Below are 60948 nucleotides of genomic sequence, written 5' to 3' on the forward strand. Positions count from 1 at the left end.
AAACGGGTGAATAAACATTCGTCAGGTGACTCTGTGAGAGCTGGGACAGGAAGCAGCTCCCTCTGAGGGCCTGGTCCCGGGGAGCGGCCGCGCGGCACTAACCAGGTTTCCGCCTGACTGCGTGGGATCTGCGAGCAGAGACAAAGCCGCTCTGTCCCTGCAGGACCTGCGTCTCTGCTTCAGTGCAGAGCTTTTTGTTTCACGTCAGCGTCGCTGTTGGACGTTTGTCAGCCGTCGTGGGTGTTGCAGCAGTGGGGGTGTTACTGTTACAGCTGAACTTAGTGGGGAGGTGGAACAGCAGCTCGTGTTCTCTGGTTTTAAATCTACTCTCTTATTAAATATCTGACAATGTTCACTTCTTGTGTCTTTTTCGCACACTTCCTGTCTCTGTGAGTTTACAGATGATCTTCTGTCACGTTGGCGCTCTGTTGATTCTCTGTTTTTCATGTTTCTGTCTCTGCACTTCCTGTGTCGGTCTTGTCTGTTTTGTGTCAGCGTGTCTTCGCCCTGCTGTTTGACGCTCTAACAGGAAGTGCTGGCTGTGCGTCCCGAGGCTCGGTGACCTCCGTGGTCGCTGCAGACCGGACACGCCTCTCACTGCAGGTCTGTCTCTTGCTGTCTTCCAGTCTTTCCCGACCTCCTGAGCGCCATCCCCACGGGCCTCCACGTCACCGTCATCTTCTTCTGTGGTGTTGTGACGCTCTTCTCCTCTGTGGCCACCGGCTTCTTCTTCTTCAACGCCTTCGGCAGACCCTACGAGACGCTGCAAGGCCCCGTGGGACTTTACCTGTGGACCTTCATCACCTGTGAGAACCACACCCTCACAGCAGAGCGCAGCTTCACCTGCCAGTCAGTGGGAAGCTTTTGTTTGTACTGTAACGTGTTTCAAAGATAACAGCCTCCGTCCTCACGCTCGCCCTCAGCACAGCCAAATACGTCATCATTTGAAGAAGGGCTGATAAGATAAGAACAGCTGTTCGCTAAAATACAACCAAAAGCGAGATTGTTAGAGACGGGGGAGAGCAGAGGAAGGACAGTGTCACTGAAATGCATGCTGGGACAGGTGGCGGGCTCCCTGTGAGCCTGTAACGAGATATAAAATATGGATGGCCGGGTCTGAAATGAGTTCAGAGAGGAACACAGACAAACAGCCTGATAACAGAGCCCAGGGCAGGAGAGGGATAAAGCAGGCGGGGGGCGGCCTGGCCGATCATTAAGACCCAACGATCCTCCGCTCATTTCCTCCTTCTCCGGGTTCATTTCACTTAATCGGCCCGTCCACTGTGTGCCTGCAACCGCAGACCCCAATTAGTGCCGGGCAGCGTCCCCACAAATACTCCAGTTTCACTCACAAAGAAAGCCCGCAGAAGCCTAGCAGGCAGCCACGGCGCCTGTCAGAGGCCACGCCTCTAACGATGCAAACTTGAACCTTAACACAGTTTATACAGGTGTGTTGTAGAAACAGGTGTTACGAGGGCTCAATATCCACAGACACCAAACAGCTTATGCATCAGGCTGAAGCATCTTAACACAGCGGACTAACTCACTGCTGCCCCCGCTGGACGGGGGAGGAACTGCAGTGTTGGAGCCTGTGCTCCTCACAGTTGGATGGTTGGTCCAAACCCTGGAGTAGCGAACCAGTGATGCACAGACTGTCAGTCATGTGACCTGAGCTCAGCTGAGCCACGTGACCATGAGCTCCATCACGCGTTTTATTTTCACCGTCTGAGCTCCTCTGATGACATCATCACTCCTTCTGTTGTGGCGTCTGGTTCATCTCCTCCGGCCTTCTCAGAGGTGGAGGAGGTGTCTAAGGGTGATGGGGTCAGAGGTCAGAGGTAAGCCTGATATTCCTGTCTGTGTTTCCTGCAGGTGTCAGCAGCTGCCTCGTCATGGTCCTGTTTGTGTCGGAGGTAAAGCTCAGTCGTCTGTCCGAGCGGATCGCCAACTTCAATGAGGGGAATTTCATCTTCCAGACGTACACCGAGCGCTACGACCGATGTTTCTGGCTCTTCTTCCTCATCTTCCTCCTTCAGGGACTGAACGCCCTGCTGGTCCGACTGGCGGAAATCCAGTTTCCCTTCCAGCAAAACAAAGAGGTGGAGCTGAGCGGCGGGGCGGCCGACCTCATGTACTGAGAGGAGCACGGCTCAGCGGGAAAACGGCCTGAACGCCAGACTTCATCAGCCGCCGCTTCCTGTCGCTGCAGCTCTGTCGGAAGGCTTTCCTTCACAGTCCCACGCTGAAGAAGCCGAACCCTCGCTCTTCACCAGCGTGAGGGCGTTTCCCTCGGTAACAGCGGTGATCGTGACTCTGACGCTGAAACCACGAACAGTTCGTAGATTTGAAATGTTGCTCTGTGGTAGATGACGCTGTCGAGCTCCTCTGTGTCTTCATTTCTTTGCAGACCTGTGATGTTTAGGTCCTCGCTGGCTCACTCGTCCTTTAGCTTCTTGTGTTTCACCGATCACGATGACGATGCATCCGGCGCCGAGCCCGTCCTGATCCGAGCTCTTTGGTTCTGAGGACAGGCGACGCCTCGGCTCTGCTGTGTTGTTGTGTGGGAAACGTGATCGTTGAACGCAGAGGAAGGTTTTGGACAGTGAATCATTGACAAAGTGTGTTTCTGTGCAAACCATCACGAGCTAATAAAACTGTATCTGAGCGTCTGTTTCTGGGTTTGATTGGTTTGGTGGTTTCACATCTGGATTTCTTCTGTTCAGAGCTCCTGCAGCTCTCTGTGACTGATCTCTGACCAGCTGCAGGTCCGTCGCTCCTCCAGACTCGTTTCACATTGCTCTAAGATCTTTCTGAGGGCTTTACATGACGAGGACAGAGGTCACCAGCAGAGAGCAGAGCCTGGAGGTCAGAGGTCACACTCCCTGCGGAGCTCCTCACCTTTGACGGGTTTGATGAGGAGACAAACGTAGGACTTCATTTCTTTACATTATAAAAGACCAGAGTTTTGTTTTTTTTCTGTGACGTGACCTCTAACTGTGGCCGATCAGATGTTTACTGGTCCAAATACAGAAAGCGGGGCCATGAAGCTGGTGGTGCTGCAGGGCGCTGTGATGAGGCCCGCCCCCTGCAGTGACACCGAGCCCGCCCTCCGTGTTTGGACGTGCTGACAGAGCAGACTGGACTGTCTGTTGTACTCTTGTTTCCACTGTGTGTTTAATGGTGGCATCCTCTTCAGCAGCCGGCCAATTAAAGGCCAGGATTTCATCCAGCTGATGGCAGACGGGAGCTCAGCTGGAGAAAACTGGATCTCCTTATTTTAGAAGGACTTTAAACTTTAACCATGTTCAGCCTGAAGTCCAGCAGGACATGGAGGTGTGATTACTGCTGGCCGAAGAGCTGCAGCTTAATGAGCACGTGCGACTGCGAAACCCGTGAGCGCGCCTCTGGTGGCCTGACGTGAACGCTGCAGACGCGTCAGGGAGTCAAACACGGAGACGTCATCAGCTGAAAAGCCTGAAACAGCCCGGGGAGCGAGAGCAACACTGATGAGCTCTGTGAGTGATGTAATTAATGCCGAGTGCTGTGCACGCCCTGCCCGAGGGGATACTGTCACGCTTAATTGGCCTATGCTGGGGATGGCAGTTAGACGGTGGGAGGTAAAAAGAGCCCGCTCAGACGGTCCGGCCTCAGACACACAGCTCACTCAGACCGCTGCAGGTAACACGCTTCCTCACAGCGGGATCGCCGAGCTCCGATTCACAGGTAATACTCCCGATTTTCCTCTTCTCAGTGGACAGCAGAGCTCCGAAGATTCAGGATCACGCTGATATATGTACATAGCAATGACATGTAGGTGCACTTTGGTGTGTGCCAGAGCAGGTCACGGTGACGATGATGATGATGGTCTTGTTGCTGAAGTTAGAGGGTGCTGCTGATTGCAGATGTTACTCTTATGAGAAGAAGCGAGAGGCTTCCTGTGACCGACGGTGCAGCTGCCGTTACTGTTGGAGGGTCACTGAGGGTCTGCAGATCAGGACGTGGTGACGTGTAAATAAAACAAATAGAAATCTGTGAAAATCCTTGGGCCGTAATTCAAACACACAAAGGTGGACTGATGATGATGCAGAAACACCTCCTCTGAGCTCTTTTAAGGTGGACTGAGGCTGATGTTTGGCGGTCATGGATGCTGTGTCCTGAAGAGGAGAGGGACCATGACGGCCTCGTTGATGAAACAAGAAAAAAGAATGAGGTGTCCACACGAAGCCTGTGTGGTTCTTCAGAATGTCATGTGACCAAAGATAAACGGTCGTCTGAAATCATGTGACTGCCTCACTGGGTGATTGGAAAGAATGGTTGGTTGGTTACCAGTTGCTTGGTTGTCACTAGTTGTTGCTGGATGTTACCAGTTGTTAGTAGTGCAGTCCAGTGTGAGTAATGAAACAGCTGCTCGTGCTTGTACGGCCGGCCTGTCAGCCTACCAGTATGCCAGATGATTCCCAGTCCAGCCCTGGTGCCATCCACACAGATCTTTATAAAGAAACCTGACTGAGCTCACGCTGCAGCAGCAGACCTGACCCGAGTACAGCTCAGACCATCACCCGCCAAAACATCAGACCGCAGGACCTACTGGCTAAATTCACCTAACCTGATTTGGTGTAAACTTCAATCAGTTTCTCCATATTTCTCACCCGCCTCCCTTATCTACTCATCACTGCCTCTTAAAACATCTTCTGTTGCTTCAAATCCCGTGGTGCTCTCTACACTTAAGATATGGTTTCAGTTCAGGTCGCATTTTAAATTCATATCCCCCTCTACCAGGTTACCATTGTTAAGGAATCATCTATTTTCCCCTGCTGCTGCCAGCGCCGCCTATTTGACGTGGCACGAAAGAGGCATAAAAACCATGAGAGCCCTTTACAAAGATGATGTCCTTCTTAGTTTCTCAGAGTTATCCTCAAAATGTAACCTACCTCCTTCTCACTTGTCTCATCACTGTTTCCAGATTTCCCAGTTCTCCCTGCTGACCCACCGTGGGTTGACCTTCTGCTTGTTAGGCCTAATCAAAAATCACCTCTATCAAATAAATATTGTCTGCTTATGGCGACTGAATCTGATTCATCAGGTAAAATCAGAACCGCCTGGGAGCGTGAATTAGGTGTTGAACTGTTTGAATCATGGTGGGATGAGGTGAATCTCATCATGCGTTCAAGTACACCATGTGCTACAGCTTATACAGTTTAAAGTGATAAACAGACTCCATTTCTCAAAATCCCGTTTATCTAAAAGTTTTCCTTCAATTATAGACCAATGTGACAGATGTCACACCTCCCCTTGCAATCTAAGCCACATGTTTTTCTTCTGTCCGAGTTTGAACAAATGTTGGAGTGATTTCTTTTCCGTACTTTCAGGGTTTTGGAATTCAGATCTGAGAAGATCCTCTAATTGCCATATTTGGAGTTCCAAAGACCCTCTTAATATATCTCCCCAGCAAACGGGGATCTTGGCCTTTTGTTACCTTCTTGCTAGACGCTGTATTTTACTTCTTTGGAAATCTCCCACGCCTCCATCTGCATCACAAGGGCTTAATACTGTCCAGACATTCTTGAGGGTGGAGAAGATCTCACTCACATTGAAAGGTAGTTCTGCCACATTTATCCACGAGTGAACACCATTTGTGGAATATCTCAGATCTTTTCCTTGGTATTTAGAACAATGCAATTTACCCACCTGCAACTAGATTGAAAAGAATTTGAAATTTACTCTTTTTTGAGGTAGGCGTAGGATTTAAGCACCCCCCCCCCCCCTCCCCTTCTATTCTTTTATTTTTATTTTTTTATTTATTGTTTAATTGAAATTTTTTATTTTATTTTTTATTTATTTATTTATTTAATATTTTTTCTAATTTACTCACTTTTTTTTCTTCATTTTTTTTCTCTCAGTTTTCTGTTCTTGATGTTTTTTGTATTTTAATTTGTCTTTTGTTTAACAAGAATAAGTTAAAATGATTGGGAAAGAAATATTTGAGAAAATATGTCATGTAAGATGCATACAACACAATGTATATAAGTTTGTATAATCTCTTGATAAAGAAATTTAAAAAACCCCAAAACATCAGCCCACAAGCAGCACAGAGGAACATCTGGAACATCTGGTGTCCTCGGTCCAAACACTGACTTTATTTAAACATGTTCAGAATGAGCAGATATTTCAATGTCGAGCAGATGTGTCTGCTTTAGACTTTAAATACTTCCTGCTTAGTTTCTGTGAAAACAGTGAAGTGTGTAGATGGTTTTCTCAGGAGTTCAGGACAGGAACTGAAGCTGTGGTGTTTCCTCTAAACTAATGAACTGATGTGTGTTCAGATGGAGGCAGAGATTCAGCAGATCCTGGTCCAGGTGTCGGAGCTGCAGCGCCGAAGGAAAGTTCACTTCCTGCTTCAAAAAATCAGATCTCCTCCCCAAATCTGAAGGCCTTCACACACCTCCAAAGAAACACCACAAAATCCTGAATTTTCTGCTTCCGAACTGGCCGTGCAACTCGTACACACTGAAAGTATCTAAGCGTGAGCAGCAGGCAGCATCAGTGAGGATGTCCTGGTCTGGTCCAGGAGCTGAAGCTTTGCTCCACATATCAGCATGTGACACAGCCTGGAGCTGAATCTGGTCAAACACGATTATTTTACTGTGTCAGTGTCTGTGTGTGCAGAGCTGTGAGAGGCAGATCTTTATCCACATGTGACAATGAGAAACATGGAGCGTGTTTGTTGCTGTGAACGGCTGCATTAACAGATGAGTCCCCAAAACACTTAGAACACATAAAATATTTGCAGGGATTTCATGTGTCAGGTGTGTGAAGGCTTTCAGAGAGAAATGCACAGATGTTTCCAGACTGAAGGATTTATTCTGTTGTGTTCTTCCTGCAGGCCGCAGTCACAGTCTGTGGTTGTAAGTATCAACATTCATTTACACTCAACTCAGTTTTATTCATATGGCACCAAATCACAACAGCAGCCTACACCTATTGCAGCATAACTAAGGGAGGATTCAGGGTCACCTGGTCCAGCCCTAACTATATGCTTTAGCAAAAAGGAAAGTTTGAAGCCTAATCTTAAAAGTAGAGATAGTGTCTGTCTCCTGAATCCAAACTGGAAGCTGGTTCCACAGAAGAGGGGCCTGAAAACTGAAGGCTTTGCCTCCCATTCTACTTTTAAATACTCTAGGAACAACAAGTAAGCCTGCAGTGTGAGAGCGAAGTGCTCTAATAGGGTGATATGGTACTACAAGGTCATTAAGATAAGATGGGGCCTGATTATTTAAGACCTTGTATGTGAGGAGCAGGATTTTGAATTCTGGATTTAACAGGAAGCAGGTTTCACCTGCCTGAAACTCTTCAAATAAGCCATTCCTCTGCAGATGATCTGTTAGCTGTTTGACAACTACTCTTTCAAGGATGTTTGATATGAAAGGAAGGTTGGAGATTGGCCTATAATTAGCTAAGACTGCTGGGTCTAGAGATGCTTTTTGAGTAAAGGTTTAACTACAGCCAGCTTGAAGGCCTGTGGTACATAGCTGATTATTAGAGATAGGTTGATCATATTTAAGAGTGAAGCATTAATTAATGGCAGGACTTTGACACCTTCCATACACGAGTCTGCACATATCCAAAAACATGACAGGAAAATAAGACGGCTGTCACGGTGAGCATACATATCCATGCACAGCATGCTGAGGTGTGCAGAGTTTTCAGCTAACAGCTCTTCAGCTGATGGTTCGACTCAGAATGTCACTGTTTCCAAAAGAAAGCATATTTCTGTTTCTGTAACTAGAAATTAATTTGAATTGTTGTTGATAGTAAATGAATCATGAACACAGAGACCCTCTCTCAGCATCCGTCGCGCCTGATAGTTCGATAGATAGATCAGCTCTGCACTCTGGTGGTGGTGCAGCTGCACTGCACTCAGGTCAGCTTTCAGCTGACTGTGTAACACTCAGAGTCAGGCTGCAGCTTCAGACAGGATGAAGGAGCAGCTCGTCATCCTCGCCGTGGCTCCCCTGCAGTGTTAGTAAGGGCCGTCCCTCAGCTGTAGTCAGTGATGTCAGACCGCAGGCTGGACTACATCGAGCTGCTTCGACAGGAAGTGAGCAGGAATCCTCACGTGAGTCACCTCTAAGAAAATACTACCACCACGTACTGTGTTGATCAGTGTCACCCTCACGGTCCAGGAGCTCATATTGCTTTATTTTGGTGTGTGCACTGAGGGAAGACAAAGGTAAAAGCTTCCCTGAGTCATGTGACTGCAGGTTTGCTGTAAATCTGATGTTTCCAGGAGAGGTTGTTCAGTGTTGAAGCTGTGGGAAGTGTTTTTTTCGTTGTGACTGAACGGTCGAAAGCAGCTGTTTGTCTCTCCTTCTCCTCAGAGGCTGCTGGATGTGGAGAAAGAGGAGGAGCAGGAGGAAGCCCCTCCACCCCGGAGGACCCTCCAAGCCCTCTGCTCTATCCCCCGGAGGCTGGCCATCTCTGCGGGGCTCGGGGGAACGCCGGTCACCCCCCAACTGATTGAGGTAAACACAACGATTCAGAAACAGCGGTGTCAGGTGACCTGTCCCTGTTTTCCTGTAAACACGATGAGCTCACCTGACCACAGATCAGCCGTGTTACCTGACACCTGCACTTGGCTGAAGGGAGGCGGGGTTTATGAGGATACCAGGGTGGAGGTGTGCAGGTGCTGAAACACCCCACAGGAAGTTTTATTTCCAGCTCTATGATTTTATCTTCATGCAGTCAGGCTTCTGCCTGAAACAAACAGTTTTAGTTCCTCCTCCTTTACACTCGTTTTATTATCATTGGTTGTGACAAACAGAAGGTCTGAACAGATCCAAGAGCAGGGAGTGTTCAGAGCTGCTTTGAGCTCCATGTTTGAGCGTCCAGTGAGGCGAAGCAGCTTTGACCTGTTGTTCCCTGTCAGGGTGCATTCAGGGCACACGATCGACCGATGACCTCTCTGTTTTGATGTCAGAGCCTGAGGAGGATTCTTCTGGGTGGAAACTTTCGTGTCTTCGACTACGAATGGAGGAGAGCCTTCTTCCACTTCAGGGAACCAAACTCCGAGTTAGCGTACGCTCTGAAGGCTGATGGGGTGAGAAACCAACTCTGCTTTTAAGATCAGGCTTCAAAGTTTCCTTTTTGCTAAAGCATGTAGTTAGAGCTGAGACTGAGAGACAGCTTCATCCATCAGGCTGTCAGGATGCTGAACTCTCTCACACACCAACTCCACACCTGCATCCACCTCCTCCCTCTGAACCCCCCAAACATACAAACTCTGACCCACCACCATCGCCCTTTCACTGACTGCACACGAACTTGCCCATAATCACTATAATTGTGTTGGACACTGCTGTTTAAATAATCGTATTGTGTTGTACATAAGACTTTTATTTTATTTTCCTTTTTTTTATCTTTATATTTTGACTGTACACTGAGGGCCATGGGAGCGCTGTGTATGACTGTGCATGCGGTCTTTGACAGTAAGGGATAGCTCAGTAGGTAGAGTGATCCCATGATCGGAAAGTCGTGGGTCCGAATCCACTGAAGGGCTACCTTGAGGTACCCCTGAGCAAGGTACCGTCCCTACCAACACCGCTCCCCGGGCACCCAAACGCTGCCCACTGCTTCACAGAGTCAGTGGGTTAACTCCAGAGAGGGATTTCTCCACGGGGATCAATAAAGTATACATTCTTAGTATTATTAAAGCTGACTTTGACTTGTTTGCTTGTTAGGGCAAAAAATGAGATGCTAAAGTCTGAAGAAGTAAGTCAGGAAAGAGAGAGAAAGGATGGAGGAATTAAAGTTTCCTTACAAATGTTATATGAATATCAGGAAAAAGAAGACAAGCAGAAACTCAAACTACACCTTTAGTTTTTTAACCTTTTTTTGATAAATATTACATTATAATATTCTATATAATATAGGAGTGTTATTAATCCTCCAGTTCAGTGATGTACCTGATAAATAATGTTTCATTGTCACACAGCTGATTCAATTGTTAAGGCCCTCTCACATGCGCTGCGCTGACCGCTAGAGCAAAAAACTGTATCAGTCATTCATAAAGAAGAAGGTAACTATGTGTGTCGTTTCCACAACACTGCTTTCCTCCCAAGGTGCCCACAGCCGTTGAAAGGAATGCACGGAAACTCCACACAGAACGTTTTCCTTCATCGTGTGGTTGAACTTAGCGCAGCCGTAGGCTTCGTTTTTATTGGCTGCGTGAAGGTACGTCACAGCGCGCAGCGGTCAAAATTCAACCGCTGATCGTGTGAGTACTCCTGGCTCAGCGCAGCGTTAAAACGTTGTTGTGCAGCACAAGCAATAGAAATGAACGGGCTTCAGAGCGCAGTGCGTGCTGCGTCCCGTGTGAAAGGACAGGTAGACTACTTCAGAACACGCGGAGCTTTGAACAAACGTCCTCTAACCAAACCTCTGCGCTGCAGCAGCTTCAGCACCGCGTAATAACAGACTGAGTGGGTGTCTGTTTACATTTGACCCTGTAGATCAGAGAAAATACAGAATAAATGTTAACTTGGTTTTAAAAGTCTAAACAAAAAGAGTTCAAAGCAAACGTTAAAAGCCCAGAATTCCCCGGACACGACTAAAAGCTTCGTCTCACTCCTGATAGGCTGGCAGTTTTAACCCATCAGCATCAAGCCCCGCCCAGAATATTACATCTTTTAAGGTCAGGTGTGTGTTTCAGGGCGGGGCTCGGGCCATTCAGATGGTCGTCCAGGCTCGCATCATTAAGCACCTGCTGTTCGCCCGACAGAGCGACTCAGACGGACAAACGTTGCACAGGTGAGGCCTCTCTGATGTGGTAAAGGTGAGACTTCCACCTGCAAACCAGATGTCACATGATGAAATATTAACATGACAGAAAATGGGAACAGTGGGACGGTAACTGGTCTTTCTCTGTGCCCAGCGGTTTTCTGAAGTTGCGTCAGTTTAGCACCCAGCGTCCTGCGTCACCTTTGACCTGTGGTGTCCTCCCACAGCTCTAATGTGTTTCTATCATTTTGTCCACCCTCCAGTCTAACAGAGATAGGACGGCGGGAGCAGGACAGGGCGTTGGCGGCCGCCCTGAGCGACAGCCTCTGGTTGGCCGGACAGGAGGCGAGCGCCACTGTCACCTTGGTAACCGAAGACTATTGCATCACATCTCACCTGGACTACAAACTGGACACCTTCACAGAGAGGGTACCGCCCTTCCTCGCGGCGCTCCGACTGCTGCTCTGTCCCCAGCATCTCGTCACGTCTGTTCTTTCATGTCTTTCAGCTGCAGCTCTTCACGTTCAGCGAGAAGGACGCCATCACCAGCTTCATCCTCGACCACATCCAGTGTGTGAGTACAGCATCCAATCAGGACGCCAGAATCAGGTCGCTTTACCTTAGCGTTAACTCTTCAGTTTGTTGCATTAATGCGAATTCAGGTGAGAAAAACGAGCACTGATCTTTACACACGTGACATGACTGCACAAAAATACGGCCCGCGGTCAGACGTGGAGCTCCGTTGGCCCGCGGTCGGAAAGGTTTGGAGCCCGCCGTGCGACGTGACCTGTTGTCTTGTAGTTTCAGGAGGAGGGCAGTCATGGCGTCATCCTGTTCCTCTACAGCCTCATCTGCTCCCGTACCATCGAGAGGTAACCACACAGCGAAGTCCTGCGATGTTGGCGCACCCGACAGGACACAGTCTGTTACAGCCCGCTGGTTAACTGAGCCATTGACCATGTGCGTCCTCTTCCTCACAGGCTGAGGCAGGACCTAGACTCTCCTACGTCATACCTGCTGCACCTCAGCCCGGGCAGCTCTGTCTGTCGGCAGGTAAGAGCTCACCTGGCTCATGTTGCCAGACTTCATTTAGAAATCTTTGTGTAAGGCGTTTGTACCTGTGCAGTATCAGATACCAGGCCCACACCTGTGTGTAGTTTTACACCGAGGTCTGCAGAGACGTGCTCCGCCCACTCATGTCATTCACTCGGCCTCAGCAGCTTCCTACTTCTCTGCGACCATCGTCGCTCTGTGTTCAGCTAAAATCAGAGAGCACCATGGGAAGTAAAAATCTGCTGAGGGTGCTAAACAGCTGACAGTGACATCATCAGAGAGACATGGATGCTCGTTTGTGTCTCCTGCTGATGTCTCCTCCGTCAGCCTCGGCTCTCGCGCTGACCGCTCAACGATCAGAGCGTCTCTGTTAGCCTGAGAGCGTCTGCGAGCGCGTGACCTGAGCGAGCGTGCACACCTGTAGAGTGCAAAGTGGGAGGAGCCTCCAGGTCTCTGCTTGTGTATGCAGTCTCTGCTGAACCTGCTGCTGACCGGCAGAGCCAGTCCGCACCTCTTCAACGGGACGCGGCACTTCGGGCAGGACGGCCTACCTCTGCAGCGCCCCCTGCAGGGCGTCCTGTCTCGCAGCGATGTAGGATATCTGCGCTGGAGTCGAGAGGAGATGGAGCGCGGTGCGCTGCCGCAGGTAGAGTCCTGTAACCGAGCACCGCTGACACACACACACTCACAGCTATGTGTGGATTACAGGTGTTTCGGTGCCGTGAGGAAGCAGCAGAGCACAGCTGATGTAATCAGGATACTCACAGTAACCTTTCAGGTGTGCCTCAGGTGTGTGTTACATCCGTCTATGCTGCTCTCATCAGTTTCTCATTTTAAACAGCTGACGGCCGGCAGCTGTGAGCTAAGGCTGTGAAGCAGCTGGTGGCGCTGTGAGGTCGTTTCAGCAGAAACCAGTAAAAAGGTGTCCTTTACTGGTTTATCCATTATATTACAGCCTGATACACACCGTTCGGTCTCTGTGGATCTAAGGAGCATGGAAAGAAAAGCGTCTGGATTTCTTTAAGCTTCTTGAAGACGTTTTATCCGAGAAGCTTCTTCAGTTCTAAGAGCAGATGGTGGCCCTATGGGGAGGGTCCCTAAGAGGGTCGTGGACCCCCTATTGATCCTCTGCCTCAGAGCTGAAGAAGCTTGTCGGATGAAACATCTCCAAGAAGTCCAGACGCTTTTCTTTCCACGATAACCACGACTGAGGACCTTCACAGACATGTCTCTGTGGATAATGTGTTATCACTCATCCACCTGGATCATTCAGTTAGGGGCGTGGCCTCGTTGATGTCCGGGTGTACCGTTAGTTTGGGTGAGAGCGATTCTAGGATTTCATCATTTTATGGATGCAGCTTGCTAAACACTCCCTGTTAGCTGATATCCAAGCACTCCACCCTCTCCACCTTCAAACAAAACCAAAAAATAATATTAGCCAACAGGTGCCATTAGGCACTGACTAACCACCTCCACCTGCATCAAAGACTTTCTCCACGAGGCTCTTTAAGTTAAACAGCTGAGTTCTTACAGTCAGAAGAGCGCCCCCTGCCTGTCTCCCTCTGTCTGCAGGTGGGCAGCATGCTGAAGACTCCCAGGTTCCCGGTGTGGGTTTGCAGCATCAACAGCAGCTGCTCGGTCCTGTTCAGCGCCACCCGCTCGCTGCTGTCTGACTGGAGGGCGGAGCATCTGTTCCAGCTGTACTACTACAGTGGGCAGAGCTCGCAGACAGCGACGGCCAGGCTGACAGTCGGTGAGCGTCACACGTCTGCAGGTCTAACCGGGATCCGCTCGTGCTTCATCCGCCATCTATTTCCTGTTTCCTGTACAGATACTCACTCCCACCACTGGGAGGCGTCGTCCAGAGACAGAGAAGGAGATCCAGAGAAACGGTTTCCCTCACTGGAGATGACCATCAGGACCAAGTGGGACGGAGCTGCGATCGACTGGAACGGCGCCTCCCCCTTCTACTGAACATCACCACAAACGCTGGTCTGCGGTCGTCACGGCGCTCCCGACTGTTTTTACCATCACAGGAAACCAGATGTTAAAAGTCCCGTTACAAACAGAAACCTCACGTCTTCAGTGACCACTGATGATTCAGACCTGAGGTGTTGGCGAGGTCACCTGTGGTCACTGACGAATCAGCAAACACAGGCGAGCGTCTGGAGGTAAAATGAATCCAGACTCCGATGTGTTTGCATTCCCACGTTATTCCCTGCTGTCCTCTGGACTCGTCTCTGACATCAGCCAGGCCAGGTCATCAGACCCTGACCACTTCCTGTTCTCGTCTCGGTGTTTCTGGGTGAAGTGAAGGCAGCTCTGTACTAGCGTCACGTCTGCCCAACGTTTAACCTTTGAACCAAACTGATGTTTGTCCTTGATGATGTTTCAGTCTCATGTCCTCATCTTAAATTATTTGATCTTCGTTTAGCTGAAAGTCTTCTGTTCCTTTGAAATGTAACACAGAAATAAATCCGACTCCTGTTTAAACATCCGTGGAAATGTGTGTTTGTTTGGTGTGAGCAGCTCTCTGTGAGGATCTTGGATGTTTCTGTTCCCTGTCATGATGATCTCACACTGCTTCAGTGAGGCCAAGGTCCGGCTCTGAGGAGGCCGTCCGAGGCTTCAGTGAACACGATCAGCTCCAGTTTCCTCTGATTTTACGTGGAGATGTGCAGAGCTTTCAGCTAACAGCTCGTTGGAGCAACAGTATGATTTTATGTCAAACTGTGTCACCTTTGGCATTTTTCAGATTCACCAAAGAAACAGGAACAGATGATGTTTGTGTGACAGGCTGCTGCTGACAAAGAGCCTAAAGACAGTTTAAAACTGCTTCTTTGCTCAGGTGTCTGTTATGAGCTGGAGAGCTGCTGCTCAAGGGCACTTTAGAAACTACAAGAATATCTGACTCAAGACTTTTGCACATTACTGTTGTATTTATACAGCACGCATCAACCCACTGGGGCCAACACAAAGGATAGAAGGGCCTTCAGTACCGTGACCACACGTCTGTGGTCACATGTCTGATGATGAAACAGCGTTACAGTAAACCGAGCAGCTGGATATGGAAGCATGGAGCAATGTCTGAGTTATCCCAGGTTACAAAATTCTCAGGTGAAAGTTCTGGTGACCAAAGTGAGATCGAGGCTCCTGAGTCTGTGTTTCAGAGACGATTTTCCGACTAAAAGCTTCAGCCAGCAGTGATCAGAGCTGCCTGTGTGTAGGACGGACAGACACCCGAGGAGCTGAACATTGAAACATGAGAACTTCAACCCTGTAGCTCTCCAGCATATCAAGACTATCTCTCCACACCGTCACATATTCCATATGTACGGGGTACGATCCCCCTTGGTCGTGGCGCGGGGATACTTCTTTAAGACAGTCCGGCTTGCCCGGCCACGCCCCACAGCTCACATGCGCGGTTCACATGACCGGCGAGGCTCCTGTCATTGCTCGAGTGGGGCGGCTTCTCGGCTCTGACTGCAGCTTGAGCCGCTGCTATTACTGCTGCTCATGCAGCTGCATGCTGTTTTCCCCTGGCGTTTTGTCCGAGCTTTGCCGGTTTATGCGCCAGCGAGTGTGTGTGTTCCAGCCTGCGGCGCCGGCTGTGCACGAGTGTCTCGTCCTCGAGTTCACTCTTGCGGCTCCCCTGTCTGCGGACAGCGTTTAGCGGCCGCTCGGCCCCGGGGCGACCCTCGGGTCGCGTCCCTAGCTTGGCCCTGCACTCCAGCGGCTGCACTGCAGCTGCGGGCTGTTTAAGCCCGCATTCACCGGCTTACGCGCCAGTCGGACCTCGCTGCGGCGAGTGTGCGTTCTCCAGCCTCTTAGCCAGGTTCTGTCTGGCATATGAGCTGCTGCGGCTCCATGCTGTTTTCCCCTGGCGTTTTGTCCGAGCTTTGCCGGTTTATGCGCCAGCGAGTGTGTGTGTTCCAGCCTGCGGCGCCGGCTGTGCACGAGTGTCTCGTCCTCGAGTTCACTCTTGCGGCTCCCCTGTCTGCGGACAGCGTTTAGCGGCCGCTCGGCCCCGGGGCGACCCTCGGGTCGCGTCCCTAGCTTGGCCCTGCACTCCAGCGGCTGCACTGCAGCTGCAGGCTGTGTAAGCCCGCATTCACCGGCTTACGCGCCAGTCGGACCTCGCTGCGGCGAGTGTGCGTTCTCCAGCCTCTTAGCCAGGTTCTGTCTGGCATATGAGCTGCTGCGGCTGCAGGCTGTGTTCCCCTGGCGTATTGCCCGCTGCGCTGGTTCCCACGGCAGTTGGAACTCGCTGTGTCTGGTACCTCAGCGAGCGAGCGTTCTCCAGTCTGCGACGCTGGCTCCCTGTCTGGTGCATTGCCTTTGTGTCACGGGCTTACACGGCCAGCACGGACCCGTTCAGTGAGCTGGGACTTTCTGACTGACCTCGAGTGTCTCATTCGAGTTCACTCTTGAGGCTCATCTGTCTGCAGACAGCACGTGGTGATGGTGCTGGGGGTGGACCTTCGGGTCGTCGCCTCGCTCAGCCCTCCACTTCAGCAGGCTAGGCTGCCAGCCCCCCTCCCTGTCTGTCGACAGCACGGGGCGGCTTCGGCTCTGTGGATGGACAGGTCTCATCCCTAGCTTGGCCTGCTACTGTGGGCTGTTCCCCTGGCGTATTGCCCGCTTCGCCGGCTTACGCGCCAGTCGACGCTCGCTGTGGTGAGTTCTCCAGCCTGTAGCGCCGTCTCTCTATCTGCCCGCATGTCATAGGTTTATGCGAGCAGCTAGAGAACGTGCGGTTACTGTGTACCCGGGTTCTTTTAGTGAGAGACTGTCTCTCCACCGTCAGGCTGCATAGAGACGCGTTCTGATCAAACTATCACCGGCGTCATGTCTGTACAACTGTTTTATACGTGAGCTGGGGGCGTGGCCGGGCGTGCTGGAGCATCTTAAAGAAGTATCCACGCGCCACGACCAAGGTACCCCGTACATATGGAATATGTAACGGTGTGGAGAGATCAAAGAGAACCAAGGTTACACAGTAACCGTGCAGCACGAGGAGAGCCAATCAGGAGCCTGACCTGGTAACCAGCTGAGTCAGAACATCATCGACAGTGAGATCAATAAAAATTATTGATCCTCAGGTCATTGATGACTTCAGGGAGAGCTGCTGTGATTGGTTCTTATCATAAAGACTGTGACATCAAAGGCAGTTGTAAATTATTTCTAATACTCTGAAGAAGAAGAGAAACAGATCTATAATTATTGATCATCACTGGATCCAGGTGATTGTTTGACATTCAGCTGCTGATAACAGAATGATGTGTGAAACAGTGACATACAGATGTGATCACTTTGGTGTGGGTGGGGTCGAGCCCACAGAGACTGATCAATACCTTCTCCCAGAGCTTTGTCACATCTGATATTATAAACTTTGCAGTAAATTCAGGTGTATTTGATTTTCTCTCCTGCAGATCCTCGTTGGCGTCGTTACCTTTTAACCACGTCCTCGTGTCGGTGTTGTTCCCACATCATCATAATAAATGTTGTTCCAGGTTCAACATCGCAAGTGACCAATCACATTGTTGTGATGTCATACTTTTGCGACTTCGGAAAAAAACGCTGTAAAAAAACAAACAAAAACTACTTAACTTGCGAGAAACCGCCGCTGTCCTCCGATCCAGCAGTTTGAATTCTTTGCATTTCAGGATACTGTTCTTTAATAAACGGTAAGATTTATACATGTTGTCCTCGCAACACTGGAATGTCATAAATGAATGAATCGCTTGGCAAAAGTATGACGTCACAACAATGTGATTGGTCACTTGCGATGTTGCACCTGGAACAACATTTATTCTGATGATGTGGGAACAACACCGACACATCAGATCATCCTCTGTGCCTCCGTGTCGCTGCCTCGTGTGGCTCATGTTCACAGCAGGTCTGCCAATCGAGGCTGACAGGGGATTTCTTTAAATCACCCTGCCGTTCATTCTTTAGCCAAGACTCCTGAGGTAGAAAGCACAAACACACTGCAGTTTCTTTTACTCGCGAGGACGGTCACAGAAGCGCTCACACAGGAGACACTCATGGACTCGCGCTTTGTCACCGTCTGCGTTCTTTATTTATACAAGATTGTTCTGTGTGTATGTGTGTGTGTGTATACAAAGATGACAACATTATTCTCAGAACTCAGAGCTGAGGTTCCCCTTTTCTAAATCTGTATGTTCTAGAATAATAAGAGGAAGCTGTAAGTTGTTTATCACAGAAGAGTTCATGTCAAAAGTTATTAGGTGAAAAGTCACGTAGACATGTGCTTCACTGATAAACATAAAAAATACATTTCATGTAACTGATCAAAACATAATTTTCTTCTGACATCCGGCCCTGTTTATCAGCGAAATGAAATGTACAATAAGTAACTACTTGTCTTTCACATTCTCAGTTAGTACATCATTTGTTACTCTTCATCTTCATGATCTTCATTGATTTCAGTACATCTGCGTATGCTGTGAATGATAAACTCATCATCTGTGAAATTACAGCTTCTAAACAAGGAATAACTCAAATAGAGAAAACAAAATAAAATCAGGAAAAGTCCAACGACGATCAACAGTCTCTATAGCATCTGAAGCCATGTTTAAAGAATGTACATTACATCTGGTACGTAGGTGCAGCATGTGGTGTTGAATAAGACACACAATCCTCCTCTCTCCAGGATCATGTGCAGTGCTACACAATGTTGCATTACAGCAATTCTGAGAGCGTCTATTTCTTGATGTTGTCCCTCGTTGACCTTGCAGGATGCTTTGAGAAACAAGCCGAATCTATAGTCCAGTATCTCACTTCTGAGAGCATGTTTTCCAACTCCTGCCCACAGGAAGAGTGAGTTGAGTACCTTTTGTCCAATTGTCCAGAGTTTGAATTCTTCAGGTACATCGGTTTCCCAGGTTGAGTCATGTGGTCTGACTGTTGAAGTTGAGCGTTTCTTCCTGGATCAGGATGACGATGTTGTTGTTGTGCACTTTACAAAAGTCACTCTGAAGGTGGTCGGAGATCAGAATTAGTGCACCTGTCCCAGGGTGTTTCCCATATATGGTTGTGTTAATGTGCTCGGCATGTGCGAGCAGACGTAACTCTGTGGTTTTGTTAAACACATATCTGTATCAGGCATTTTTCATCCATAGATGGATGTGATCTTGTGTCATGTCCATTAGGTATAAGTTGTCATACGTCCATCTTCTCTTTCTCGTGGCTCGGCTGCTGTTGGCATCAGCTGGGGTCCTGTAAGGGTGAGCCTTGTAGTCAAGGTAACCACCAGGGTTCCCCTTCACACCTACACCTGGCTGCCTAAAGTTGATCGGATAGAGAGCGGAGTGTGGGCTTACCCCACGGGGGCCCAAGAATCGCACTTACCACCCTCACCCCCGAAACAACCAGGCATAGGCGCTTCCTCCTTGGTGTCGGGGCTTCCCGGGACCTCAACCTTTTTGCAGTGGCTCTGATGTATCCAAGATGGTCTCTCTGCAATTTTACAGGCTGTGGGTGTTGTCAATAACACTCGGTTTCAACCTGCAAGAGACTGGAGAAGAGTCTTACGGCAGTTTATTGTTCAAAACAATATCCTTATTTTCTAGTAGTTTTGCCAGAGCTGTCTCTCCGACAGATTTTTCTAAGGGTCACTTTTTGCAACTGAGATTGCATCTGCTTTTTACACTAGATAAATCTCTGGCCATTTTGTGAAGAAATCTATAATCACTAGAGTATAAAAGTGTGTATTAAGGACCTGGACTATCCGCCCTGAGGACACATGGGTCACCCCGTGTGTCACTAATGCTGCTGTTCTGCACAGGGACTTGGGGAGTATCGGTTTACCTTCACAACATCAAATCATATTATAGTCGTGCTCCACACTTTAACCATGTCTTCTGTTCTGTAGTTGGCGCTGCTCTTTGTTCATATTTGCATAATGGATGCAGACATTAATGCGTCTACAGTTTGTTGTTCGGCTAACTTAGCTACCTGATCTGCAAAGTTGTTACCTTTAGTTATTTCTGATTCATCTTTCTGATGCGCAGCACATTTACACAATGCTAACTGTTTTGGCAATGTAATCACTCCTAATAGTGTTTTCAGAAGATTTGCATGCTGTACTGGATGTCCAATAGATGTAATCACTCCTCTGTTCTGCCAAATTTTTCAAAGTGATGCTGCTGAAAAAACATACTGACTGTCAGTATATATATTTATATCTTGGCCTGCGTGTGTGAGGATGTCAAAGGTGTGCTCAGGTTCAACTGACATCATTTATCAATTCTAATCTGTGATTACGACAATAAGATTCCATCATTTTAGAGTTGTCTCGCATGTGTGAGGTAAGACAAATGGGCTTAGATTAAAATTGAAGTCACTAAGTAAACTATATTCATCTGTAATGCTAGTTTCAAGTTACTGAATGCTTCTTCTGTTTTATTTCTTTTCAGGTGCAAGACTACATTTTGACTTAAGGCATTTAGGTCATTTCTATTTTCTCAAAGAACTCACACATCTCACATATTTCAAACTGCTAAGTTAGGATTTGTTTTTGTTTTGTTTCTTTTTTTTCTTTGCCTTTTTTTAAAAACTTCTTTATGTAAACGCTTCCCACAAGGTTCCATTCTCCCTATAGCAGCTTCATATACATCATGCACCAGGCTTCTAATCTCTATGTGGATGCATTGCTCACAGCTTTAAAACTAGACATTAGTAAATCATATGCCTAATCATTATGTGTCACTGTGATCCACAAGTATGATCACAAAGTTATTTTTCAAACCAACAAAACAAACAAACAAAAACAAAAACAAATTGCCGATGTCATTAAGGCTCTACACACGAGTCAGGACGCAAAAAGAAAAAAGTTGCTGCCAGTAACAAAGCAGAAATGTGAGGAAAAAATCTGAGCTCACAGCTGCATGTGTGAGCTTTTAATATCATTCAGCTTCTGCTCTGAAAAACAAATGAAAAAAAACTTGCTGTGTAGCTTGCTCATTAGCTTAGTAGTGTCCACATATGTAATTCAGCTTCTCAAACCTGTAGCTTTAGCTGTTGTATACAGGGTTTGGCTTATTAGTGGTTAGTACAGGTTTGCTCTCCATCTCAATAAAGTCTCATCTAGGATGACAGGTTTACAAGCAGGTCAAGTGTCTCTATGCACTTGATTAGATTAGGTATTTTCCTTATTTTCTTCAACTCATATATCATTATACTGAATTTGAGCAAACCTTAAGCGTAAATCAGACTACTTTTTACAATTATCCACCTCACATCATAACTGACTGAGGTGCCTCTTATTATTTAATATTAATATTATTAATGGTATTATTTTGTTGTTTTTTATAACAGCAATAGTACATTACAATATTTATTAGTATATTAGAATATACAACTATACTACTAATATACAATAGTTTATTATTTTATATTTTATTATGTATCCATCGAGGGCTGGGGGTGATCTGCAGTTTCACCCCTCCCAAGCTGGAGACATCTACCTTTTCACACACTTTCCTTGGCTGAACAATGACGCAGCCTTAATATACCTTATGCATCTCTCTATTTTATTTTAAAATGTTTTTGTGTGAATTATCTACTTTCATTCATTCTATTCATTCTGGGCATGGTTATTTAACCAATTGTGTTTCATTTGGTAATGCCAATTTAAAGGTTGCTATGCTCCCTATTATTAGTTTGAATATAGTAGAGATAAGCTCTAATTTGATTTAAACTTTTGTTTATTCCACTTTATTCCTAAGAGTATTTATATATATATATATATATATATATATATATATATATATATATATATTCAGTTGGGTCTGTATCCAACCCTTTTTAAACTTCTACTTTGATCTCCAATCTTTAATTTAACCAGGGATTATTAAGTACTTCCTAGTCTGAACTGCTTCTTTGTTTCTTACAGTCACGTACAAAATGTCCCTCTTTTCCACATCTCCAGTATGCAGTTTTAAAGCTATTTTTTGGTGTGTGTATAGGCCTACCTCTACCTCTTGCTGTTCCACTAAGCATTCCTCTGTCTTTCTCTTGGATTAGGCCTGATCTGGTTTGTTGTTTTTCTAAACATTTCTCATCAGGTGTTAATTTTGCTTGTTTATTCTCCATTCTCGTCTAACTGCTTCTTCTTTCCAGGCCTGTTTTCTTAGGATTTCTCCATCTACAAGCACTGATTTATCCGGCTCGAAGGACCAATTTAAATGACAGGGGATTTCTTTAAATCACCCTGCCGTTCATTCTTTAGCCAAGACTCCTGAGGTAGAAAGCACAAACACACTGCAGTTTCTTTTACTCGCGAGGACGGTCACAGAAGCGCTCACACAGGAGACACTCATGGACTCGCGCTTTGTCACCGTCTGCGTTCTTTATTTATACAAGATTGTTCTGTGTGTATGTGTGTGTGTGTATACAAAGATGACAACATTATTCTCAGAACTCAGAGCTGAGGTTCACCTTTTCTAAATCTGTATGTTCTAGAATAATAAGAGGAAGCTGTAAGTTGTTTATCACAGAAGAGTTCATGTCAAAAGTTATTAGGTGAAAAGTCACGTAGACATGTGCTTCACTGATAAACATAAAAAATACATTTCATGTAACTGATCAAAACATAATTTTCTTCTGACAGGGGCAGAAATCACACTCCCAATCACAGATCAATACCCACATCACTTTTATTTTAACACAATGACTCACTGAGAAAATACACTCTTTGAAAAAAGGAGAGCCGTCCTTTGTTTCCTCGCGCTGTCACTAATAAAAAGAAATAAAGAAGTGGGTGGGGTTTATCGGGGCATTTTCACCTCCAGCACGCTGCTTTAGATCAGAGCTGGACTCGGCTCCACGGCAGGCTTCATCAGAGAAACCGCGTGGACGAGTGTGAGAGCTGCAGAGAGCTGTGTTTGTGACGCTCGCCACGGAGAAACAAAGAGCAGACGATCATGCTTTACTGGTCCTTTAGAGGCCGCGGCCCTGCTCCGCCCTGTCAGTCACATGACCTCCTGCAGTTGTTCTTCAGCCTCAGACTTACAGAAACAGGTTTTAGGCGCAGGACGCGGACCTGCCTTAACATGGGCCGGCGGGCGCCGTCTGTCCTGTCCCCCGGGTTTAAATCATCCCGCTCCACTGAAGCGACGTGTAGCAGACCGTGGCGCCTGGCCCCGGCGAACACAAAAGGACCGTCTTCTTCACGTTGGATCCCAGACGAGCCACGGCGAGGACATCCAGCAGACACACGGACTCATCCAGAGACACACAGACGGCGATAAAGTGAGCGTGGAACCGCAGAGGGTCACCTGACGAGACATGACCACACAGAGTCAGCAGCAGCAGCCTGACATCACTGACGTCAGCAGTGATGTCATTCTCTCACTGATCATGAAGACTTCTGGTCAAGTGTTGAGCTCCTCACTCACCTGGATACACCAGGAAGTCTCCTCCAAACTTTCCTGCTGAGGTCAGGTAGAAGCCCCGCCCCCGTAGGTCTCTGAACACCTGGTACCTGGCGTCACAGCGGGGCTCAGCCCCAGTTGGCCCGTAGGTCTGCAGGAAGGCTCGGGCTTCAGGACAGTAACTTAGCCCCGCCCTCGCCGTGCTCAGCTGGACTGCCATTGCTGACTGCGGGAAGGTGAAGTTCTGGTCCAGAGCCTGCAGGCGGCGCCGCAGGGCTTCATCTGCACTCGCAGCACCGGACTCTGCACCTGAGAGGACGGGCACCGTGAGAGCAGCCGCCAGGTACAGAATGCAGAAACTTTATCACGCCAACACTCACCTGTCATAGCTCGGAGCAGCGCCAACTTCCTGTCCTCCAGCGCGAGGACGCTCTGCTCCTCAAAGCTCCTCTTCTCCTCCTCCTCGTACTGCTGACGGAGCTCCGCCCCCCCACCATCCTGCTGAGAACAACAACACATCAAACACACAGGAAGCTCGGCCCTGCAGTTCCTATGACAACCAGCAGTGAGTCCGTGCCACAGAGTCCCGTGTTAAAATAAGCATGTCTGCAGCCTGACACGCTAACTGTATGTAGAGGGTGACCGTGACCTCGAAACAGCCAACATGGCGGCCAGCTTAATGAGACGCCACGATGAGCGCCTGCACCTGTAACGACCTGCTCTGACCTGGCAGCGGTCCGGCAGGGCCGCAGCGGCACAGCGCTCCCTCAGCAGCCCCTCCTCCTCCGGCAGCAGCAGCAGCGGTCGACCCAGGCGCCCGTTTTGTCGGGGCGTTCGGGGCAGCGACCCCAGGAGTGCCCCCACCAGGCCTCGAGCTCTAATGGCCCTCAGGTCCCGCATCCGCCACACCAACGGGGCGGAGTCACACAGACTCACTCCCACAGCTGGGGCGGCGTCCTCTTCCTCAGAGCCCAGACGCCGCTCCCCGCAGGACAGCGCCTCCATCAGGACGACCTGTGGAGACAGAGGACTCAGTCAGCTGACGTGCAGGTGTGAGAGTCACACACAGTCTCTGCAGGAGGATCAAATGATGGCGCGCTGTTAGCAAAACTTTATTCCACAAAAGAACAAAGTCCAAGCGCAGCAGCTGCCTCAGTCGCACACAGATGACATGAAACACATACAGTACACAACGTTTCACAGCTTGTTGTCCTGATGTGGTCCGGATAAAAGGCGATTCCAACAGGAGACTGCATGTGCTTAGAAACAGGATCCTCCTGGAACAGAGCTCTGACCTCTTCATCACAGGTTCAACAACATCAGAATTACAGACAAAGAAATAAAAGCTCCAGTTTTAGACAGGATATGAAGAGGAGTGACATCACACATGCTTGTAGGAAGCTGAGTAATAATAAATGTGTTGTTTAGAGAGGAGGAAGGAAGACAGAGCAGCGTTCTCAGAAGAGTTCATCATTGAAGATTTCTTTATAAAAATCTTCAGCCTTTGCTTTTTCACTGCAGAAGATTTCTTTGATTCTTATGAGCTGAAGAGTCAAGGATCCATTCCCAGCTCTGCAGCTCACCTGGAGATGCCGCTGCATGAGTACTGAAGCCTCTCAGAGACAGAGCTCAATGAGCACCGACTGAAACTGAAGTTTCGTGAGCCTCGTCTTTGTTGGTCTTTAGTGAGAACGATACCGAACAATCAAATCTCACATTTATTGATGTGAAGACAGAGACCTGCTGCTCTGTAGGAGACGTGAAGTGTTTTAATAGCTAAATGAAATTTGGCTGGAAACTTGTATCGTCTGCTGATTGTGTCAACATCAGTTAAGTCACAAACTCCTCGAGGAAACCTCCCTGCTGCAGCACACCTGCGTAACATGACGATCATCGGGATTTGGGGCTGAGCGTGCAGTCAGGTGTTGCTAATGACCTGCTGATGTTACTCAGGTGTGCTGCAGCAGGGACACCTGTAAAGGTTTCAGGCCCTGGAGGACTGGACTCAAACCCCTGATGGGCCCAGATTGTAGTGACGGTCTCCGAGCCGACAAACAGCTGAGGAACCAACCGACTGAGCATGCGCACTTACGGTCCGATCCGAGGCTCACTCCGACTCTCCGGTCCGTCAGCCGATCTGATCCCCGAGCTCTCGAGGGAGCGCCTGCCGCACGCGTCTGGTCCCGACCTGCCGTAAACTGCTGCGGCTGTCGTTGTCCTCCGCAGACGGCAGGAGGGCAGACCGGAAACACGAGCGCATAGACCGGAAGAAGCAGCGCAACTGCCGGTGTTCTGGGAATCCTTTTTTTTTCTTTTTTTTAAATCATCCACAGCACTTTATTAATGAAACTTGAGAAATATATGTAATAAGTGAGATCAAAAAGATGCAAGCAGACAAGTTTGTGTTTAGAAATTAATGAATTAGGTCAAAGAAAATGGGAAAATGTAGTTGTCATACTTCTGTGAAATGTAGCTTTTGAAATGTAGTTTAATGAAAAAATTTCTAGAAGTTTATTTTGAAATGCCTAACGGGATGTTGATTTTTTATTTTTTTTTTTGTATTTGCACAAAATATAATGTACAACAATTATGGCAATCTCTACAAAGATTCTATTTTCCCAACATGGTGTTATGGGAATCCATCCTACCTCAAAAAACATCCTACCCAATGGCCGTTTCTCAATTCTCAAGTACGCGAGTACGTACTCGCGTTCTCGGCGAGTACGTACTGGCCGAGAACGCACGGGAGTACGGACTCGCCGAGAACGCGAGCACGGACTCGCGATTTGTACAATCGGAACACCAGCGTACGTGATGATGTCACAGGTCCGGAGTTTTTACTGAGTAACATGTTATGAAGCTTAACTTTAATCACAGCCAAACCGGTTTACTCAGGAACAAATAAAACACTGAAACAAACCAAACATTAACATTTAGAAGTGATCTAAGTGACTTATATATCATTTTTAACCTCAGTAGTGAAACCTCTATTAATAAAAATAGTGTACATGTACATACGTGTACATACCTTAATAAAAACAAGCAGGTGAGATGTTAGAACGCTTTTATTTCTATTCTAGTGGACACTCAATACTATAGACAGCTGCTGGGGTTTCTTTAACCTGAGTAGTGAGAAGATCGCGAGCGGGGGGGGGTTGAAAACGATGTGCCGGGAGTCCGCTGTTGAGTTTTGGACGAAATGCATTCTGGGATATTTAGCTGTACCAAGTCCACACCGATGCATGCTCGATAAAACGGGCGGAGCGAGAACACATCCGGGACTTTTTCGCGTTCTCGGCTTGATGCGTACTTCGAATTGGAACAGTACTTGGTCTCCGACTGATGACGTATCACGAGTACACGAGAACGCAAGTACGCACAAGTACGCATATTGAGAAACGGGGATTGTTTCTGCGCAGACGCCGCGCATGCGCACAACACCAACGCCGAATTAACTTATTTTTCTCTCACCCATCCGGGATACTTCTTAAGGTTATGGTTATGGTTAGGTTTAGTCACAAGTCACCGTCAAATCATAATACGGGTAGGACGATTTGTCAGAGTAGGATGGTTTCTCAGAACACCAGGTCACGTGAGTCCCCTGCTCTTTCCTCTGAAAGTGTTTTTAGTTGAACAGCGAAAGAAGTAAAAATGAACACAGACCACGAACAGAGAACAGCAAACGGTCATGATGGGTCACCATAGGTCATGATGGGTCATAGGTCGTTTGGACGTGCTGGTGCGTCCGTGGACTCCAGAGGGTTAAATCAGTTTTTGGTGGTTATAAAAATGCTCTGTGATGATGATGGCAGTATGTAACACATGTTTCGATCTGATAAACACACCTGATGTCTGATCCTTGAAGACATCAGTCGTCAGAGATGGACTCCACACAGACGCTGCGTCGTTAACACCGACCTCAAGCTTCGGCTTTTGGATCCGATGCTTGGAAACTGCTGAACTCCTCTTCAGTGGATGGAGTCCTGTGGACGTGTCACTACTGCCACCCAGACTCTGACACAGCCTGATGTTCCTCAGGTTTGATGCAGAAACACTCGTTTCACACCCAAGGATCCACTGAGGGCACGACAGTGATCAACCAGAGGACAGGCTGTCCTTTGGTAAACTCTGGGACACCTGCTGCTGTTTTTCAGTTTATAAGACACTAAGTTCAAATCCAGCTGGACACAAGTAACTGGTTAAAGAAGTGTTTGTGTTTATTGTCTTACTGTTTTTTAGAGGATGTAGTAAATCCATTTACTGCAAACATGTTAAACAGCAGCTTGACAGAATAAATAATTCTTCTGATAAAATCATATCAGTTTAACATAAAGTCAACATAAACAGGTGTAAATGTAACCAAACAGTTGGTGTTATTTTAACATGAGGTGACTGCAAAGAGTTCACATGAATGACAAACACACAAATCATGTTGGTATGAAAGTTGTGCAGTTATACAACAAAGATTAATGTTGACTAAACACAACTTTATTTCATGTTAATGAAGCAGATGGTTTTTGTCGGTGCAGGACAGACCGACCGTCTGCCAAAGCAACCCCGGAGTTTATCACAGCAGAGACGGGAACATTGTTCAGTCAGCTGATCTGAAGCCACCGAGCGTTTGGTCGAAGACAGAAATGTCCACAAACAAACAGCAGCTGAGAGACGCTGCAGCAAAGGTGGCAGCGCATTAAAGAGCAAAGCAGCACGTGGTAACGTCCATGAGCTATCAGTGTCAGCAGAGGGTTTGCAACCAAGTGTTAAAAATGAACGTTTTATTTTCACTTATCTTTAGTTACCTTAGTATGGAAGCCCGTTTCCGCCACTAAAAAAACCCCCAAGTATCCGTAACTCGAAATTTCGACTTATGTTTCTCCATATTTCGAGTTGGCTCTGCCAATCAGTAATCTACGTGAATGAGGTCAGTTTCTTGTTACCCGGAAGCATATGGCGCACTCAAAACCGGATCACAACACATTGGCGCGTTCGCGAGTACGTTTGCTGATAGTAACGCCATGTGATTCAGCTAATAACACAAGGATTTCATCATTTTTGAAGCCACACTGAAAATACTCAGCAATCTGTTTGTACCTGAGGGCTTCAGCTTCCGGGTAGCAAGGAAATGACGTCATTCGCGTAGATTAGATTGGCAGCGCTAACTCGAAATTTTGACTTATTTTCTCAAAATTTTGAGTTAATAAGTCGAAATTTCGAGTTATGGATCCTTTTTTTTTTCTTTAGTGGCGGAAACGGGCTTCCATACCCTAGAGCCCTGAAATGACGGCGTTGAGTTATAAAGTCTGTAGCTCCTCACAGTTTTCTGCAGTCTGTGTTTAACTCACTGAGTCAAAGCTGAACGTCTGCACGTCACCTGCATCTGTTTCCTGGAAAATTCAGTTTCAGGGCCAACTTTAGAAAACCGTCTGCGTCCAAATACCTGTGGACCTGCCTGTATAAATGATAAGCTGCCCTCATGGTGGCGCTCGTGTGTGTAAAACCATCAGCAAACTGGACAGAGGATCAGGGAGCTGGACCGAGGTCGCCCGGCCCACTTTAATCACTTAGTGGTATTGAGCATGTTCCAGCGCCACCTAGAGGAAGAGACCATGATCTGAGGAGCGGCTCTCGGCTTTACTTTGACTGAACTTCTGCTCAAACATGATGCTAACCTCGTGGATCAGATGCTACTTCCATAAACTGGGATGTTTGTAGTGTTTCAAAGACGTGTGCGGTCCTGTGGCGGATGCTCTCGATAAATGAGACACAACGTCTTTGCTTTTCTTTCCTTCTGTGTCACAAACCTGACGATCGGCTTCGCTGTGCCGCTGGGAGCGAACGTTACTGTGAGTCCCCAACTGGTAACTGTTGGACGGACGGAAGCGGTGCAGCTTCTAATCCCGACCACAGACGGAACATCAGCATCTACATCCAACACACACACCGTGTCTCCACACGTCTGAGTGATTTTTATTACATTCTATCAAAGAACTGGTGATGATGGCCGGCTCGTATAAATACAGGCAGGAACAGCACACGTATGACAGAGAACACGGTGCCTGAGCTGTCTGCTGTGGATGAACCACACGCACATACGTCCTGTCCTCACGCACACACGTCCTGTCCTCAGGCCTTGTGAAGACGTCTTGTCTCGCATCACCTTTGACAGAAACATAACTCCGCTCAGTTTGTAACTTTGAACCTGGAGCTGTGTTTGTGACAGACAGACAGCAGGACTACAGACAGACAGGGAGATGCTTTATTAACCCGACACGTCTGCGCTTTTTAACAAAACATTTACAGCAGCTGACATCATCAGATGGCAGCGGTGGGGCAGTGTCCAGCTGAAACGGCAGGGCCGACGGTACGTTTAAGGCTCGTTTGGATTCAGGTAAACACCAGACTCCTGTGATGTCACAAGGCTGAGGTGAGTGTCCGCAGGCAGGAGGAGGTCCTGACATGTCTGATAAGTTTGTGTTAAAATAAGCATGCTGGACAGATAAGAACGATATGAAACATGATGCTGCGCCCCCAGAAAGGCGGAGCTTAAGGCTTCTCTAAAACCTCAGAAGAAGAATCCACACAAACGCAGGCCTGAAGGGCACATGACCCCTCCTCCAGCATCTCCTCATCACGACGCTTCTTAAAGATACTTCCTGGACTCAACAGATCACTTCATACAAGACATAAATATCTGACCTGCTACAGCTGCTGTTACCTGGGTAACACAGCCCCTCCCCCCTCAGGTGTCCACACTTTGCTGATGAAGTCACAGAGTTCCTGCTCAGCAGCCTAAAGTAAAGTCATTAAAGGGTTAAACGTGTCAAGAGACCAGAGGACGCTGTGATTGGTCTGCTGCCGACTCACAGGTGGGCACCTCAGTCCTGCAGACTGGATCTGGGTCTCTGACGAGTTTCAAAGTGGGGATACACCTCGGGCAGCGACTGACACAGCTTATGATTGGTCAGGTGAGAGTCTTCTCGTTCTGATGCACACTCAAACCAACAGTGACGTTCTGGCTCCTCCTCCGGCAGTGAAATCAGGTGACGCAGACGGTCACGAGATGCTGAACGCGCTCTCTGTGTTTACTGAACATTTCAACAGCCTGCAGGAATGCAAACGTCCTGAATGATAAACCCCGCCCTCCTTGACCTCCTGCTGATTGGCTGGTGGGTGGGGTGACAAGGCACTGTGGGGTCATGTGATTGGTTGTTTCTCCTGAAATCCTGGGTGTCTGGGTTCAGTCAGGTTACTGAGAACCAGCACAGACCGATCCAAGTCCAATCACAGCGAGCCCTGGACCTGCGTCTGTAGGCTTCAGCGCTGGTCCAGGGTCAGAGGTCAGGTAGGTGAAGTGGTGAATAGCAGCACAGGTAAACAGGAGAGCAGGCAGCTGTTGCTGGGCAACAAAAAGAAGAAAAAAAAAACAGTCAGTGAAACCTTCAAACAGAGCTCAGAGTCAGTGAAGACCACAGTGTTCATCAAGCTAATGTTAGCTTTGCAGCTTGTGCTAATGTCAGGTTCCTGAGATAGCATTAGCAAGTAGCTGTGAGTTAGCTGCGCTGCAGAAACGTGCTGATGTTTCCCAGACGGCACAGCGATGTGTTGACCTCAAACATTCGCCCCGTGGGTGGTGGCCTATCTACACCTATACCTACAGTTACATAATAAAATTCAGCGTGTAGGCTGCTACAAACATGTGTTCAGTGTTGAAAAAATGATCCCTGCATTCACAGTTCCATGTATGACGGGTTTCAGTACTTATCACTGTGTCCTGGTTCTTCACTGCACCATCCAGCTACACCACTCATGATCTCCAAGCAGGTAAGCTACACCCACCCGGTTGAAAGCCACTACTTAATTGTCCACTGTGGGGGTCATGCACAGAGAGGTGGAACGTAGGCAGAGCAGCACTACGACGGAGAAACGACCTCTTCCCTATGACAAAGACTCACACCTACCCTACATTAGAGCTAGCACCACCTACACAACGCACCCAGCGTGATTTACTGACAACGTTTTCTGTAATGGCGACGTCAATGATAGACGCTGCTGTCTGGGTTGGTTCCTAACATTAGCTGATAAAGTTAGATCGGTCAGTCCGCAGACTTGGGACGAATCAGACGCGTTTACCATGTGACAAAGACAACACTGAGTCTGTTAGCGCCAAGCTAACATTAGCCAGAACGTCAGGTTGTTCACATAAAGCAGCAGTCACCTGGCAGCAGTTAGGCCTCGCTGGCACTGCTGTTCCTGTTCAGCTCTCTGATGCCCTGCAGGATCCTCTTCATGTGGCCCACCTTCGTCACGCCGAGGTCCTGCACACACCAGAGGAGGTCAGCGAGGCTGGGCAGGCACTTCCCTCTGTCAGCCAACCTTCACCTCCATTCATCACATCTCCACCATCCACCCATCCACCCCAGCACCATCCATTGCATCACCACCATCCATCCACCATGCATCCATCACATCTCCATTATCCATCCATCTAGGGCTGGGCGATATGGCCTAAAATCCATATCACGGTATAATTTGCATGTACGGTAACAATATATATCGCGATATATTCTTTTCTTCTGTATAACATATTTTACACACTATAAGGCGCACTTAAATTCCTTTAATTTTCAGAAAAATCGACAGTGCGCCTTGTCTGAATTCTGGTTGTGCTTACTGACCTCGAACCAATTTTATGTGGTACACGGCGCTCAGAAATCTGTCAAAAATGTTTTAGTACGACTTTGGTAAGCTACGAAGCCGCACCGATTGATGGATTGTCGGAGCATTACGGCTGCCGTAGTCAGGAGCCTCGCGGAGTAATCTGGGTCCTAAACTCCGTCTACTTCAGGTCCCAGCGTCAAACGAACACTGCGGCATCACTGAGAGTTAAAAACTGTCTAAATTCTTTCATCTTTAATAAAATGATCAGTGTTGCTGCTTTACCAGGTGTAACAATTAAGTTTAACATCCAGGCATCCATGAAAACAGAATTTATTAAATTTAACGGAGTTAGAAGTTAGCAGGAAGTTAGCAGGAAGTTAGCTCGCTAGCTTCCACCTAAAAATGATATAGCATGTTCTGACTGAGAGATTTCTGAAAAATTCAAACGTACAGCTCTGCTGTCACTTCCAACATAAATGAAGACAGAAAACTAAACAGCAGTGACGTTTGTAAGGTTACTGAAGTTGGGCTAGCTGGTATATAATGATGTGCTACGTGATCGCTAGCAACACAGCTACGTTAGCATAACATAAACACAGTGAAGCTAAAGGATGGCCGCTAACCTTTTTCCACTTGATAAAAGTTAACGTGAAGGTTCCTGATGGTTAGAGACAAATGCAATCGCATGGCAGGATGCTGTAAACGGACCAAACTTCAGTCAGGAGAACAACTGAGATAATCCATCCACAATACAAGGTTAGTCATTAATATACTGCAACAACATGGGAATAGAGCTGCGAGAGAATTCAGCATTAATGAATCAATGGTACGGAATTGGAGGAAGCGCAGTTTTTGGTTTTCCCCATCTTCCAAAAGTGCTTCGTCTCTTTGCTATTACTGTCGCCCGGCATAATTTGCAGATGATGTTGTTTGCAGCTGCTGCAATGCTTTCGACCAAAACAGGCGCAGCTTGATGACACCATCAACATGCGCTATCGCGGTAGAGCGGTATAGTCAAAATCTCTACCGTTGGCCAAATTTATATAGTTTCTACCGTATACCGTTTATACCGCCCACCCCTACATCCATCCATGCTATATCAACCTACACCTATCGGCAGTTAGCGGTGACCCAGTGGCGTACCTTTAGGTCCCTCCTCTCCAGATGGATGAGCTCAGCTCCGCGGACGTCGTGTCCAATAAAGATGTCTTTATACTCAGTGAGACACAGAAAGTCCAGCCATGCCCCCACCTCTTCTGTCCCCCACTGGTGAACTGAGACATCAACAGGAAGTGGTTCAGACAGACAGAAAACACCAACAGTGATTTCATAAAATGCCATGACTATAGCATCCTCGGTGAGAGAGACAGATGTTACCTGGCAGAGAGAACGTGGCGCATGTTTCTTTGTTCTTGTTGTTCTTCTCCTTCTTGAACTTTGGGACGAGGCGGAACTTGGCGCCCCGACTGCGCTTTGAAAAATCTGTCAGTGGACCCTGAGAGACAGACAGGCAGAAATGTTTGCCATTAAATGTTTTCAGGCTTCCTGGGTTGGTGCTTTTCATATTACCACGTGCTAAACACCTCGAGGCGGTTTGGTTAGGTGATGCACTGGGTGTTTCTTCATCACTCACGATGTGTTAATAGACCTCTCTGCACTGAATCGTACTTTAAAAAAAAAAAAAATCAAAGTCTTTTTACTGAAAGAGGTTTTTGTACAAACAACAAATTAAACATACAAGCAGTAGAGCATACTGCTAAAATAAACCTCAACCCCACCCTCCCATCTGCCCGAATTAAAGAAAAGAGAGGGGAAAAAGGGGGGGGGGTCAAGTTAGGCAGGGTGACAAAAACACATTGACATTTACAGATGTATACATGCACACAATTGTACAGAGGCAGCTATTGTCCATCTTTCCATTTGTCAATACATGTCAGAAATGGTTGCCAGGTAGTGTAGAAGCTGGACGTGGATCCTTTGAGGGAGCGTCTCATCTTTTCCAGTTTAAGATACAACATAATGTCTGTGATCCATCGTGAGTATGAAGGTGGAGAGGAGTCTTTCCAATGTAACAACACACGTGTCCTAGCTAACAGAGTGCAAAAGGCGTTTTCAGCTTATGTTTGTTCAGATGCCTCCCCTGCGGGACGGTACCGAATAGACCAGCAAAGGGACATGGATCAAAAGGCTCTCCTAAAATTTTTGACAGAGTAGAGAAAACCAACTGCCAAAACTGATGAAGCATTGGACATGTCCAGAACATATGTAGAAGGGTGGCTGGAGCCTGCTTACATTTATCACAGGTAGGATTCAGATCTGATCTGGACAGTTTTAAACTGAATAACAGTATGACGTTGGCAAATCGCTTCTTCCCCAAAGCCATCACCATACTCAACTCAAACTTGTGCAAAAAGTAATCTGCACTGAAATATCATCAATTCTCTGCCTGTCTGTCTCTGTCAGTACTGTACTGTGTATTTATATTTATATTAAGTATATAGTTAAATTATTGTATAGTTTTTATAATGTGCTATAAGCACGTGTGCACTTTTATAGAGCTGTTTCTAATCTCGTTATACTATGTATAATGACAATAAAGGCTTTCAATTCAATTTCAATTGAAGATGAATAAATCCTTCTTATAATTTTCAGCCAGTCTTCTCCTGAAATTTCAACATTTAAATCTTTTTCCCACTTTAATTTTAGATGATTGAGAGTGGTTGAGCTGTGTTGGATTAGTTTATTATAGATGTTACCAATAATTTGTTTCTGATCAAATGCAACTTTAAAAATATCATCTAGCATCGAGACCGGTGGACGAGAGGGGAAGCAATCAGTAAGTTTCGTAGTTGTAAGTATCTAAAAAAGGTAGATTTGGGTATGGAGACCCTGTTTACCAGCTGCTCAAAAGAGGCAAATTTGTTGCTTATGTAAAGCTCTTGCATTGACAGAATACCATTTTTACACCAGACCTGAAAGCCTCCACCGGATAAGGAGGGGGCAAACATATGGTTTCTAATAACAAAGAGAGAAAGACTATGTAGCCTGACAGTTTTCCTAAACTGATTCCAAATACGACTTGAGTTTATGACAACTGGATTAGAAGTATAGTGAGAGACTGGCCTGGCTGAAGGGATCACGGCGCACAGCAGTGCTCGCAGAGACACCTGTCCACAGGATGAGCTCTCCAGGAACAGCCAGCTTGGAACCACCAGATGATCAGTGTCACGCATCCAGTGGAGCAGTACCCTGATTTTGGCTGACCAATAATAAAACAGAAGGCTAGGCAGAGCCAGTCCACCCTGTGGGCGTGGCCTTTACAGGATGCTCTTTCTTATACGTGGGTTCTTCTTGTTCCAAATGAATGATGATATTAACTTGTCTGGAGAGCTGAAGAAATGTTTGGTCAGATACATAGGGAGGATTTGGATTAGATAAAGGAGCCTTGGCAACAGGTTCATTTTAATTATATTAATCCTCCCACAGAGGGAAAGGGATAATAAGTTCCAGCAGTGGATGTTCTTTTTCAGACTCTCCAACATTGGCAGGTAGTTTACTTTATAAAGATCTTTGTAACAGCTGGAGATCCAGATTCCGAGGTATTTAAACTTTTTATTATTTATTTATTTTGAATGGTATTAGATTAGATGGGATATTTCTTGCAGCTGCACTGATTGGGATGAATTCACTCTTCTGAGGATTTATTATGTAGCCTGGCATTGAACCGAATCTTTGCAGAGTGCTTAGTAGTTTTGAGGCGTTCAGGGTGGGGTCAGTTATAAAAAGCAATAGATCGTCTGCATAAAGTGAAACTTTGTATTTTTGGCCTCCTCTGACGACTCCTGTGATACTGGTATCTTGCCGTATGGCTGATGCTAAGGGCTCTATAGCAATGACAAACAAAAGTGGAGATAGAGGGCAGCCCTGCCTAGTGCCTCTATGGAGTTTAAAATAAGAAGAGGTCGTATTATTAGTACGCACAGCTGCCATTGATGAGTTGCAGAGAGTTTTCACCCACAATATGAATCTGGGGCCAAAACCAAATTTGCTCAAACTATAGAAAAGGTAGTCCCACTCCACCTGGTCGAAGGCCTTCTCAGCATCAAGTGACAGCAGGGCTTCAGGTTTATCGGTTGAGGGAGGGTCATGAATTATACTTAAGACGCGTCTAATGTTGAAGAAAGAGTGTCTGCCCTTGATAAAGCTGGTTTGGTCTGTGGAGGTGATTGTTGGTAACACAACCTCTAAGTGCTGTGATAAAATCTTTGCATCAGTGTTTAGCAGTGAAATCGGCCGGTATGAGCTACACTGGAGAGGGTCTTTGTTCTTTTTCAGAATGAGTGAAAAAACTGCTTCTCGCATAGTTGGAGGGAGAGTGCCAGATGAATAGGACTCTGAAAAGACTGACAGCAGAAGCGATGCAAGTTCGTTAGAAAACGTTTTAAAAAATTCAGATGGGAAACCATCTGGTCCAGGGGACTTGCCACTTTGCATTCCTCCAATCGCCATCATGACCTCCTGGATAGAGAGGTCCTGTTTGAGTTCGGTAACCAGTTTAGGGTCAACTGTGGTTATACTGAGGTGACTAAAGAAGTTGTTCATAGCAGACTCATCTTGGCGTGATTCTACGGTATATAAATCAGGGTAAAATTCCTGGAAACAGGAGCTGATTTCTGCGTGGTCGGTATCCTTTAAGTCCTGTTCATCAGCTATTTCACAGATGAACTGTTTGGATGACTTTTGACGTATTTGATGTGCTAAGACTCTGCCAATTTTCTCTCCCTCCTCATAGAAAGTACATCTAGACTTTAGGATAAGTCGCTCCGCTTGCTGTGTTGAAATAAGATCAAATTTCATTTTGAGGGCCTGACGTTCTCTAAGGATGCTTTCCAATGGTGAGTGACTGTAGTTTATATCTAGCTGCAAAATATCATCTAATAGCTGTTTCAAGTGCTCAGTGTCAGCTTTTTTTCTTGAAACGGAAAATGAGATAATTTGGCCCCGAAGACAGGCTTTCAGTGACTCCCATATAACTGAAAAAGACATCCCAGGGGTCTGGTTTCGTTCAAGAAAGTCTCTAATCTCAGATTTGGTAAAATTCACAAATGCTTCGTTAGAGAGTAAAAGAGGATTAAACCTCCAGGGGCGGTATATGCGATTGGCACCAGGGATGTGCATTCTCATCACTAGGGGAGCATGGTCTGAAATAACAACAGATTGATAATGGCAAGTTTCAACCAGTGGAAGAGCACGTTTATCAATAAAAAAGTAATCTATTGGAGAGAATGTTTTCTGGACAGGAGAGTAGTAGGAGTATGCTCTTGATGAAGGGTTATGAAAACGCCAAATGTCAACAACGCTGTGGGATTGGAGAAAGCATTTAATAATTTCTGCAGATTTTGATTTAGGAGTATCCTTATTAGAGCTTCGGTCTAGGCTAGAGAGCACACAGCTTGTGTCTCCACTACGCATGCTGCTGCAATAAGCTGTATGTTTTACGTCCAATGGATGATGATCTGATTAGTCGACTAATCGCAAAAATAATCGGTGACTAGTCGACTATCAAAATAATCGTTTGTGGCAGCCCTACCTGACAGCCAAATATCTGTAATCAAACAGCATCTTGGTTCTCTTGGATCATCTGTCCAGGCGAGCCTCGGGTGTCTCGGTGTTGTTTTTGATTCTGCCTAGAGCAACACTCTCGACAGTTAATTAGGAATTTCCTTTTTCAGCTGAGAAATATCTCCAAACTGCGAACATTTTTGCCTAAATCTGAGTTAGAAATGATTATTCATACTTTTATTTCTTCTTGCTTAGATTACTGTAACAGTCTTTTTCTTTGTTTGAGCAAAAAGAATCTTGACTGTCTCCAGTTAGTCCTGCGGCAAAGCTTTTAGCAAAGACACGAAAAAGAGCACATTACACCAGTGTTACGCTCATTACACTGGCTTCCAGTACATTTTAGAATTGATTTTAAAATCTTAGTACTGACTTAAAGCTTTGAATCATGACGCTCCTCTCTATATTTCTGATCTCTTAGAACCCCACGCTCCCTCTCGCAGCCTGAGATCATCTAATCAAAGGCTGTTGGTAGTCCCACCAACACGTTTTAAAACCAGAGGTTTTAGAGCGGTGGCCCCCAGGCTGTGGAACGCTCTCCCTCCATCTCTATGATGCCTGGATTGTATTTATTCTTTTAAACATCATCCTCATTTATTTAGACTGGCTTTTAATTAAATTTGTGCTGTATGTTTGATTGTACTGTTTTATATTATTGTGAAGCACTTTGTGGTTTTTATCCTGTGAAGAGCGCTGTATAAATCAATAAAGTAAAGTAATGACCTCGTGGTCTGATGGGTCGATGACTGGACACAACCAGGGAACATCAGCCAGGCGGGGGAGCTGCTGAGCCACAGAACTCAGAGCTGCATTCAGTTGTTCCTGCTGAGGAGGATCCAGCTGCTGCACAGACAGACACACAATGTTAGGACTGGACCACGAGGACCAGGCTTTTTTTTGTTGTTTTGGTGTGGTTACCCATGAACAATCAGAGTAAAACATGGCAGGAATCTGTCAACCTGCATTGTGTAACAGACAAAGATAAAGCCTAAGGTTTCTAACATTCTGGGACAAAGTGAAGGACCAAAGCAGTTACCATGGACATCTTTCCAGACAGGAGAAGTTCAGTCTCACTGACCAAAGCTTTGACGTTGCTGACCATCTGAATGACCACGCTGCAGCTCAGAGCCTGCAGACAAACACTGATACTTTACACAGCTGAAGGCTCAAGAATTTACGTGAACGATAGAAAAGGTAAGAGCAGCTGTCGTACCCTGGAGCTCTTGGAGTCGGCGTAGACTACGTCCATGGCCTTTGAGCTGGCGTTGACAGCGTGAGCAAGTTCCTGTTCCATGCTGTGGTGAGACTGAGCGACCTCACGGATGCTGAAACGCCACAAACACATTCAGGTACTCACAACAGGAACAGCGAGGTCGACCCTAAGGTCTTTGTTCTTCCACAGAATCAGACCAAATCCATCTGTTTACTGAGCTGCGGTAGCACGACAGGTCCTACCAAAGGATCCAAACCAGTTCCTGCTGTGAGGCGACGGTTCTAACCACTGTGACACCGCCACGTCGTTTCACTACATGGACTATGTTATCAAAAGTAAAAACATTTATTCAGGGAGCAGTGGGGAACACTGGGTGGGTCTCACCTGTGGATGAGCACTCCAGCTGCCTGACCGAACTCGCTTATGAGTGTCGCCTCTTCCTCGGAGACGATCTCAGGCTGGGAGGACAGCGGCGGCTGAGGCGGCGCCCGGAGAAACTCGCACTTCTGTTTGTCCTCCCAGGACTTCAGGGTGCTCTCAAATGCCTGAAACACAGACACGAGCTGAAAACCTGCGCCGGGCCGGATCGAGACTCCCAGAACAACCCAGAGCTGCTGCACTTACTCGGTCTCGGGTCAGGGTCTGGGTCCGGTTCTTATGGATGATCTTTATGTACCCCGGAGGCTGGATCCACGCTTCCCCGTCCACCTGAACTGGGACACCCTCGTCGCCCAGGATTGTGATCTTCACAGTCCGACACTGAGAGGGAGGGAGTGACAGTTACAGACAGATAGGCGGGTGGATTGGACAGGTAGGTAGGTGGGTGGGTACCTGAGCGATGCGGTGGTGCTGCAAGTTGATGACTCGGGACACGGCCATCTGCATGCTGCCAAAAACGGCCACCACCTCCAGGATCTTATCATCGAAGGACGGAGCTGTGAAGGTCTGACAGAAACACACAGGCCGAGTCATGACAGCACCGCTCAACTACTAATAACCACCAGAGAACTTCCTGTTCCACAGGGGGCGCTCACAACGACCGCAGCTACGCAAACGCCGACCTTCACATGAGACGTTCAGTACGACAGTAATGTATTACTTCATTTCAGCATCAACATGTTCACACAAGTACAGACAGACAGGTGGAGGAGGTGGAGGTCTTACATCGTCCTCTTTGGTTCCTCCCCAGAAGTTGGTCCCACCTGCGTAGCTCGGGATGTTCAGCACAGCGATGCCCTGCAGACTGGGCAGAGGGATTGGCCGACCATCACACTGAAACACACACACAGTGTCACGCGTGTTACCAGCTAATGTCTTTATTCACTACAGGAACACGGTAAGAAGTGGAGTGACAGGTCAGGTGGTTCACAGAGCAGGTGTGTCTCTGCTCTCAGGACCTAAGAGGAAGCAGGAAGTTGCCGTTTTCCCCGTCGTGCCCCTCCCAGTCGGCTGCAGGTTGTTTGGACTACGTCCATTTATAAAAAATACTGTGAAGAAAACCGAACTCTGCCTCAAAGACCTTGAAGACATTCATGATGTCATGAAGGTCAGTGTGAGTTTACTGAGGAGGCAGTAGAGCGTGAGGGATTTCCTGGTTCTGCTCTCACCTCCAGAAGGACTCTCTGCTCGAGGTTCTTGTAGGTTCTGTGCAGCAGCTCCTTGGTTCCTAGGACTCCATACCACATCATGTTCTTGGTGCGACTCCTGCAGATCAGGGCACATTTGAGTCAGTTAGCGCTCTCTGAGCTCGCCACGCCGCCGTCACCGTGCTCGCTCCTACCTGCACTTCTCTGGATGTTCGTCTCGCTTGTTGTTGAAGTCCAGAGAGATTTTGGCGTCTAGTCCGATGCCAAAGTAGTTGTTCATGACACACTTCTCAGTGTAGCAATCCCTGACATACACACACACACACACACACACACACACACAGCAGGGTTAATGAGAGCACGTGTGGACGCGGCGAGGACCTTATGATGCAGTCACGGAGCCTCACATGTTGTCAGGGTCGCAGCTGAACGGGTCGGCGTTGACCAACAATCGGCTGATGACGGAGCTGCTGGACAGCGAGCCTGCAACACACACACAGGCATCACTACTGGCATCATAAACACACACTTCAAGGAGTCAGACCTGCCGGCCTGTTACCTGGATACAGGATCTTTGTGTTGAGCATAGGCATGTTGTCCCGGCTTCCTGTCTGGACAGGAAGTGATGCGGAGCTGCCCAGTGGTAGTCCGCCTTTGCTGATGAGCTTCTCACAGGGCGTCTTACTGACTGAAGACAGAAAACAAAGCGTGAGCGTGCGGCGGCCGTCCCGTGGGGAAAGCACGCTTTGGATGTTTCTGACCTCTGTAAGCGCCACGATGCTTGGAGCTGTAGGACGAGTGCAGGGACGTCTTGTCCTCCTCGGTGTCCTCCTCTTCGTCCTCCTCCACCAGCCCCTCCTCCTCGGCCCGGCTCAGAGAGAAGACCTGCTGCTGAGTCTGAGCGTTCTGCTCGTCCACCGCTGCAAACACACAGAAGCAGCTCAGCTCGTTCGCACCACGTTCTCCTTACATTACACTGATAAAAATATCAGAGCTGCTCATTTACTGATTTCTAAAGTGACCGAGCTCATCAAGCTTCCTGGCCTGGTTTCCTGAATCTGAACCAGCATGGTTAACCATCACAGATAGTGTGTCCCGCAGCTGCGGTCTGTCTGTGGACAGAATCTAACAACAAACCTGAGGCCGAGCTGTTCTGCAGCAGCAGACATTGAGATCTGATCCTGGATCAGTGTGCTTGTCATTTCTGTAACTCAGCCCAGCTTCAACATGTGGGAGGAACTGATGAGCATTTACCCGAATTTTTCAGAAGGACAGAAAATCTCATTTTCCCTTTAATTGCATCTCATACAGCCCCCCGATCCATCGTCTAAAATAAACCTGTTACCACTCGTCTCTGTAAAGCCCTCCTCCCCAAACACCTGCTTTCCTCTGATAGGCCAGCCTGTGGAAGCCTGCTAAGGGGCAGCTGTACTGACTGTAGCTGAGTATCCACAGCCTCATAGAGATTTGACTTCACTGAGCTGTATCTGAACAGCTCCTCTGTGAAACCACCACACCTGTTCAGGTGAGTCCTGACCATGACGGACTCACCTTTCTCCGTGTGCTCGATGATCTGCCGGATGGCCTTCTTCAGACTGTTGGCTCTCAGCATCAGCTGCTCTCGAGGTTTAAAAATGGTAGCTGCTACCACAGAGGAGGAGGAGGTGGAAGGGGTGGGGCGTGAAGAGCAGGTGGAACTGGGCAGAAAGTGAGGAGGAGGAGGAAGATGAAGAGGAGGCAGCACAAGTCCCTCCCCCTCCTCCTGCTCCTCAGCGATGGTTGGAGGAGGAGCTGGAGGGAGCACGGAGGACGCCTGAGACTCCTCATTCAGAGTCTTCAGCAACGAGTCCAACTTCTCCTTCAGCACACCGCACTGAGACAGAAAACACGAGTCATCAAACATGAGTTGTCAAACACAGACATGAGTCATCAAACACGAGTCGTCAAACACAGACATGAGTCATCAAACACGAGTCGTCAAACACAGACACGATTCATCAAACACAGACACGAGTCATCAAACATGAGTCGTCAAACACAGACACGAGTCGTCAAACACAGACACGATTCGTCAAACATGAGTTGTCAAACACAGACACGATTCATCAAACACAGACACGAGTCATCAAACATGAGTTGTCAAACACAGACATGAGTCATCAAACACGTGTCGTCAAACACAGACACGATTCATCAAACACAGACACGAGTCATCAAACATGAGTCGTCAAACACAGACACGATTCGTCAAACACAGACACGATTCATCAAACACAGACACGAGCAATGTTCCCTCTAAGCTGCGCACGTGCGCAATTGCGCACTGCTGGCAGGGTCTCTGCGCACAGAAAATCTGCGTTGCGCACAAAAAACAAACAAACCTGACAGTACCTGAATTGAAATTAAAATAAATACGTTAACAATTCTGTTTTGCAGTGTTAGTCAGTAAGTGACTGGCTGCTCCTGTATGGGATTAGAACGATGCCACCTTATCCCATAGTCCAGCCAATAATGCGATTCACAGTCGTATATACGCAGCTAATCAACGTGGTTGACAGGCTATGACAGCGTCCTTATGTGCGGACACCGGTGTTTTAGCTAGCAAAGCGGCGTGGCTGATGTGGAGTGAAGCCACGTTAATGACAACGTGTACAACCATTGGAGATGTGAGCAGGACAGACGGAACAACTGACGGAGAAAGTGTGGACTTTATACCAGTTTTTAAATTGTGTTGATCGGCCACGTAAAACCAGAGTTGTGATATAAAAAAATGCAATGTTTGGTTTTCTTCCTGAATACTGTCGTTGTTTATATTTACTGCGGGAAGAAACGGTAAAAACGGCGTTTTATAAGAAAAAAGGCTCGAAAGCACTCTCCGCCTGTCAGCAAAAACAAAACCCCCCGCCTCCTCTTTCCTATTCGTCCAAAAAAGTACCATGTCGACCAATCAAAAAATGATATGGCAACGTGGCATCTAGTTGTTAAGAAACGGGAGGAAGTTTTAGGAGTGACAGCGTGTTTTGAGATGTGAGAGATTTGAGACGTTTAGCGCAAATCTTGTGTAGTTAGTGTGTAGTTAGTGTGTAGTTAGTGTGTAGTGTAGTCAATAGTTTTGTTGTGTGTGTCAGAACAATGAGGCGACTGCTGAATGTTACAGGTGTTACAGCAGTGATACATCTCCTGTTGTCAGGCCTGCAGGTATCAGGCTGTTGTTCTCCTTTATCTCATAGTGGACACAAATTATTTTTTGGAGTGGCACAAATAATTTGTGTGGCATCAGATTTGATGCAGAACAGCTGATTGTTCTGTAAATAGTTTGAAATGTTTATTTAAAAATGCATTGGCTGCATTTAAAAAAATAGCTGCAAAAAACTTTGTTGTTTGCATAACTCAGTTACTTTTTTGAAGAAGTAACTATATAATTAATTGCCCAGCATTGGTCATTATATACTATATTTTGCAGACAGAGAGTTACAGGACTCTCTCCCAGACCACAGACTCACACTCATAATACAAGTCAGAGCTTTATAAAAAAAAAAGAAAAGAAAGAAAGTTGTGTTTTCGAAATTGGAGTTAAAGTTATTTTTACTTCCAATAGTCTTAACATACTACACAGGTCAATGACTAGATTTTTTTTACATTTTCATTGTAAATGGGCTAAAGCAGTTAATTAAAGGTAGTCTAACATAAATGTAAATGCTGTAATTTGATTTGATTTTAATTAACTATTTAACTTGGATGGATTGGATGCTGGCGTGATCACAGTGCACACGTCTGATGTCGCTCACAGTGGTGCAAGGGATCACTCAGGGAGTTTGTGTGTTCGCTCAGACACATAAAAAATTAGAGGGAACATTGGACACGAGTCATCAAACACGATTCATCAAACACAGACACGAGTCGTCAAACACGAGTCGTCAAACACAGACACGAGTCGTCAAACACAGACACGAGTCGTCAAACACAGACACGAGTCGTCAAACACAGACAGGAATCATCAAAAACAGATACGAGTCGTCAAACGCAGACACGAGTCATCAAACGCAGACACGAGTCGTCAAACGCAGACACGAGTCGTCAAACGCAGACACGAGTCGTCAAACGCAGACACGAGTCGTCAAACACGAGTCGTCAAACACGAGTCGTCAAACACAGACACGAGTCGTCAAACACAGACACGAGTCGTCAAACACAGACAGGAATCATCAAACACAGACAGGAATCATCAAAAACAGATACGAGTCGTCAAATGCAGACACGAGTCATCAAACACAGACACGAGTCATCAAACACGAGTCATCAAACACAGACAGGAATCATCAAAAACAGACAAGTCGTCAAACACAGACACGAGTCGTCAAACACGAGTTGTCAAACACAGACACGAGTCGTCAAACACGAGTCGTCAAACACAGACACGATTCATCAAACACGAGTCATCAAACACAGACACGAGTCGTCAAACACGAGTCGTCACAGACACGAGTCGTCAAACACAGACACGAGTTGTCAAACACAGGCACGAGTTGTCAAACGCAGACACGAGTCTATCAAACACAGACACGAGTCGTCAAACATGAGTCATCAAACAGAGACATGAGTCATCAAACACAGACAGTCTGGGTGCACACCACCTGAGTCTGGGTGCAGTTTCCCCCTCCAGGGGCAAGGGTACCTAGACCTGGTTCTTAGAGTACGCTTGGGGAGTGTGATTGTGTGTACAGCGTCTCTTTATGTCTGTCTCCACGTTGGGTGAGTGTTGAGCAATTGTATATGAGAGCATGAGGGTGGGAATAGATGTTTGTATCTGTGTGTGCCTGTTTGTCTGTGTCTATATGTCAGGTTGGGTATCAGACGCCACCTCTCTGAGGACATCTCAGGCCCTCCAAGGTTTGGAGGCCCATCTCCCCCCACCACTTCCTCTGCCGGTGGCGGACGCCCTCAGACATCGGTGCGTAGGTGGTTCTCTGTCTCCGGGGGTGGGCGCCCAGGTACCCACCGGCTCACTCCTTGGCGGCTGCTTATTGGGGCCTGGAGCCTGGGGCTCGCTCGGGCCACTTTGGGGATGGGGTGCCCTCGGCCTCACGGCCCGGGGCTCGGCCACTCAGGCACAGCTGGCTGCCGGCGGAGCTCACGGGCACGTCACTGCAACCCCCCCTGGCTTCTGCTCCGCGGCTGCTGAGTGACCCCTCATCTGGGACTCTCCTCAGCTCTTTCTGGGATAGTGGCGCGGCTGCCCCTCTGTTGGTCTTCCTTGGTCTCTTGTGTTCTGGGGGCCTCTGGATGTCTGGAGTCTTGATCTCCTCCATACCTGCTTCATGCCCTGGAGGTCGGGGCAGTGGCCCCCCACACCCTCTAGCAGATCATTACATGAAGGAACCTTTTAAAAACAAGCGCGTTCATGCTCACAGGTGTACACACGGGTGATCACACACACAAATTACACCCTTTTTGGCTCCTACCTCAAAGCACACTGTGCGCTGTCGATCTCACGTGCTGCACAATAATGTTTAATATTTAGTATTTACTGTCATATTCTCATATATCATTGTGATCTTGTTTATTACTCTCGTTTTCTTCTGCTTGCTTTCTTTTTTCTTTCTCAACAGGTGATCCAGGTGATCGATATATGTATTTTTTGTCTGCTTATTCTGTTGGTTTTTGTTTTTTGCCCTTTTTCCCCGTCCCTCTTCCCAGGTTTTTTTTCTTTCCCTCTTTCTTTCTCCACATTCTCTCCTCCAGTCAAGTCTGTCCCGTATTCAGCAAGTGAAAATAAAATAAACAATAAAAAGTTGAATCAAATGGACCATTACGGCAAGGCTGGGATGGTCCATTTGGTAAAGTAAATCCGTTGGGCATCTTTCTTCGCCTTTAGACAATAATTCTGATGGCAAAAGAACCAAACGGGACAGGTTAAAAAAAAAAACAAAAAAAAAAAACAAACAAAAAAAAAACAACACACAGACAGGAGTCATCAAACACAGATACGATTCATCAAACACAGACATGAGTCATCAAACACGAGTCATCAAACACAGATAGGAGTCATCAAACACAGACACGAGTCATCAAACACAGACACGAGTCATCAAACACGAGTCATCAAACAGACAGGAATCATCAAAAACAGACACGAGTCGTCAAACACAGACACGAGTCGTCAAACACAGACACGAGTCGTCAAACACAGACACGAGTCGTCAAACACAGACTTGTGCCTTTTCAGTTGTGGTACCTTCTTGGCCATGGCCTCTGACTCCTCCGAACTCTCCGTGTTCTTCTCGTAAGCTTTACCAACCCGGGCCACAAAGTCCTTCACTGTCTCACAAAGAACTCTGCAATGAACCACACAAACACCACCATTACTCAATTACACCCGGGACACGACACAGATGGCTGCGCAGGTGGGTGGGCGTACTTGGCCGAGGAGATAACCACCGAGTGCTGGTCAGAGGTCAGGATCTTGGACAGGTGAGCAGCCACTGAGTCCTCATACGTGAGAATGTGCTGGACCTGGATTAGAGGATGGAAACACTCGAGTCAGAGGAGTCTGTTCGTTGTTACTGATCTGATTCAGCAGCACGACACTTTCAAAATAAAATCACGGTGACTTCTGTCAGCGTCAGATCGGCCCCTCTGTTTGCTCACATTCAGCACAAGCTCAGCCACAATCACGCAAACATATCCACTTACTCATTAGGTTGCTAGGTAACATTGATCCCTGACTTTAATACTGATCAGTATTAAAGTCAGGGATCAGCACTGTCATCACTGCTGCCCTGGTTATTGACTATTGTCTTATTGATGATGATCTGATTAACTAATATTAAAACCTGCCAAAGCTGGTCCTGCACAAACCAGAAAAAGGCAGTTTGCTGATAAAGCCTTGTCCAAGCATGCTAAGCCTCTGAATACTTTTATACTCTTTGTAAATGAGCAGCCTTGGTTTGTTCCACCAGAGGAAAGAATCACAGACACCCAAAACCCACACACGACCAATGCAGAGGACAATGAGATTAACTACATTCTTCATCAGAGCAGTGCTGAGGTCTCACCTCAGAGTCATCGCTGCAGTCCTCGGTGACAGTGGATGCAGAGTGTTGCCGTGGAAACTTAGTCTCATAGACCATGATGCTCCACCTGCAACAGGAAGAGAGAAAGGCGCGGTTTACCTGAGCTACAGCCGGACCCGTAGGCCGTCCCCACCCTCGTGTGACATCAGATAACTGGTCACCTGTCAAGCATCTTGGTGCTGGCTCTCTCCAGTTTCTCCAGAATTTGAGGGAGCTGGGTGTCGTCGTCGCAGGCCGAACCCCAGCCCAGAACCCGGGCAAGGTCATTCCCGGTCCCCAGAGGAAGAACGCCGAGCTGACACTGAAACACAGAGACACACGGTCAGCGGCGAGCACGGCGGGAGGCAGAGCACGAGTTAACCCGCGAGCTCGTACCTGTTTGTGCAGCGTGAGCATATCGATCTCAGACAGCACCCAGCCAACGCTGCCATCTCCTCCACACACCAGGATCCTGAAGGTATCGAACTTCTGGAACAGCCGCAGACTGCCACACACACACACACAGAGGTGTGAACTTTCATGTCAAACATACTGTGTGTTACTGTGTTTTGGTCTGTGTGCGTCTGTGTGCGTGTCACCCCAGGTGAGGCCCTCCATTCATCAGGTCAAACACCTGCGCCGGGTTCAGCAGCTGCTTGAAGCGCCGCAGGAACTTCACGCCCTGATTGTCTCCACTTTTAGAGTTAACGAAGACCAACAGAGGACTGGTGCAGGACGGAGGACACGACGCTTTCCAGAAACCTGCACACACAAACACACACACACACACACACACCAGCTGTTGGTCTGCTGTGGGTTAGTGGGGCGCTGGTTTGTGTCGACCTCCTGCAGACAGACGTGGGCGGTGCTGGCTCTGATGCTGCTGACACACCATCACACATTAAAACCTCTGTAACAGCCGCTTTACCCCGAGAGCCCACCCTGAGGAACAAAATGACTGGGTCTGCTGCAGAGACCAGTGAGGGTGGTGAGCTTTTTAAACGGTCGTCAGACCACAACTTTATTGGTTTGTATTGGTGTCAAAGGTCGTCTTTGTGGGGGAAGAGTCGGCATTCTGACGTCTTCAAAGTTTATGGCACACAGTAGAGCAGGGCGATATGGCCAAAAATATTTATCACGATATATATTTGAAAATTTGCGATAACGATATAACTGACGATATAATTGATGCGAGACAAAATACAACTCCACAACTTTACTAGCGCAAAAAACCCCCCATCAAAACACCATCCATTTATTTTCACTTAAACCAGCAGCTGTTTTTTATGTGCATTAAAGCCATATAAAAATTTAACAGTGCAAATGCAAATTCCTTGCTGAAAGTTTAACCAAAAGGCATTTCCAGTAGAAATGGGCTGACATATCCTGAGCATAACCATGTATAATATCCACTGAAGTTAAAAAGAGGTGCTTTGCAACATTAAACTGCAGTGTGCCAAATAAAAAATCAAACACGTATTTTTCGGACCATAAGGTGCACGGGATTATAAGGCACATTAAGCGAAACAAAGCAGTCAGATAAATCAAACTTTATTCAACTCATTCTTCTTGCTTCCTCCACTTCTGTACCATTGATTCATTAATGCTGTATTCTATCACAGCTGCTCTATTCCCATGTTGTTGCAGTATATTAATGACTAACCTCGTATTGTGGATGGATTATCTCAGTTGTTCTCCTGACTGAAGTTTGGTCCGTTTACAGCATCCTGCCATGCGATTGCATTTGTCCCTAACCATCAGGAACCCTCACGTTAACTTTTATCCAGTGGAAAAGTGTTAGTGTTCATCCTCCAGCTTCACTGTGTTTATGCTAACATAGCTGTGTCGCTAGCGATCATGTAGCACATCATTATATACCAGCTAGCCCAACTTCAGTAACTCTACAAACGTCACTGCTGTTTAGTTTTCTGTCTTCATTTATGTTGAAGTGATAGCAGAGCTGTACGTTTGATTTTTTTCAGAAATCTCTCAGTCAGAACATGCTATATCATGTTTAGGTAACTAGCGAAACTAGCGAGCTAACTTCTGCTAGCTTCCTGCTAACTTCTAACTCCGTTAGGGTTGCCAACCGTCCCTTAAAAAACCGAATCGTCCTGTATTTAGAAACAAAAGTACACGTCCGTATTGAGCTAACAAGGGACGCACTTTGTCCCGTAATACAGTGAGAATCAAAAGTAGTCTATAAATGTTAATGGAATTAACGCTGTGTTTGAAAACATAATTCCCAGCCCCTCTCCTGCTCTGTGACCAATGAGCTGACAGCACACTTATGACAATTCGAGTATGACCATTCAGATTACCGCTTATCTCATTGGTCGAGGAAAGGTCGCTTATGGAGAAAATACCGGAAGACAACAGATGACCACAACAAGAAGCATGGCCAACAGTGAAACAAACACCGACACTGTGGAGCAAGTCTCAGACGACAGTACACCTAAAGCTGGGCATACACTGTGCGATTTTTGGCCCATTTTGAGCCGATTTTTGAGTCGTGCGACCGTTTTGGTGATCGGCCCGATTTTGGCCTTCATCGTGCGTCGTGCATCGTGTAGTATACGTGGGGTAACGAGAAGCGATTAACACCTCACGACCAGCTCCCGATCATCAATCGCTTGGTCGTGAGGATTTCAAACCTGTTTGAAATCCTCCCGACCGTCGTGAGGGTGTCACCGCAGCCGCTCACACTGCTCACGCGCACGTCGGTGAAAAAGACGGAGCAGCACGGCTGTGCAGCGTGTTATCTGGACACAAGCGATGGAGAACTTGTAGAACTTTGGAAAGCTCATCCGAGCCTTTTCGTTGTGGCCTCACAAAATTATCACGACCACAACAACCGTGAAAATAGTTGGATTTACATTGTTGCTCAATCACAGCTGCCTGATCAATGTTTTTCATTAGCAATTTAGCAAAGTTGATGGTGGTGGTGTGCGTGTCTGTGTGAGTGAAAGACACAGAGGGAGAGCGAACGACAGATTTTCTGTTATAATCTTCATTTTATGGAGGCACAGTGTGAGCACTCAGGTCGCATCAGAGCATCAGGCGGTATAGTGTGAGACCCTGCATCGTGACCTACCAACTTATAACCCTGCGAGTCAATCGTGCAGTTTGAGCAGGAGCTGAATCGCGCGACTGAAAAAAATCGCACAGTGTCTGCCCAGCATGGTTCATCGTTTCACTCAACGATCGGCGATGTGCGTATGAAAACAAAGGCACTGCGCATGCGCGTTTTACCCATATTCTATCGCCATATTTCATTTTCTTATCTTTGCCTAACATTGTACCGGTATTACCGTGAACGGTATAATATGGCCCAGCCCTAGCACACAGCTCAACGTTTCTCTGTGAGGAGACACGTTCATGGTGTGGATGAACCTGCCGGCTGCATTCCTGTTTACTGAGCTCACTCTCATCTTTATTGTTAGCTGACTTCATCTTTAATCGCAGTTTCGAGATGTTCTTTCTTGTGGGATGAATACAGCTGTGTTTAGTTCTCTGATGTGTCCGTTTTTACCGCCATTTTAATGAAGCTCCAGCACAGACGTACAGGTACAGAGACGGAGATGTGGCGGTACTGTCCGAGTGGCCGTACCCATTGTTCAGGAGAACACTGACTGTGCGATCACGTTGCAGTGCAGCCAATGCAGAGGGTTCACTGTGTGTGTTGTGACCTACAGGGTCCCGTCAGCATGAGGCTGGGATGGTGATGGTGGTAATGTTAGTGATTATAATGATGATGGTGGGGATGACGGCTGTGTGAGCAGATCTGCAGTGAGTGTGTTTGCCCTGCGGGGGGCAGCGTGGGGCTCAGACTGACAGAAGCACACTCACCGTCTGAGTCGATGCTGTTGAGCGCCGTCGGAGGGATGACGGACACTTTGCACTGACCAAGGGGACACTTGGAGGACAGCTGCTCCTTACAGCTGGAGTGCACCTGTGGAGACAGCTCACCTGTTCACACATCTGACATCTGACGTGTATGTGTGTGTGTGTGTGTGTGTGTGTGTGTCTCACCATTGCTTTACACCACAGACACCTCCAGTCCTGCAGCCGCAGCACACTGCCACATGTTTTATCACACACAGTGCACTTGGCCGACACCGGCAGGTTTCCCTCCAACCACTGATGAGGCATCGACACCTGAGCACAGAGGTCAGAGGTGAGGCGTTCCCCGACTCAGAATAGACATGAAGACAGGACATCTGTGCCGTGTGTCTCACCCCGTCCTCGTCCTCAATGATGTCCTTCCCGATAGAAGCCAGCGTTGTCCACTTACAGTTGTTGGTGGCTCTGACTGCACACCGTTTATGAGCCTTAAATTTACACACTAAAACACACACACACACACACACACACACACACACACACACACACACACACAGGTCAAATGATCCTGCAGCTCATCTACAAACTGCAGAGCACAGCCCCTGAGCTGGAGCTGTGTGCTGAGAGCATTCAGCCTTTATTGGCCTGTAACAAAGCTTTTATCTGGAGGATGCAGTCCGCCTGCATGCTGACTTCAGCCCTTACTGCAACTGCACGTGTACACAGGTGGAGACGGGTGGAGCACACTCAACTCCAAGTTTGTTGATCAGGAACACGCTGCTGCTCACAAACAGCACTCCTCACTGCCACAGTAACAGCTCTTTGCTCTTCACCGTGTGTGTGTGTGTGTGTGTGTGTACTTGTGTACCTTCACAGGAGAGGCCGTGTGACGTGACCCCTGACAGAGCCTCCCTGCACACGTTGCAGTACGTGGGTCTGGCGTGGGAGCAGGCGTACCAGTTGTGCATCCCACTGAAGTGGTCCATGCTGTACTGGGTGGACTGGGACACACACACACAGTGAGCAGGCTGTACAGAGACCAGTCTCTGTATACTGGGATGGTGGGGACGGGACTGACCTCATAATTCTGTCTGTTCTGGATGCTGCGCAGCGCTGTCATCCACTCCTCCATTTCCTTCCTGTTGTCTGCACAAAGGATGAGGCGCCGACAGGGCGTGATCACCTGAAACACAGGTACACACGTCACGGTGCATTCACAGTCCACAGCCAGATGTAGGAGTTTCGGATGTCACACTTCAAACTTTAAATAACAAGATGTCAAATCATGAGGACAGCTGGAAGCTTGAAGAGCTGCTGCCCTCATAACTCTGTGTGTGTGTGTGTGTGTTAGAGAGACTGTGTCTGTGTGTGTGACTGTGTGTGTGTCTGTGTGTGTGTGTGTGTGTGTGTGTGACTTCCTGATCAGCTACTCTACAATGAAGCTTCTGTTTCCACAATGACAGAAATAGACCCAACCAAGAAACCCTTATCAGGTATCCAGTGCTCTCTCTCTCTCACACACACACACACACACACACACACACACACACACACACACACACTTTCCTGGTGCCTCTGTAACTCTGCTCCTCCTCAGGTTGTGTCTCAGGTGTGGTGCATGCTGGGAAACACGCTCAGACTGCTGCAGGGTCTGATGAGCGGCTAAATTCTGACTTCTTCTGGATCAGTTTTGCTCCTGCTGTTGCAGTTTCCTTAACTTTTATTCCCAGACTCTGCGTGTCTGGGAATAAAAGCACACGAGGCTCAGTCTGAACACTCTGGGAATGATCAGGATTCCGTGTGAGAGCTCAGTCACATCCCAACTAGGGCTGGGCTATATCATACCGTTCACGGTAATACCGGTGTAATTTTGGGCAGCGATAGGAAAATGAAATATCGCGATAGAATATGGGTAAAATACGCAGTGCCTTTGTTTTCATACGCACATGGCGGAAAAAGCATGGCGGAGAACGAGAAGGGCGAGAGCGGATCGTTGAATGAAACAGATGAACCAGAACTGGTTTGTAAAAATGCTGCAGCTTCAGTGGTGTGGAACTGGTTTAGCTTTCGTCCGTCAGATACACAACAAAGCACTATTTTTGGTAGAGCGTGCTAGCGGGCCGTCGTTATTACCGTGTTTTTTGGAAAATACGGTACACTTAAAATCAATCCTTTGATTTTTCTGAAAATCGACAGTGCCCCTTATAATCCCGTGCGCCTTATGTATGAACTCTGGTTGTGTTTACTGACCTCGAAACGATTTTATGTGCTACACGGCGCTCAAAAATCTGTCAGATGTTTCAGTACGACTTTGCTAAGCTACGAAGCCGCACCGCTTGATGGATTGTCGCAGCATTACGGCTATCGTAGGCAGGAGCCTCGCGGAGTGATATGTACTGTGCTTCAACATAATATTACCGTATTGTGTGTGTATAACCTCTTTTTAAGTTGTGTGGATATTAAACATGGTTATGCTGAGGATATGTCGGCCAGTTTCCACTGGAAATGCCTTTTGGTTAAACTGTCAGCGAGGAATTTGCATTTGCACTGTTACATTTTTATATAACTTTAATGCACATAAAAAACAGCTGCTTGTTTAAGTGAAAATACATTGATGTGTTTTTGCACTAATAAAGTTGTGGAGTTGTAAAGTATTTTGTCTAGTGTCAATTATATCGTTATCGCAAATTTTCAAATGTATATCGTGATAAATATTTTTGGTCATATCGCCCTGCTCTAATCCCAACAAAGCCTCGTTTCAGGACCCGACCACAGAATCTGCAGCACAGGCTCGGCCGTCACACGGAGAGCATCGCAGGACGTCGGGATATCTGGGAGCAGACTTCCTTGCCCGGGCTGCTGACACCTGATTGGTCAGGAGAGCTCGCAGCGCGGTGCCTTACGGAGAGAAGGAATCCCAGAATCAGCCGTCAGTGGTCACATTAACCCGACGAACAGGAAGAGTGAGCACGGAGCGCGGGACCCCCAGCTGCCGACTGGACTTTGACACTGTGAGATGAGTCCACACAGACAGAAACACTCTGTGATCTGGCCCGGGTGGGGCTGCAGCTGTGACGCTCTGCGGCTTTGAACATCTAGAACTGTTACGAGTATTCTGGGCTCCTCCCCCTGTAAGACAACTTTCTTGTGATTGGCTGGCGTTGGGAAGCCTGCAGATTACAGATGAGCAGCCGCAGCGTTATTTTGTATTTTATTTTAATTTTGCGTTAAGTCGTTCCTGCAGAGGGCGCTCCACGTCGGCTCACCGACCAATCACAACAGCTGATGGCGTGGAGCCGCTCAGTCTGCACAGCCGCTGTCGGCAAACGGGCATCACAGACAGGAAGTGACATCACGCCATCGCACACAATGGACCTCTGTGAGCACAAACAGAGGTAGCAGTGTTTCTTGCCCCTCCCCCACCGTCCCTGAACCTCTGCTTTCTCTCCACATCGTCATCACCCAATCACTGAGCTGTCCACAATCACCTGACGTCTCCTCCTTCCTGCTCCTGTCCTCGCCGCTGCAGCCGACTCATGCTAAGCCTCGGGAAGCCCACAGATCCACACACAGCAGCACGAACGCAGGGGAATGAAACATGTTCCTTCATTCCTGTGTCATGTGACCCACTGGGTCTTTTCCCAGAGCTCAGTTTAAAACGCGGCTCTGCGGCGGACACCTCGACACAGTTCACTGAAGCCACCAGAGCGGCTGTGCATGAGCCACAGTTCACAATAATCCTCCTTTGTGTGATCGGAACACACGGGCGAAGGAAGCATTTAAAACGAGAACTAACGAGCTCTGTCGACAAAACGAAAGCTCGATTAATCGCCATCACTCTGCTTCCACCGTCTGACTAACGGCGACCGCTGATGGAGACCGCCCGGCCCGCTTGGGTCAGCGTCGCTGAGGCTCAGAGCAAAACACACGTGAAGGCCCGGATGAGACATGTCACCAATAACAGCGTGAAGGATCTGACACAGCGGTGAGTCAGGAAACGTGAAGCCGGTCAGCTGTCGGTGACATCATGACCTTCTGACCAATAGCTGACTTACCGCGTCCTGATGAAAGTCCAGCTCAGAGTCCCGATCCTGGTTCTGGTCTGCTGTCGTCTCTGCCTCGCTCTGACTATTTCTCCCTGCACTGGCCCCGCCCACTTCCTTTTCTATGACTCACGCCTACTGTCATCATGCTGACCCCCCACCCAACCAACCAGCAAGAAGGAGGAGCGTGTGTGTCAGCTGTGTTCATGTGACTGTGTATTTTTAGCACACAGACTGTTATTATACCGACCACACACACACACACACACACACACACACACACACACACACACACACACACACACACACACACACACACACACAGGCTCTTTAAACAAACTTCAAAGGCCTCAATTACAGGAAATGACTTCACTCGCCAAAATAAGACGCTCTCTTCCTGTGTGAGTCCGTTGTGTGACTAAAACAGAAACTCTGATGAGCACAAACAGCTCCGAGCATCAAAGCAACAACAGCACGAAACACACAAACGGATTCAGTTAGAAACAAAAGAAAAACTGAAGATTATTCAACACATTTCAAAATTTATAAGAAAAAAATCTGTGAAAAATGTTAAAAATAGAAAAAAATAAATATGTAAATAAATAAATTAGAGTAAATATGTTTCTGCTGAAGGAAAATCAGGTTTTAATGGACGCCAGCAGCACACACAGACAGACACACACACACACACACACACACACAATGAGTGAAAGATGTAACTCAGCCACGCCTGCCTCCAGTTACTGATCAGCTGATTAGACAGACAGAATGTGAATTAAACAGGAATCTATACTGAGGTCACTTCCTGTAGTGTAACCACACAGAGCAGGAAGAGCGGCCCGTGTGGGGACTATTTTCAGCGGTGGATGAACCTGGCCGTGCTGCTGCAGGTTTAAGACTCACGGTAAAGCTGTTGTTGACGTTTTTGGTGCTGGACTCGGCCACGCTGGCGTCCGTCAGGTCGACTTCGTCAAAGATGATGGACTGCAGACACACAGAGAAGGTCATGGTCACACGTGCATCCTGAGAACACAGCCCAGCAACTGAGCGGCGGGGCAGGGCTCACCTTGGCGGTCTGAGCATAGTACAGTGTCCTCCCTCTCAGCTTGAAGTATCGCCGCTTCCAGCGCTGGAACGAGCTCGTCTGTTTCAGCAGGTTCCCCTCCTTCAGCACCGTCTGAAACACACACACCTGTGAGCACAGACCACGCCTCTTCTGGCTTTCTCAAGCTGAAAGTGTGTAAATCTTGTGTAAAGATGGAGGCTGTCCGCTGCACAGCTTTAAATAAAGTTGGAAGTGTTTGAATGTTTCTGGTGGCTGAGGCGTGGGACAGCAGGAAACAGTGGAGTGCGGCTTCCTGTCAGAGTCCCACATGACTCACTCTCAATGTTTGTCCCATACTCTAAATAGAACCCATTTGCTGCCTTCAGAGGCCGCAGGAAATTCCAGACTTCAGTGCATGAGCAGAGGCATTAAACCTGTGATTTATCTCCTCGTTTCCATGCTTTTATTTTGAAAAGTAAAAAAAACCCCTCCCTCTTGTATGTCTGTCAGAATTATTATTGACATTATTCTAATTTTCTCTCATTTTCAGTGTTTGAAGAGGTTTGATCCTCCTCCAGAACCATCGCAGTTCTTCCTGGAGTCTCTGCAGCCAATCAGAGTTCAGAATGATAGAGTGCTTCCTTTGTTACCCGAGCACAAGAGACCATAGATCAGGGCTCTCAAACTGAAATGAGCTGTGGGCCACTGCTGGCACTGTCGTCTCATTGGAGGACACTTTATTGTTCAAGTAGTACAAAACAAACAAACAAACAAACAAACAAACGTCACAAATATTACTGAAGATGTTTTGTTTGTTTTGTTAAATTTCAAATATTGTACAAAAAAATTTTTTTTTCCTCTCTCTTCACTAACTGAATCCTTTCATCGAGCGACCAAATAAACACTCAGGTCTGTGCACACACGCGCAGCACTGCTGCTGTCATTGTGTTTGTATGCAACAAACTGCAGACATAAGTGTGCGCATGAGTTTGTGAGTCTGTCACTGCACTCACACAGCCTCAGCATGTTTGTGCTCTCTGCTCATGTTGGCTTCAGAGTCAGTCATTTTTGGCTTTTTAAAGAACTTATTTTAACAAAAAGTCACTTCAAGGGTCAAAGGTCATTATATTTCTGCACTTCAAGGTACACAAGACTAATTGTAAAGACTGCGTTTGCTTTCAGGCCTTCACGTGTTCGAAGCAGGGCTGGGTTTAAAAATTGATTTGAGTTCGATTCATTAAATCCTGAATGATTTTTACATATAAATGTATTTTATCAGAAACGTCAGAATCTCAGGTTAAAGGTCACAAAACTATTTCAGCAAACAGCTCAAACGACTAGAGAGCAGGTAAAAACGTGGACACAGAGCGTGGATCGTCCACAGAGCGTGGATCGTCCACAGACGCCGTGGGTGCTGAGAGTGGACAGCTCCCAGATTCTGCAGGTTTCGTCACTCTGACCAAACTGACTGAACCAGCAGCAAAAGAAGATCAAACTACGCTTCACGTTTGATAAACATGCTCATGAACTCCCTCTGACTTTGGCTGCTGTACTTCCTGCACAGCTCTCTCTCTCTCTCAGTGCACTCAGAGACCAGTTTACCATCAAATCTCTGTTTTCTGCATTATTCTCTGTTTATTACGCAGCAGTCTGCTGCTGTGTTCAGTGCTGTCGGCCTCTGACAGCAAAGCCTCATTTCTGCTGTTCAAACTGAACAAATGGAAACTTTTACAAATGATTGCTCAGCTGTGTCTGTAATCAAACCTCTGTGACTCTGCTTCACTTCAGCAGCATCAGGTTCACATGTTGATTCATGGTTTGCTTCAGTTTTTGATCGACTGCAGAATATTTTTAAGGTTATCTGCTATAAAAAGCCAGAACAGGAAAATCTGCTTCATGTTTTTCTGTTTTATCCTCAATTACTTTGACACAAAGACACCTGCTGTGATGCTCACAGCTCTGATGAAGTCTCAGTGTCAGCTTTGGTTTATACACAGATAGTTTACTCTGAGTTTGGAATTACAGAGAAACATCCATCCGCTTCCACTTATCCTTTCCAGGGTCGCGGGGGGCGCTGGAGTCTATCCCAGCTGTCATAGGGCAAGAGGCGGGGTACACCCTGGACAGGTCGCCAGTCTGTCAGGGCTAACACACAGAGACAGACTCACATTCACTCCCAATCAATTAACCTATCCCCACAAAGCTGCATGTCTTTGGAAGGTGGGAGGAAGCCGGAGCACCCGGAGGGAAGCCACGCAAACACGGGAAGAACATGCAAACTCCACACAGAAAGACCCCGGCCTGATGGTGGAACTGAACTCAGGACCTTCTTGCTGTGCGACTCTATGAAGTGAAGATCTGCAGGTCACAGCGTTGACCCGGTAACCCTTTCGCCATGACAGCGCCATGTTCACAGAGGAACACCTGGCACATTTGATCTGGTGCGCAATGACGGCGCTCTCTGTAAGTGGGATTACGTCACCAGAGGCCCCCCTGCAGCAGGAACCATGCCTCACTCACCTGTGTCCTGCTAATCACTGATGCCTGCCGCCCTGAAAACCAGAACCTGTCTTTGGTCAGCTCTGTAGGTCGAAGGAAGCGCCTCACAGTGAGCTTTCAGGACTCCGGGTTTGTTTGTTTGTTTTTTAAATTGTTTCCTAATGGAGCTGCTTTAACATCGTCTGACAACACGATGTCCACATTTCCGAGTTTTTAGCCTGCCCGTGAAGGCAGCAATATGAAAAACGATCAATAATCAATAAAAGTATAATCTGTCACGTATTGATCAGCGGTGCCGGTTTGAGTTCCCGCTGTTCTCTATCGCAGTTAAAATCCCGCTGATTTTACCGGAAAACCGGCCGTTACGTGTCGACCGTGATGGGACCGTTATGTGTCACAGTGCTAAAGCTAACGTAGCGCCGCCTCAGCCCCCTTTGTCCACCCCGCAGCAGCACGCGCCTCTAGGCCACCAGCAGTAGGAAACACCGATGTCTCACAGCGGGCCCAAATCTTTCCGTTATCAGGTGTGAGCTAGTTACCGGTATGTGTTACAGGTTTGAACTCGCGACGTTTCTCTGTTGTTTCCGTGCGTTTCACCGGCGTCTCCGCTGACTTTATGCCGTTTGTGCGCTAATTAGGTTTAACGGAAGCTCCACAGATGGTGAAAAAACCGGACCAGTCAGACTCCGTGTTTACACCCGGTCATCTCCTGAAACTCGGTGTCTGGCTACAGCGTTTCCCGTTATGTGGTTTAGAAATGGTCTAAGAGCTGTGGCCCTTACCCCACAAAAGCACCGTTTTCCCAGGGACGCTGAAGCCTGGGCTCAGAACTCCGTTTAAAATCCGTCAGATTTAAAGTGACACCAATTTTTGGACTAAGGGAGCACGGGAAAAAGACAGTAGACCGGTTTAAGGTGCAAACGCGTCCGGTCTTCCGTTCGGCGTCACCAGCATCCAGCCCACAGCTCACACTTGTGTTTTAAAGGCAAGGATAGCGCCGCCCGCAGCAGCCAGTGGAGGACGCCTGTCCGGGAAAGAGACGTCAGAGCGGCGCTGAAACCGGCTCTATGAACGACACACATCATGTTCACTGCGCGCCGGAGTATCCGACGGTCGATGTCTGGTCCGAACATGTCTCACTCTAACAATAAACCGGCTGCTTACCGCTAGAAAGAGAGACCGGCTTTTAAAGAGTCCGTTTTTTACAGGGAGTTCTGCGGGCCGGTGAGCCGGTGGACAGCGCTGTGCCCTCAGGCTGCGTGTGGCCCTGCGCCGCTGAATGAGCGCCTCCGCTGACCGCCGGCTGTGCGCCAGGAGCCCCGGATGTTAGCACACGTACCTTGCTGCGGATCTGGCCGGACGTCGACACTTTTCGGATGAGTTTCTGCGGAGTTCCGGGCTCCTGTTCCGGCTCACTGTCCGATGACTCGTCCGGGCACCGCGCCGCGGCGGACTCCGGTCCCCCTGCCTCCGCCATCCTGCCATCAGACCCCCGGTGTCTGCCGCTAGGGGAAGCAGCGCCCCCCAGCGGCAGAGACCGGGCAGCACAGCGGAGCCGACCCCTGGTGGTCATTCGGTGACATTACAATAACACGAGTTATCCGCTGGCGTGAAAACAGCCTGAACTCAGCGGAGAGGGTTTGATGGTCCACTGAGCTCCCACAGGCCTGTGTGACCCACAGCATCCCCGCCTCTTACCTGAAAAGGTTGCTCTGTGAAGCAGCCCGACGCCTCGTGAAAGTCACCGGTGACCAGGTTAACTAGATTTTAGGTAACTAGTTAGATTTGTTTACATAGTCCACTCTCCGTGGTGCCAGTGTTTCATCATGCACGCATTAAAGACAAAATTAGTTCTCCTTCTCCGGCTCGTGCAAAAGCATACACGTATCAATGTTATCTTCAGATAACAATGAAGTCATTTTACTTAAACACAGCAATCAAAACTCAAATCTAGTTAACCTGAACACAAGCTCTCATGGCAAGTGAGAGGTGAGGGTTACACCTTTGATTTTAGTGAAGCTCGCTCCCACACGGCAGAGACTCAGGTGTACTCTTAGGTGAACGGAGTCGTTTTTTAATTTTATTTTTTAGGCCGAATTTCCAAACCAAACAAAGTTCAACCCTTTGGCTCAAACACAGAAAACAGCCATACGGTGCTGTTG

General features: G+C 47.5%; 4 protein-coding genes across 10 annotated transcripts in view; 2 read left to right on the forward strand and 2 right to left on the reverse strand.

Moving 5' to 3' along the window:
- The window catches only part of clrn1 (clarin 1), a 4589-nt gene extending 1924 nt beyond the window's left edge, over positions 1–2665 (forward strand). Inside the window, exons 2-3 of the mRNA XM_063494428.1 lie at positions 627–806; positions 1873–2665. Of these exons, the coding sequence (XP_063350498.1) occupies positions 627–806; positions 1873–2138 (446 nt within the window). The 3' untranslated portion in view covers positions 2139–2665. The remainder of the gene's footprint in view (positions 1–626; positions 807–1872) is intronic.
- A 5294-nt stretch (positions 2666–7959) lies between these two features.
- mindy4b (MINDY family member 4B) lies at positions 7960–14305 on the forward strand. 2 transcript variants are annotated; one of them, XM_063494413.1, is made up of 11 exons: positions 7960–8116; positions 8379–8522; positions 8978–9097; positions 10709–10806; positions 11040–11205; positions 11285–11350; positions 11578–11648; positions 11757–11829; positions 12299–12475; positions 13402–13582; positions 13661–14305. In XM_063494413.1, the coding sequence occupies exons 1-11, from the start codon at positions 8054–8056 to the stop codon at positions 13801–13803; spliced, it is 1302 nt and encodes a 433-aa protein (XP_063350483.1). In that variant the 5' UTR covers positions 7960–8053; the 3' UTR covers positions 13804–14305. The 2 variants fall into 2 exon arrangements, with proteins under 2 accessions (XP_063350483.1, XP_063350481.1); XM_063494411.1 differs by having other exon boundaries at positions 13402–14305.
- A 7817-nt stretch (positions 14306–22122) lies between these two features.
- tsen34 (TSEN34 tRNA splicing endonuclease subunit) lies at positions 22123–25478 on the reverse strand. Of its 2 annotated transcripts, none has more exons than XM_063494423.1 (5): positions 25321–25478; positions 23955–24242; positions 23609–23729; positions 23253–23537; positions 22123–23132 (listed from the first exon to the last, which is right to left on the reverse strand). In XM_063494423.1, exons 2-5 carry the CDS (start codon positions 24231–24233, stop codon positions 22945–22947), a joined length of 873 nt encoding a protein of 290 aa, XP_063350493.1. In that variant the 5' UTR covers positions 24234–24242; positions 25321–25478; the 3' UTR covers positions 22123–22944. The 2 variants fall into 2 exon arrangements, with proteins under 2 accessions (XP_063350493.1, XP_063350494.1); XM_063494424.1 differs by having other exon boundaries at positions 23609–23726; positions 25321–25477.
- Positions 25479–29470: 3992 nt separating this feature from the next.
- LOC134641803 (diacylglycerol kinase delta-like) lies at positions 29471–60303 on the reverse strand. 5 transcript variants are annotated; one of them, XM_063494389.1, is made up of 31 exons: positions 60126–60303; positions 56309–56419; positions 56146–56226; positions 52278–52382; positions 52068–52200; positions 51595–51701; positions 51389–51514; positions 51206–51308; positions 47956–48118; positions 47753–47861; positions 47539–47678; positions 47360–47444; positions 46723–46817; positions 46540–46639; positions 41856–42177; positions 41066–41224; positions 40864–40992; positions 40712–40787; positions 40499–40609; positions 40326–40422; positions 39883–39990; positions 39550–39663; positions 39343–39477; positions 39103–39263; positions 38719–38830; positions 38542–38634; positions 38229–38348; positions 33264–33381; positions 33030–33160; positions 31444–31543; positions 29471–30624 (listed from the first exon to the last, which is right to left on the reverse strand). In XM_063494389.1, exons 1-30 carry the CDS (start codon positions 60261–60263, stop codon positions 31454–31456), a joined length of 3672 nt encoding a protein of 1223 aa, XP_063350459.1. In that variant the 5' UTR covers positions 60264–60303; the 3' UTR covers positions 29471–30624; positions 31444–31453. The 5 variants fall into 5 exon arrangements, with proteins under 5 accessions (XP_063350459.1, XP_063350462.1, XP_063350460.1 ...); XM_063494392.1 differs by lacking the exon at positions 60126–60303 and adding an exon at positions 59951–60064; XM_063494390.1 differs by lacking the exons at positions 56146–56226; positions 56309–56419; positions 60126–60303 and adding an exon at positions 55255–55479.
- Between the last annotated feature and the right edge of the window lie 645 nt (positions 60304–60948).

Source organism: Pelmatolapia mariae, linkage group LG14, assembly GCF_036321145.2.
Source record: "Pelmatolapia mariae isolate MD_Pm_ZW linkage group LG14, Pm_UMD_F_2, whole genome shotgun sequence".
NCBI lineage: Eukaryota > Metazoa > Chordata > Actinopteri > Cichliformes > Cichlidae > Pelmatolapia > Pelmatolapia mariae.

Bases quoted from the DNA above. Each gene is read 5' to 3' on its own strand.
- tsen34 (XM_063494423.1), bottom strand. From the start codon at position 24,233: ATGGAGGCGCTGTCCTGCGGGGAGCGGCGTCTGGGCTCTGAGGAAGAG. The intron at 23,730-23,954 runs GTCAGAGCAGGT...TGTTGTTCTCAG, and splicing joins CCCTGCCGGACCGCTGCCAG to CAGGATGGTGGGGGGGCGGA. The intron at 23,538-23,608 runs GTGAGTGTTGGC...CCGTCCTCTCAG, and splicing joins GCTGCTCCGAGCTATGACAG to GTGCAGAGTCCGGTGCTGCG.
- LOC134641803 (XM_063494389.1), bottom strand. From the start codon at position 60,263: ATGGCGGAGGCAGGGGGACCGGAGTCCGCCGCGGCGCGGTGCCCGGAC. The intron at 42,178-46,539 runs GTACCACAACTG...TTTCTGTCTCAG, and splicing joins CAGAGGCCATGGCCAAGAAG to TGCGGTGTGCTGAAGGAGAA. The intron at 39,664-39,882 runs GTAAGACCTCCA...TGTTTCTGTCAG, and splicing joins GAGGAACCAAAGAGGACGAT to ACCTTCACAGCTCCGTCCTT.
- mindy4b (XM_063494411.1), top strand. From the start codon at position 8,054: ATGTCAGACCGCAGGCTGGACTACATCGAGCTGCTTCGACAGGAAGTG. The intron at 8,117-8,378 runs GTGAGTCACCTC...CCTTCTCCTCAG, and splicing joins AAGTGAGCAGGAATCCTCAC to AGGCTGCTGGATGTGGAGAA. The intron at 11,206-11,284 runs GTACCGCCCTTC...CATGTCTTTCAG, and splicing joins TGGACACCTTCACAGAGAGG to CTGCAGCTCTTCACGTTCAG.